Source organism: Tenrec ecaudatus, unplaced genomic scaffold (genome assembly GCF_050624435.1).
Source record: "Tenrec ecaudatus isolate mTenEca1 unplaced genomic scaffold, mTenEca1.hap1 Scaffold_1219, whole genome shotgun sequence".
Classification (NCBI taxonomy): Eukaryota; Metazoa; Chordata; class Mammalia; order Afrosoricida; family Tenrecidae; genus Tenrec; species Tenrec ecaudatus.
In genome coordinates, this window is record NW_027457781.1 from 27376 (window position 1) to 91639 (window position 64264).

The 64264-nt window shown below is 40.1% G+C and overlaps 1 long non-coding RNA gene across 1 annotated transcript; it reads right to left on the reverse strand.

Moving 5' to 3' along the window:
• Window positions 1-32904: 32904 nt before the first annotated feature.
• Window positions 32905-44688, reverse strand: LOC142435990 (uncharacterized). The gene is made up of 3 exons (XR_012781700.1): window positions 44470-44688; window positions 42257-42321; window positions 32905-32989 (listed from the first exon to the last, which is right to left on the reverse strand). It is a non-coding gene; the product is annotated as an uncharacterized LOC142435990 (long non-coding RNA).
• Window positions 44689-64264: the final 19576 nt, after the last annotated feature.

Consider the following 64264-nt stretch of genomic DNA (forward strand, 5'->3'; position numbering starts at 1 on the left):
ATTGGTAGCTGGCACTAAGAAAGGATCCTCACTTGTTTCCCACACCCTCCTGATATCACAATTGCCAACCCCTACCTTCACCCATACACCAGACAGAGATATCCTTGTAAGTCCATTTCTGCTTGAAGACAAAGCTATGCCCTCATGGTTTAACATCCCCATGCCTAGAGATGGATTATCACCCCCATGCCCAGAAATGCTTGAGATTCTCCTCAAAGCACTAGCAAAAAATACAATGCTGGATCCCTCGCTGCTCTTGGACACGTGGAAAGTTCCCCCATGATTAGCCATTCTGACCCAGCTGCTTCTCTACCAGAAAGAATCCCCTCAGCTATCACCTAAGCTGTAAAAACGCCCTACTGGATCAGGTGCGTGGACCACAGAAAACAGATAGGCCTGCCAAGCTCCATCTGGAATCAATATTCAACCCCCTAGAGGCTGTGACCTATACAAAAAGGTCCTCACCCCAAGTTTTCTCTTTGTTTTTCCTTTTCCTTCACTTCCTTTTATTTATTTTAATCACTTCTGCACTCTGCTTTCTTCTTTATTTCTGCTTCTACTTCTATTCTTTCCATTTTAATTTACTTTTCCAGTTCCCTTCCTTTCCTTTTTTATGTTTTGATTAGCTTCTCTTTTATTTTTCTCTACCTTGGATTTTGACACACACACACACACACACACACACACACACACACACACACTTCTAGTTATTAAATTCCTTTCACTTGCTCTTGTTTGTCCGCTGTCTCTTGCTGGTTTCTTTTTCAAAAATTATTTCTTCGTTGGCAATTTTTTTTGTCCCTTCCTGTTCTACCTGACAGTGGACAGCAATCGCAGGCCTAGCCACCTCTATGACTGTAGTCATACCTATACAGTGACAGACACTACATACTCCTGTACCACCTGATCATCTTTACGTAAGTGAGACCACCAAACAAACCATTGCTAACTGTGCTATAATAACAACAAACAGTACTACACACATTCTCAAATTATCCTTTACAACAACCAGTAGATAGGTGGAGTGTCTGCAGTCTCAAGATACTAAGATCAATTAAACACAAAAACACTAATACTACAACATCTCAGTGGCAAAGACAATTTAAGTTTATATGAAGAAACAAGACAGAACAGCTGAAGCACATGACCAATATAGAGCTAGAAGACCTTTTTTCAGGAAGAAAAGGCATTGAAATTACCTGATAAACTATTAAAAATTATACTTTTATACTATCAATGAACCGGGAGAAAGGAAAGATTGCGAAGCTAAAGAAAAATTGAACACACACACACACACTAGAGTAATTCAGGAAAGCACTAAAATAACACATCAATTGAAACTAGAAACCGTACACCACAGCAAAGAGAAATTCAGAAGATTAATACTAAGATGAGAGAAACAGATAACGCATTAGAAGAGCAAAGGACTTTGCGAGTAGAAGGAGGCAGGGGAAGGGAGTGGTAAGCAAACAACGCCAAAGACAGGGGAATAACTAAGGAATTAAAATCAACAATGAGGAGGACATAGAGATCCTGGTGGTGTTGGGGTAACAGCAATTTAGCTGAGAAGAACTACTAAGGTGGAAGAAGGGTGAGTGTGATGGTGAGGTAGAAGAAAGGTAAAAAGAAACAGGAAAGATCTAGGAAGCAAAGCTATAGATAGAGGTATAAGCATAAGTGTGTACCTATGTAAATACATTAATTCATAAAAATAGAGGTATTGGTCTATGTACATCATATATGGCAAGACATTGATGTAGTAGATGGACGTTAGGTCTCTGCTCAGGGCCTGCCTTCAATACAAGAATACTTTGTTCTAAGAACCTGGCATGTTGTGATGCTCACCCTCCTGGCATGATCGGTGAAGACAAAATGGGTGCACAAGCAAATGTGGTAAAGAAAGCTGATGGATTGCCTGCAACAATGATGCAAAAATAGAGCGATACTGGGGATGGTTCAGGACTGGATGGGGTGTGCTCTCTTGTCTAGAGGGTCACTGTGAGGTGGAGCTGGTTCGACAGCACCCGACCACAACAACAACAGAAAACTAAGACTGGCTCTGACAAGTGTCAGATGCTGCTCACCCAGGCTTGGACATTAACTTTCCATCGCATTAAATGTAATCGCTTGGTGTCAGAGTTGGAGAAGCTGCTATTCATACTCTAGTGATCACGTGTTATGTGAGAAAATTACTTGTACATTTACTAGTTTGCTATTCATACCTTATTTCAGTTTAGCTTAATAACCCATTCCCTTGTTTTCTTTATCTCTGGGGAAAATAAGTATCACTAATTGGAGCAGGATATGTGAAAGTACTGCAAAAATAAAACACACCATGCTAATATTAAAAAAAAAAAAAGAAAGCTGATGGTACCTCTTCTAGCAAAAGATATAGCATCTGGGATCTGAAAGGCTTGAGGTTAAACAAGCAGCTGTCTAGCTGATAAACAAACCCACATGGAAGAAGCACACCAGCCTGTGTGATCATGAGATGGGATCAGGTAACAGGCATCAGAAGACTGAAAACACACACACACACACACCCCAAATCCATTTGTAGATAATGGAACATCTCCTTGCAAAAGGGTCACAAGGGATGAGTCAACTAGGATGCAGTATAACACCAATGAAATATACAATATTCCTCTGGTTCCTTGAGGTTCCTCACCCCCCACTACCATGACTCCAGTCCTGCCTTTCACTGCGCGCTAGACCAGAACATGTACACAGATACAGATAAGGAATAACAATGGAAGTAGTGATACCAGGAGGGCAGGAGAAAGGTGACTCCAATGATTGACACATAACCACACCCCCACCCCAGGGGGACGATCAACAGAAACCAAGGGTGATGGGAGAGAGTGGTTGGTTAAGATATGAAAATAATAATAATTTATAATTTATCAAGGGGTCAAGGTGGGGTGGGGAGGGAGGGGAAAAAGAGGGACTGATATTTTGACCCTGGCCTCTAAACCCCTGATAAGGCCTGACCGTGGCAGCCTGCTCTCTGCTGGCTCCTCTAAGCCCCATGTCCATCACATGGCTGGTTCATTTTCTGTCAGCGCCCACGTAACTGACATATCTCCCCCACTTGCCTGAAAAGACAGCCAGGAGATCACCTCGCTAGGGTTTGAGATCAACGGTGGCCCTCTCTCCTTTGGGGACTGCCTACACCAGGGGAGCTCTTAACACTGGTCTCACTTCATGCCCTGCCTTGCCCTAGGGGCTAACTGACCCTGGGGCACAGCAAGGCCAGTATCATCACAAGGGCATAAGGACTGCACCTCTTGGCCTCCTAGTACAATCCTGCCCCTTGAGAGTCCCTGGGGTCTAATAATAAGGGCTCAAATAGAAAGTAAATGTTTAGAAAATAATCTTGGCAACATATGTACAAATATGCTTGATACAATTGATGTATTGATTGTTATAAGAGCTCTAAGAGCCCCTTTATTAGTCTAGGTACTTTGGAGAAGTAAATCTACAGCAACTTGTGTATAAGAGAGAGTTGTATGTAAAGGTTAAGTGCGCATCAAGAAAATATCCCAACCCAGTGCTGCCCAAGCCCACAAGTCCAACATTAACCCATTAGTCCAATAACAGTCCACAAAGTCCTGCTCCATCTCACAAAACAGACACAATGATGTCGACTGCAGAGGAAAGCTGAGTCAATGAATATGTAAGCATCTCAGCGCTGGCAGGGGTCTCCACGTGGGTGCTCCAGCACCCAGGGCTGCATCAGGGTACGTTCATGTGGCTTCTCCCTGGGGATGTCTTGCAGGAAGTCTGTCTTGCAAGCTGAAGCAGGGAACTGCGAAAGCAGTTGCACCCTGGTGTGACCACAAAGCAAGAGACCCGAGAACTAGAAAGGTGAGGCTCACTGAGCCATTTATCCCTCTGCCCTTCAATTAACCCCACATGTGTTTATCGGCCAGGTTGGCACAATAAACTGAGTCCCCAGTAGTATGATCTTTTAATTTTAAAAAAGAGCAAATGGACTAGAATTGAATCAGAGAGAGTTCATCAGTGAGATTAAAGAAAATCTCTCAACCTAATTTGGTAAAGGAATAATTTTTAAAATAGACAAGAAAATCTAGAGAAAATCACAGAATTCTGTGGGACAACATCAAGTACATTATGTGTGATTGGACAAAAAAACAGGAAGAAACAAACAAAACAATCAAAAGAGCAGAGAGAAGGAAACTTCCTTAATATATCATGACATGGTAAAAAATGTACTCATGAAGCTAAACAAACCAAAAGCAGGGCTGACTGAAATAAAATAATCATGACATATCATGATGAAAGTTACAAATGACAGGAATCCTGACAGCAATTGAGGAAAAATAAGTTACTTAAAAAGAGGAACTGAAAACAAAAATTGTCTTAGAAAAAGTGCATCCAGAAGGCTCTGTAGCAGAAAATGACGAGACTTGGTTTAATGTACTTTGGACATTTTGTCCAGGGAGACAGACCTTGGAGACGTGTCCCACGCATGATAAAAGTACCGGGTTTTAGAACCGAGGAAAACCTTCAACAAGATGGATTGACACAGTAGCTGCATCACTGGGCTCAAAGATAAGAACAATAGTGAGGACTGCACAGTATGGGGCAGGGTTTTGCTCTATTGTCCATAGGAACACTGAGTTGGAATAACTCCACAGCACCTTCCAATAACAGCAACAACACCACCATCTATCATACACGAACACACTGAAGCAGGAAAAGTAAACATACATATTGAAAAGAGAAACGAGTCATGCAATTAAAAACTCCCAATACATTCAAAGAAGAGTTGACACCAATTTTATTCAAACCATTGTAGGACATAATAAAAATGGAAAGTCCCCAAATTCATTTTATGAAACTTGTAAAATCATTATACCCAAATCAGACAGAAACATAGCCAGGAAAGAAAATAATACAGCAATATCCCTTATGAACATAAATGTAAAAATATCTCAACAAAACCCTACCTAATAAAGCCAACAATAAATATCTCAGTAAAGTAAATCATCATGACCAACATGAATTCATAACAAGGGTGCAATGATGGTTACATATTAGAAAAACAATCAATGTTATCCACTATATAAACAAAACAACAGGAAAGAACTTTATAACCATATTAGAAAAATTCAAATCCTACAATCCTGAGAAGAAAATGGGACCGACGGTTCCAGGGGATAAGAGAAAGGGAGAGCTAGGGAAGGGGGAGGGGAGCCAACAGACCCACGGACAGGGAACAACAAGAGATCTAAAATTGATGGAGAGGAAGGTGTAGAATGCCTGGTGGGGTTAGATCAAGTACAATGTAGCTGAAAGAGGAATTACTGAGAGCCAAATGAAGGTCAAACATGATAGTGGGACAGGAGGAAAGTAAAGGGAAATAGAGGAGGAAAGGAGGCAAAAGACATTTTTTTTTACATTTTATTAGGGGCTCATACAACTCTTATCGCAATCCATACAAATACATACATAAATTGTATAAAGCACACCCCTACTTTCTTTGCCCTAATCATTTTCAAAGCATTTGCTCTCCACTTAAGCCTTTTGCATCAGGTCCTCTTTTTTTCCCCCTCCCTCCCCGGTCCCCCCTCCCTCATGAGCCTTTGATAATTTATAGATTGTTATTTTGTCATATCTTTCCCTATCCGGAGGCTCCCTTCCTCCCTTTCTCTGCCGTCCATCTCCCAGGGAGGAGGTCACATGTGGATCCTTGTAATCGGTTCCCCCTTTCCAACCCACTCACCCTCACTCTCCTAGTATCACCCCTCAGACCCCTGGTCCTGAAGGTATCATCCACCCTGGATTCCCTGTGTCTCCAGCTCCCATATGCACCAGTGTACATACAACCTCTGCCCTATCGAGTCCTGCAAGGTAGAATTCAGATCATGGTAGTTGGGGGAAGGAAGTATCCAGGATCTGGGGGAAAGCTGTGTTCTTCATCGGTACTACATCGCACCCTGACTGACCCATCTCCTCTCCTAAACCCCTCTATGAGGGGATCTCCAGTGGTTGACAAATGGGCTCTGGGTCTCCACTCTGCACTTCCCCCTTCATTCACTATGGTATATATATATATATATATATATATATATTTTGCATGATGCCTTTGGCACCTCGTGATTGCACAGGCTGGTGTGCTTCTTCCATGTGGGCTTTATTGCTTCTGAGCTAGATGGCCGCTTGTTCACCTTCAAGCCTTTAAGACCCCAGACACTATCTCTTTTGATGGCCGGGTACCATCAGCTTTCTTCGCCACATTTGCTTATGCACCCGTTTGTCATTGGTGATCGTATCATGGAGGTGTGCACCCAATGATATGATTTTTTTTGTTCTTTGATACCTGATAACTGATCCCTTCAGGACCACGCGATCACACAGGCTGGTGTGTTCTTCCATGTGGGCTTTGTGCCTTCTGAGTTAGATGGCCGCTTGTTTATCTTCAAGCCTTTAAGACCCCAGACACTATCTCGTTTGATAGCCGGGCACCATCAGCTTTCTTCACTACATTTACTTGTTCACGCACTTTGGCTTCAGCAGTTGTGTAGGGAGGGTGAGCATCGTAGAGTGCCAACTTAATAAAAGAAAGTATTCATGCATTGAGGGAGTGCTTGAGTAGAGGTCCAAGGTCCTTCTGCCACCTTAAAACTAAACCTATAAATACAGAAACATAGATCTATTTCCCCATCCTCATATATATATTTGCATGTACATGTCTTTGTCTAGACCTCTATAAATGCCCTTTGACTCCTAGCTCTTTCCTCCATCTCCCTTGACTTTCCTCCTGCCCTACTACCAAGCTCCATCCCCACCTGGGTTACAGCTATACCTCTTCTTTATGTAACCTTACCCTTGATCATTCCCTACCAGGCCTGCCACTCCCTCCTCACTACCATTTTGGGTCCCATGTTGTTCCCTTGTCCCTGGGTTTGTTAACACCACTTCCTTACCCCCCCACTTCCCCTATCCCAAGCCCCCCTCGGAACTGTCGGTCCATTGTTTTTCCTCCAGATAGTTCATCCAGCCTGTCTTATTTAGACAGACCTGTGGAGACAATAACATGCACGAAAATAAGACAGAGGAAAACAAAGCAACAGTATACAACCAGACAACAAAACAACAACAAATCACTGACAAAGAACAAAACAAAACACATCAAGAAAGAAAACTTGTAGTTAGTTCAAGGATCGTTTGTTGGAGGCAAAAGACATTTATAGAGGTGTAAATATACACACATATATAAAAATATACTTATATAATGATAGGGATATGGGTCTATGTTCATATATTTATGTTTAATATCAAGGTTGCAGATGAATATTGGTTCTCTATTCAAGTCCTCCCGCAACGCAAGAACACTTCCTTCTAATAACCTGGCATTCTGTGATGCTCACCTTCCTGACATGATAGCTAAAGTCAAATGGGTGTATTAGCAAATGTGGTGAAGAAAGCTGATGGTGCCTAGCTATGAAAAGATACAGTGTTTGGGGTCTTAAAGGCTTGAAGTTAAACAAGCGGCCATCTAGCAGGGAAGCAATAAAACCCACATGAAAGAAGCACACAGCCTGTGTGATCACAAGGTGTCAACAGGATCAGGTATCAGATGACCCAAAACAAACCATCATATAGATATGAATTGGGGGGGGGGGTTGGAGTGGAGACCCAAGGCCCATTTGTAAACAATTGGACATCTCCTCACAGAAGGGTCAAGTCAGTCAGGGTGAAGTTTAGCACCAACAAAATACACACTACTCTAGCTCTTTAATTGACCTTGGCACCCCACTATCCTGACCCCAGTTCTAGCTTACAAATCTGGCTTGACAGGAACATGTACCCTAGTACATATCATAGCTCTTGGTACACGGAATCCAGGACAGATAAATCCCTCAGGAACAGTAATGGGAGTAGCAATACCATGAGGGGAAGGGGAAGATGGGAGAGGAAAGGGAGAAAAGGAAAACCAGTCACAATGATCGACATATAAGCCACTCCCCACCTGCAGGGGACAAGCAACAGAGTAAAGGGAGACTGCAGACAGTGTAAAATATGAAAATAATAATAATTTATAATTTACCAAGGAGTCATGAGGGTGAGGGAGGGAAGGAGGGAAATAAAACAGGAGCTGATACCAAGGCCTCAATTAGAAAATGTTTTGAAAATAATGGTGACAACATATGTACAAATGTGCTTGATACAATTGATATATGGATTGCTATAAGAGGTGTAAGAGCCCCTAGTAAAATGATATTAAAAAATACATCTACCTCTCCGTCTCTCTGCCACCCCGAGTGTGGTGGTGCTCCGACTTCACCATGTCATCTCATAAGACTTTCAGGATCAAGAGAATCCTGGCCAAGAAACAGAAGCAGAATCTGCCCATTCCCCAATGGATTCGAATGAAAACCGGTAATAAAATCAGGTACAACTCCAAGAGAAGACATTGGAGAAGAACCAAGCTGGGTCTGTAAGGAGCCCCCTGAAGGATGGCACGCATGGCCGCATTTTCCCAGGCTCAAATCATGAATTAAGATTTTTGTCCCCATCTGATGAATTGAACTTCAATCGGCAAATAATCTGGTTTATTCCTTGTTTTTTTGCTACCTAATCAAGTTTAACAATAAATAATGTAAGGTTGTTGTTGTGAGAAAAAAATACATCTATACTACTATAATACCTCAAGTAGAAAAAGACAGAAAATGGGGTAAGATGGCCACCATATAACAAGCCCGGGAAGATGTGCTCAGCAACTACCAAAGAGTTTCCACTATGAGAGAGATTCTGCACTTCCTGGTAGCAAGAAATTCAACTTAAAAGCCAAGTTGACCCAAGTTTCTCAAAGTGGAAAGCAGCAAGGCCTGCTGACAGACTCCCCTTTACGGATGAGCAGCAACATGAGTTGCTTCTACAAGCATCGTGATTCTTCGTGGCCCCTGAGAAAAGACAGTCAGCCAGCCAACCCTCTACCTCCCTGGCCTCTAGGGACACAGATAGCTAGCAGATCACTTGGGCAGCTTGGTACACACATGCTCAGTACCCAAGGTACGCTTTGTACCATTTCCCCATCTTCCTCCTCTTTTCCTGCTTTGTTCTACAAGGCATTCCATCCCGTGTGCCAGCGCCGTGATACCGCATACATGTACACACAGACTACTAAAAGAGCAGGAATCCCCACCCACAAGGTAGCTTTATTATATATATTTTTGGATTTTGTACTTTTGTTCTATTTTAATACTCTCTCTCTCTCTTTTTTGATCTCCTACTTCCTCTTCTGGAGTGACTCCACCCTCCTGAGAATCCACATTCCTCCCAGGAAGAGACAGGTCTGTGTATCCCAGCATACCCACTCTAGCATGGGCTTTCCAGGACCTCCTAAGTGCACAGATATGCTCACATTCATTCACATTGCCACAATAGCAGAATCTGGTACCCACAACCAACCCAAGTCTTTTTTTTTTTTTGATCCTTGTACTTCTATCAATTATCTTTCTATTTTCTTGCTGTTCTCTCGTTAAATATCTTTCCATGAAACCTATTAATTGAGATTAACTCTCTGCCCGCAAGTGTCAACTCACAGTGATCCTATAGGACAGGGTAAAACTGTCCGGTGAGTTTCTGAGACTGTAACTGATTATGGGAATAGAAAGTCTCCTTTTTTTTGGCGGAGCAGCTGGTGGTTTTAAAATGTTGACCTTTCGGATTACAACTCAATACATAACCATTATATGACCAGAGCTCCTTATTGTGATTACCCCTCTGAAAATATTTTCCCATTATTTTTGCAAGTCTGTTGGCTTATTCACAGTCACTTATTACTATCATTACTTTATTCTTATCATTACTTTCATTTTATTCTATTTTTCCCAGCCACTATCCCCACTTAGGCACCTTTCCCCTCCTTTTCATTTCACCACTGTATGTTTTCCAGCTCCTATTAGAACTCACCTGTGTCACTAGACAAACTCTACCTCTGTATGACCAGCAGCTCACATACCACAATGCTGAAGAAACAGCAGTCAAGCACAGAAAGCTTCCAAATTCAAGAAAAACAAACATGAACAACCAAGTAGCACTCAAACCAATGGAATAGTCTGAAGATGTGATTGTGAACCACCAGTAACAGAATTCAGAAGAATGATGCTTAGGTCAAGAGATCTGGGGAATGTTCATGAGAAAAACAGAAGAAACTGAGAAACTAAAATCCTTAAACCAAAGGATTCTAGAAGACAAGCAATGAGATAACTGAATTAGGCAACATAGTAAAAGGCTAGAGGAATAAAATGGAAAAGGAAAATAAAATAAATGAGCTTGAAGACAATTACCCTCACGACAGTAGACAAGAGAAGCAATCAACAAAAAACCCCGGAAGCATCCAAATAAATCCTGTAGGACACTATCATAAGAACCCATCTAAGAAAAGAAAAAAGAAAAGAAATGCTGGGAAAAGAACACCACCAAAAAAAAAATCTACAGAGAATAGTACAAGAAACCATGGAAGAAAATTTCAACACACTATTCAACAAGCTGAGAAGAATGGACAACCAAAGAGAAAACATCAAGACATAAAGAAAAGGAGAGAATCTGAGGGCAGCTAGAGAAAAAGGAAAAGTCATCTACAAAGGAAAGTTGATAAGGATAAATTCAGACTTCTCAGCAAAAGACCTGCAGGCAAGAAGACAATGGAATGACATATATACAATTGTGACGGGTGGAAGGGGGGGTGGGGCGGAAGGAAGCCAGCCAAGAATATTATACTGAACAAAAATATCCCTCAAATACAAGGGAGAAATAAAGGTTATTTCCTGAGGAGGAAAAAATAAAGGAATTTTGAATTCAACAATTCATTTTCTCAGGTCACAATGTTATAAAACTGGAAATCAACAACAGAAAGAAAAGGAACAAAAAGACAAACACATGGAGACTGAACAACATACCATTTCAAAATGACTGGACACTAGAGTAAACGAAAACGAGAAATTAAGAAACTCCTTAAAACAAGCAAACCTGTAACACATCATACCAAAAACTCGGATACAACAAATGCAGTTATCTGAAGTCAATTTATAGCAATCAATACACACACGAAATATGAGAGAAATCCAAAACCAATACTAATAAAACACTTCCAAGAAGTAGAAAGAGGGAAACCACATAAGTCCTTCAACAATAAAGGGAAAGAACTAATAAAAATTGAAGCAGAAATAAATGAACTGAAAAATGGGGGGGAAATCAACAAGACAAAAAGTTGGTTATGAAAAGATTAACAAAATCGACAAACTGCTAGAAAACTTAACAAAGGAAAAGAAAGATGCAAATATCTAGAATTTGAGATGAAAAGGGTGCCATCACAAAAGATCCAAATGAAATAAAAAGATACATGTAGAGCAAAAGAAGAATTAGAGGTCACCAAGAGACTTCCAACCAAGAAAGAGTCTAAAGAAGTATGTATGTTGCCTTCACAGGAGAATGCTAGCAAGTATTCAGGGAAGAGCCATAACTAATTCTGTGCAGACTATTCCAAAATATAGAAACTGACAGCAAACTCCCACACGCATTCTATGAAATGAGCATAATCCTCAAAACCTGATCACGATCATTTAGAAAAAATGAAAACAGGAAGTAGATAAGAGTGTCCCTCATCAATATTCTTATTCAACATTGTACTACAATAAACATCTTAGCCAGACAGACAGCAAAAAAATTTTAAAATAAAAGGAATATAATTGGGCAAAAAATAGGTCAAGCTGTCACTATTTGCAGATAGTATGATTTTACATAGTGAGAGCCCCAAGGACTCCACAGAAAGATTGTTGGAAAGTACTAACGAATCTGTTAAAGTAATGGCATACAAGATTAATAAGCAGAAATCAATTTTAATATGCTATTGAAGAGCTCCAAAATAAAAACATCAAGAAAAAAAATTAAAAAAGAGAAAACAATATCATTTATAATATCCATACAAAAGATGAATACCTGGGAATAGACTTAACCAAAGAAACAAAAGACCTGTACAAAGGAAACTACAGAAAAATCAAAATGTGAATATTACTGAAAGCAATAAATCTATAGATAGAACACAATTCTGATCAAAATCATTTTCTTGGGGGCTCATACAGCTCTTATCACAATCTATGCATCCATCCATTGTGTCTAGCACATTTGTTCATTGTTGCCATCATCATTTTCAAAACAATTTCATTCTACTTGAGCCCTTGGCATGGGCTCCTCATTTTTCCCTCTTCCCTTCTTCACGAACTCTTAATAATTCATAAATTGTTATTAATTTTTCATGTCTTACACTGTCCGAGGTCTCTCTTTACCCTCTTTTCTACTGCCCATGCCCAAGGAGGGGTTACATTGTGATCAGTGCCCCCTCTTGTTACCACTACTCTCACAGCTGTCTACAAATGGGTTTGGGGTCTCCAGTCCACCCTCCCCCTCAATCACATCAATAAGGCTTTTTGTTCTGGGTCTTTGATGCCAGATACCTGATCCCTTCGACACCTCTTTATCACACAAGCTGGTGTGCTTCTTCCATGTGGGCTTTGTTGCTTCTTAGAGAGAGTCACTTGTTCATCTTCAAGCCTGTAAGACCCCAGATGCTATATCTTTGCATTGCTGGACACCATCACCTTTCTTCATTACATTTGCTTATGCACCCATTTGTCTTCAGCAATTCTGGCGGGAAGGTTATCACAGAATGCCAGGTGACTAGAACAAAGTGTTCTTGCGTTGAGGGAGTACTTGAGTAGAGGCCCACTTAATTGGACCTTTTGGACCTACTTTCTATCCAGCTCTTGGTAATCCAGGGTGTGTGCTACAGACTCGTGGACTTAATATTGTTCTTTTGAGGCACACAATATCTTTCATAGGCCACACCAGAAAGAATCCTTGTGGAAGCTACATTCACTGGAGTTTGTAAACTGGGCTTTCATTCAAACTCATCAGGAGCCCTTTGATTTAAGACTGAAATTCATCAGTGTGAGAAGATGATGACTGCTATCCCAAGTTATGGAATTGGCAGTTATTGGACTTTGGTTTGACTCTCTGGCCTTCAGGGTGCCTAATGAATGGTGATCCAGGAATACCAAATATTTACTACTTTAATGCTCTTCTTATTTTGTTATGACATGTATTAGTCAGGTATGCATGTTGCTACCTTTTGGAATGAATTTTGTTGAAAGTTTTGTTCCAACATCAACCCTAATTATTTGTGTAAATAGTGTCCAGCCCAGCCTGTGTGATCACGAGGTGTCAATGGGATCAGGTATCAGGCATCAAAAAACAAAAAGTCCTATCACTGTGATGAGTGGGAGTGCGAAATGGGGACACAAAACCCATCTATAGGCAACTGGACATACCCTTACAGAAGGGCCTTGGGGAGGAGACAAACCAGTCAGGGTATAGTATAGTAAAGATAAAACATACAGCTTTCCTCTAGTTCTTTAATGCTTCCTCCCTCCCACTATCATGATCCCAATTCTACCTTACAAATACGGGTAGACCAGAGGATGTACACTGGTACAGACAGGAACTAGAAACAGAGGCAATCCAGGACAGATGACCCTCTGAGGACTAGTAGTGAGAGTGGCGATACCGGGAGGGTGGAGGGAAGGTAGGGTAGAAAGGGGCAAGGGATTATAAAGATCTACATATAAACTCCTCCATGGGGGACAGACAACAGAAAAGTGGGTGAAGGGAGACGTTGGACAGTGTGAGATATGCCAAAATAATAATAATTTAGAAATAATCAAGGGTTCGTGAGGGAGGGTGGGGGAAGGAGGGTGAAAATGAGGAGCTGATACCAAGGGCTCAAGTAGAAAGAAAATGTTTTGAAAATTATATGGCAACAAATGTACAAATGTGCTTGACACAATGTATGTATGGATGAATTGTAATAAGAGCTGTATGAGTCCCCCCAGAAAAGATTTTTTAATAAATTGTTCAGAAACTTGAATTTAATCTATATAAAGTCAACAATTCGAGCATGAATTGATGTCTGAAACCAGCCTATACTTCTATATGCTTTTCTCAACCGTGTTTTAAATTCTGTATCATTAGCTAAATGAATAACACTATCGTTACCTTATGTCCCAGGAAGATGGTTTGAAAAGTTTTCGTTATCATAAAATGATAATGTTGTTTCTAAAGTGAACCAGAGACATATATAAACCACAGATATGTGAATGGATTTTGTGCTCCCATTTAAATCTAGCCCCAATCTAAGAACTATGAGTTCTTAGGATGTGGCCCTCTTTAATGCTTAAAGAAGTCACTAAAGATATAGGTGCTATAGAAAAAACAAAACAAAAGAGAATGAAAAAACAACAAACAAAGCCAAAGTAATATACTCATAAAAATTATATCTGTTTGTAATTAACAGATAAAAATTTTACTAGTACATTGCTTAGAACACATGGTAGATAAATGGAATCACAGAATGGAATTTTCCCACTTTTTGCAGTCCATTGTATATTCAATATTTGTAAGTCTTAACATTTACAAAAAGTACAAAACAAGGTGATCTATATTAAACATAATGCCTGTGCTATAAATTGTCATCACAAGGTAATTATTTTACTATTGATTCGAACATTTTCTTCATTCAATACTTTTATTGAAGTTCAAAGTATACATTCTTAAGACAATAAATACCTGGCTGTTTTTTCTTAGTATCACAGAGGTACCATCATCAACTTCAAATTCTCCGTAGTCTCTTAGACACCGTACCTGAAAAGAAAATCAGATATTTTATCCAAATTACCTTTTAAAATATGCAGTGATCATAACATGAAGTGGGATTATATAAATGCCCGAACAGTAAAAGTACTGTATTTTATGTGTCTGTTTCCTCCTCTGTGTACTTAGGACCCTTACTATTCCCAGATATTTACTGTGGTCCTAAACCTAAAGATCTCAATTTCCTACGTCACCGGGAAGGGAAACATAAGCTTTGCTAATGTATACATGGATGGTATTACCAATAAGGAAACCAGGGATTTAGATAAAAGGAGACTACATAGTTGGACGTTTTCCTCTCAAACAATGCACTATATTAATCAGAAGGAATAAAAATGAGGGACATAACAGTGGCAAACAAGAAAGAAAAGAGCATTTTACCTCAACTAGATTGACCAGATCCTTCCCATAATCCATCAGGATAAAAGAACATACATCTAAAAACAAACTGTTTTTCTTTTTAACAATTTATTGGGGCTCATACAATTCTTATCACAGTTCATACATATACATACATCAATTGTATAAAGCACATCTGTACAGTCTTTGCCCTAATTATATTTTTCTCTTTTCCTTTTTTACATTTTATTAGGGACTCATACAACTCTTATCACAATCCATACATATACATACATCAATTGTATAAAGCACATCCATACATTCCCTGCCCCAATCATTCTCAAGGCATTTGCTCTCCACTTAAGCCCCTTGCATCAGGTCCTCTTTTTTATTTTTTCCCCCTCCCTCCCCTTTCCCCCCTCCCTCGTGTGCACTTGGTAATTTATACATCGTTATTTTGTCATATCTTGCCCTATCCGGAGTCTCCCTTACCCCCCTTCTCTGCTGTCCCTCTCCCAGGGAAGAGGTCACATGTGGATCCTTGTAATCAGTACCCCCTTTCCAACCCACTCACCCTCCACTCTCCCAGCATCGTCCCTCACACCCTTGGTCCTGAAGGTATCATCCACCTTGGATTCCCTGTACCTCCAGCCCTCATATGTACCAGTGTACAGCCTCTGCCCTATCCAGCCCTGCAAGGTAGAATTCGTATCATGGTAGTTGGGGGGAGGAAGCATCCAGGATCTGGAGGAAAGTTGTGTTCTTCATCGGTACTACCTCGCACCCTAATTAACCCATCTCCTCTCCTAAACCCCTCTATGAGGGGATCTCCATTGGCCGACACTTGGGCCTTGGGTCTCCACTCTGCACTTCCCCCTTCATTTAATATGGTATATAAATACATATATACATATACACACATGTACACATACATACACACATATCTTTTTTTTTTTTTTGCATAATGCCTTATACCTGGTCCCTTGGCACCTCGTGATTGCACTGGCCGGTGTGCTTCTTCCATGTGGGCTTTTTTGCTTCTGAGCTAGATGGCCGCTTTTTTACCTTCAAGTCTTTAAGAACCCAGACACTATCTCTTTTGATAGCCAGGCACCATCAGCTTTCTTCACCACATTTGCTTATGCACCCATTTGTCTTCAGCGATCCTATCATGGAGGTGTGCAGTCAATGATATGATTTTTTGTTCTTTGATGCCTGGTAACTGATCCCTTCGGGACCACTCGATCACACAGGCTGGTGTGTTCTTCCATGTGGACTTTGTTGCTTCTGAGCTAGATGGCCGCTTGTTTATCTTCAAGCCTTTAAGACCCCAGTCACTACCTCTTTTGATAGCCGGGCACCATCAGCTTTCTTCACCACATTTACTTGTTCACCCACTTTGGCTCCAGACGTTGTGTCGGGAGAGTGAGCATCATAGAGTTCCAATTTAATAAAAGGAGATATTCATGCATTGAGGGAGTGAACAAACTGTTTTTCAAAGGAAATCAAGTCTTCCAATCTCTTGTTTCTCAGGAATACTTAAAAATACATTTAAAAGATTCAGTTTCATGCTCTTTCATTTTGCTTACACAGTAACTTAGCAATCAATTAATTTTCATTTAGTATTTTAAAAATAAAACAAAATTTATGGAAGATGGAATGTTAGATTACATTAAGATGCTTGAAATTAAAGTGCCAACATCCAATCATTTTTGACCTATAAAATGTAAGCTTAATATAGTTCAGCTCACACATCACTATTACCTTAAAACTGTGAATCAAAGTTTGTTGCAGAGAGGGCACTATAAGCATTTCCATACTCCTGTCCCTCTATAGCAGTGTTTCCCAAAGTGGGGATACTGCAATGATCCAGGAGGAGTACAAAGCAGATAGCTACACTTTATCCTGGAGTATAGGCTATTGTATAAAAGTTTTTAATTTTACACACACACACACACACACACACACCATAGTGAATGAAGGGGTAAGTGCAGCGTGGAGACTCAAAGCCCATTTGTCGGCCACTGGAGATCCCCTAATAGAGGGGTTTAGGAGAGGAGATGGGTCAGTCAGGGTGCGATGCAGTACCGATGAAGAACACAGCTTTCTCCCAGATCCTGGATGCTTCCTCCCCCAACTACCATGATCCGAATTCTACCTTGCAGGACTGGATAGGGCAGAGGTTGTACACTGGTGCATATGGGAGCTGGAGGCACAGGGAATCCAGGGTGGATGATAACTTCAGGACCAATGGTATGAGGGGCAATGCTGGGAGAGTGGAGGGTGAGTGGGTTGGAAAGGGGGAACTGATTACAAGGATCCACATGTGACCTCCTCCCTGGGAGATGGACGGCAGAGAAGGGTGAGGGGGGGGGGTAAGGGGGGGGGTAAGGGAGACTCCGGATAGGGCAAGATATGACAAAATAACAATGTATAAATTACCAAGGGCACATGAGGGAGGGGAGAAAAAAAAGAGGACCTGATGCAAAGGTAAAGTGAAGAGCAAATGCTTTGAGAGTGATTAGGGCAAAGAATGTAGGGATGTGCTTTATACAATTGATGTATGTATATGTGTGGATTGTGATAAGAGTTGTATGAGCCACTAATGAAATGTAAAAAAAGAAAGAAAAAAAAAAAGAACACAGCTTTCCCCCGGATCCTGGATGCTTCCTCCCCCCAACTACCATGATCCTAATTCTACACTGGTGCATATGGGAGCTGAAAGCACAGGGAATCCAGGGTGGATGATAACTTCAGGACCAATGGTATGAGGGGCAATGCTGGGAGAGTGGAGGGTGAGTGGGTTGGAAAGGGGGAACTGATTACAAGGATCCACATGTGACCTCCTCTCTGGGAGACGGACGGCAGAGAAGGGTGGGGGGGCGGGGGGTAAGGGAGACTCCGGATAGGGAAAGATATGACAAAATAACAATCTATAAATTATCAAGGGCTCATGAGGGAGGGGGGGCAAGGGAGGGAGGGGGGAAAAAAGAGGACCTAATGCAAAGGGCTTAAGTGGAGAGCAAATGCTTTCAAAATGATTAGGGCAAAGAATGTAGGAATGTGCTTTACACAATTGATGTATGTATATGTGTGGATTGTGATAAGAATTTATGAGCCCCTAATAAAATGTAAAAAAAATGATTAGGACAAAGAATGTACAGATGTGCTTTATACAATTGATGTATGTATATATATGGATTGTGATAAGAGTTCTATGAGCCCCTAATAAAACAATTAGGAAAAAAAACAGGCCCAAAGAACAAAAGAAAAAAGGGTTAGCAATATATATACATAAATTAAAATATCTATAAAGAGATTCTATCACAGCCCTCTAGTTGATTCTAACTCACAATGACCCTATATTGGTTTTCCAAGGCTGTAAATCCTTACAGAAACTAAGAGTCTCATCTTTCTCCTGAGCAACAGTTGGTAAATTTGAACCTTAAGAACCTCAGAACCCTGGTGGTACAGCAGTTAATCACTGGGTTGCAATCTGCATGGTCGACAGTTCAAAACTACCAGTACCAGTAGGAGAATGCCTGGGCTTTCTACTCAGAAACCCATAGGGGATCCCTAGGAATCAGCATTGACTCAATACCAGAGAGTTTGGTTCTGGAACCTTATGGTTAGCAGTCCAATCAATGCCTATCCTACAATGTCAGCAGGGATCCTAAGAAAGAGATGAAGAGATGTAGTCAATGAATAAGGCCCATCTAGCCATCATCTCTTATGCATTGTATTATCAATTCTAGCCTATATGGCTATGGTTAAAATCCCATTTTGGAGGGATGGTTATGTGGAAAAGCCATCTCAGAAGCAGGAACACAGAGAAATGCTGGACCATCAAGGTGTAAGAGGCCCTAGTGGGACATACTTGAGATCTTTGTCTGAAGTGGTAGAGACTGAGATGGAGGCATCAAAGGCTGCAGCACAGAGACCATGGGACAGAACAGAGGGACTAGGCCAAGACCAGAGGCTGAGGCAAGGCGTCCATGACATAAAACAGAGGAGCAATACTGAGACTATGATACTTTGAGGCAGAGCAGTGGGCTGCCTTTCTGGCCCAAAGAGGCAAAGTGACTATGTGACTGAGAGGCTAAGGACTAAAGACTGACATGACTGCTGGATGACAGGAGAGGTACACTTACTGTTTCCTGATGCTGACTTGTGGTAACTAGTTACCTTCCTTAATAAGCCCACTAAATTGTGAATATTGTCTGTGAGTTCTGTGAGGCCAACTGGGACCGATAATTGAACCCGACAGAAAGGCAGTGTGTGAGGGAGGAGTGGGTGGTGTCAGAATAGATATTGAAGGATGAAGGATGGAAGCATGTCTGAACTCTGCCTCATGGAAACAGTGAAGCCAGAGAAAGTCAAATACGGCCCTCTGATATGTCTTCCTACATTTAAAGAAGCCAATCCAATTACTAGCACTAACAAATAAGAGAAACAACGTTACTGGATAACTCAACAGGATATTTGAGTTGGCAGAAGAACAGAACAGCTTATTGAGTCTGAGGAACAAAAGTAAAGAAACATGATCCCAAGGAACACCATCAAGCAAATCAATGCAAATATTATGGAAGTCCCAGAAGAGGGCAAAGGGTAACTAAATAAAACTTAATAGACAACAGCAGAACATTACCAAAACTTGACAAAGGACAAGAATGTACATATCAATGACACTTAAGAATTTCCAAATCAGAAGAAAGCCTGAGAGATCCACACCAAAATATCTTATCATCAAACTCTTTAAAAAAAAGATAAAATCTTGACAATATCAAATAAAATGAAGTACCAATTTACATATATAGAAACCCTGGAAACCAGGAGGTAATAGAGTCACATATTTAAAATAATGAAAGAAGTGAACAGCCATCCAAGATTCCTATAGCCAGCAAAACTTTCCTTTATAAATGAGAATAAAATTCAAGAAAACAAATAAAACCTGAGGGAATGTTGAGACATTCCTTTAGATTGAAATACAAGGAGAGTAGATTGCAAGATGAAGCAATATAGAGAAAAAGGTGTTAGGTTCCTGGATTCAGGTACCTGAAAGAATTCACACAGCAGAAGCAGGTTTGTAATCCAAGTGATTTTATGGGGAAAAGGGAAGTTTCAGGTATTACAGCCTCAAAAAATACACATTGTTTTAAGAAAGCATACAAGGATCCGCAGAACTGCACATGGGTTCACTGCTGAATGGGAAAAAAACACATAGAAAGAACAGGAACACATAACCCAGCACGTGGAACCAGGAAATCCCAGGGGCCAAAAGGGCTCCCACCCCCCACTTGTGGAGAATGCTGGAATGGAAGGAAGTCAAGGCAGGGTCTTTATTCCCTCCTCTCCACAACGGCTGGGGGAAGCATGGTTGAAGGTATTGGTTGGTTCCACTGGCTTGAGTTTAGGCCCACCTGTGTGAGGTAATGTAACTGAGCCTAATCTGTGTGCCCTGGTGGACCTCCCCTCGGGGCGGAGGGAGCTCTTGTCTGAGCATGCTCTGTTTGATTGTTCTAAAATTTAATGGATGCCTGATTTCTTCCAATCCTTTTGCTTTAGCCTTATGCAGTTACTGCGGAGACAACCCCCTTGTGGTGCTTATGTAATCTGATGTCAATTTGGGACTTGAGAGGATTAAGAGTGAAGTGGTGGAGTCTAGTTGGTCAATCAGGATAGCCAGTGAGGCCTCTGTGTGGGCATTGCCTTCGCCTGAGAATTCTGGGAACTCCAGTATTTCCTCCTTAAACAGGAGACGCTTCTCTCTCTCAGCTCACTTCCTTGGAGATGCTCTACTGGCAAGACACATGGCACTACGTCCTGGTAGCTGGGAAAGCCACACGGACCTACCCTGATGCAACAGACCTCTGGAGCCAGAGAAGCTACATAGAGAAGAACCCTGCCAGCGCTGAGATGTTTACAATGCTACTGGATCCAAAAACTTTCTACTCGCTGGTTCAAGATCGTCCTGCAATCGGAGTCATTGCATGTTTCGTGAGTCTGACGAGGCCTTTACAGATTGGTATCAGACATATGGGCTAATATTGGGCTCACGGACTTGACCTGGACTGGGCTGGGACGTTTTCGCAATATTCAGTTGTTCTTCTATATAAACCTCTTTCTTATAAACATGAGTTTCTATGAATTTGTTTCTCTTGTCTACCCAGACTAACACTCCCCCTTTATGGCCCCTATTCTGGCTACCTAACATATTTAGCCAACACCTAAGTTGAATGCAAACATTTTTCTTTGGTCTACTTTATTCAATATTCAAAAGTATACAAAAGAGGATAATAAAGATGGTTCAAAATCCAAAAATTAACTAAGCGCCAAAGTACGTGGTACTACTGGAAGAAATGAGGAGCAAAGAGAGGATAACCCACTTAACAAGTAACAAAATGACAACTATATGACAGGGACTTCAAGTGTGTGCAAATATGGAATTTAAAAACTGAAAAAAGTCCCAGAAACATTTGAAGCTCCTTGGTAAGTACTTCCTTAGTGGTAGTAACTTGCAATATGAAAGTATTAAAATGTCCAGTGTAAAAGCAGAGACCTTGTGATATGCATATGATACAACTTTGCTTATGGAAAGCTAAGAGGATTCAACACATTAATGAAGAACTGAGACTAAAGCTTTCTGTAGGGATTATGGCTCGATGGAAAAAAAAAGCCTCATGCTCGGGCCAATAAACACAATGATAAAAAGAGAAAAAAATAAATTGACACGGATTTCATTTATTTCAATGCATAATCAACATTCATGGAATTAGTGAAGAAATCAAGCCATGAGATAAATGCTGCAAAAGACTTCTTTAAAGTGTTAAAGAGCAGCAGAGTCAGCAAAATGACTGTCAGACAACAAACTCGGACAACTCTCAGCAATTATAGAGAAGGTCCACTAGGAGCGATATCCTAAACTTCATGGAAGAGAATCTCAATATGAAGTACATCCAAGCTTCTTAAACTGAGAGAGCAGTAGCAACTACTAACAGATTCCCCTCTTTGTTATAGGCTGTCCACACGCTGGGGAAGCGTCCCTCCTGCCTGGCATAGCCAATTTTTTCTGGTCCCTGAGCTAACCCAGCTGACCAAGCCTCTTGGCTTGCTGTCCTCTGGTGAAGAACAGCTTTGCAGAGTCAGCTTGGTGCAGACAGTCACTAGCCAAGCTTAACTTTTGCTTTGTTCTACAGTTCCACCAGCCCTTGCTCAACATTCCTCACCTTGCCACCCCCAAGCAGGAAATGTGTTAGCAAAACAACACAATTAGGGGGCAAGGGGGAAAGAGAAGCCTAGCACTTCCCGCACCAATCTCAAAGTAGACTTGAGAGGTTTAATTTAACCCCACCCCCCCCATTGGGTGAGAAATCCACACACCTGGCCTCTAGACCTGGCAGGAACCCCATCTTATCCCTCAAGGGGTGGAGTCAAGGGACAGAGTTTTTGTGGGTTTTGAACTGCGGACCATGCTGATCGCAACCCAATGTGTAACCACTGTACCACCAGGGGTCCTTTTATCTCAGTAAAACTATGAAAACTAGTCCTCGGTTTATCTGACCCCAGCCATGCTATTTTTTAATCACCTAATATGTATATGAAAGGTGAACAATGAATAAGACAGAGGTGAATTGATAACTATGAATTATGATATCGCAGAAAAGCACTGACAAAACATCAACAGCCAGAAGAGCAAACAAAGCTGTGCTGGAAGAGCTACAGCGGGAGTGCCCCTTAAAGAGGCCGACTCCGTGTATATGTCATCTGGATGGCAAGTCCCTGGATGGTCAAAAAGAGGAAGCCTCTCAGTGGTACACATTGACACCATGACTGCAATAATGGGCTCAAACAGCAATGTTTGAGAAGAGGGTGCGGGGCAAGGCAGTGTTTCATTCTGTTGTACATCTAGTTACTATGAATAGGACTTTGTGGCACCTAACAAAACTATATTCATATCTCCTTCTTACATAATAGGAGCATAATCCACACATTCAATAAAATCCATTCTCAAGAGGTAAAACTTACTTCAATATATAAGCTTTGGGGAGGCTTCATATCCTGTGTTATGTCCAAACCTTCATTTCCTCCCAATGACCTCATGTAAGTAGCAAGGGACTTCTTATAACAATTGAACCATTCTATCTGAAAACAGAAAAATGGTCTTTTTACCAAGTGACAAAGAAAACAAGCTTGCCAACATTGTGTAATCGTGACTTCAAACAGCACATACGCCCATGTAGACCATGAGTGTGGCATTCCTGTATTTATATAGCGAACATTAATGGTTGTCTTCTACGAGTCAGGAACTGTCTGTGCACTTAGGATGGAGCATTCAACCAAAACAGACAAAATTCTTGTTATCACATAGCTTACAAACCAGTAGACCTAAGCACAGATCTAAAAAAACCATTCAACCAGAAACAACACTACGAAAAACACATGATTCAGTTATGGTCGCTTTAAATACTGCACGGACTCTTTTTATAAGAATGGAACAACATGCTTGAGCAGACAATGCAAATGTCCCCAAAGAGAAGGAAGGACAAGCAAAATGAGGAGTGCACACAATAGAAGATAGTGAGGCTTACTTTGGAATTCAGTTCTAAGTTGTATCTGACAAGGGTAAACCTTTATCACATGTAAAGTGGCGCAGGAGGTCACATTATTTTATGACTGCATTTGTAGGAAAGTCAGTCATCGGAATTCTATAAATGTAAAAAAGTAGATTAAGAGTTGCCAAAGGGCTGGGGGAAGGAAATAATAATAAAAGGCATTTGTTATTTTTTAAAGTCTATTATGGTTAGGGTGAAAGTTTACAGAGAAAACTCATGTTTTATACAATAATTTATATATATTTTGTTTTGTGACATTAGTTGCAATCTCCTCAGAATCTTATTTATGTATAATTACAGAAAGGTAGGCAAAACAAAGATGTACAGGTTAATGACATTATTAAGAAACAGCCTGGTCAAGGAGTAACACATCCTCAGCCCCAAAATGGAGACTTATCATTTTGTTCCATTCTGAAAATTTTACATTATCACCCAAGAATGCATCCCTAAAACACTAGTTTAGTGCTGTTCATTATTTGTACTTTAAATAGATCCACACAGTATTTATTATTTTGTGACAAATTTCTTTCACTAAACATATTTTGGATTTCTGAAATTCTACTTTAAAGTGATGAAGAGCAAGGATGTCACACTTTGAGGACTGAGCAATGCCATGGGATTTTCCATTGACCTTAGCCATGGGATTTTCCATTGCCTCATAAGCATATGAAAGTTGGACAACAATTAATAAAGACCAAAGAATAGATGCCTTTGAATTAGCATGTTGGCAAAGAACACCGAAAGTACCATGGACTGCTAACTGAACAAACAAATCTGTCTCGGAAGATCACAGCCAGACTGATCCTTGGAGATGAGTATGGCAAGACTTGTCTCACAAGTTTTGGGCACGTTTTCAGGAGACCAGTCCTTAGAAAACGACACAATACTTGGTACAGTGCAAAGTCAGTGGGAAAAACAAAAACAACTCAAGGAGATGAATTGATACGGTAACTCAACAATGGGTTCAAACATAACAATTGTGAGGATGCAGAGTCCAGTAGTACTTCATGCTGATCTAGACAGGGCCACTATGAGGCGGAACTGACGAGAAGGCACCCACCACTACTATGTTGGTTAGTATTGGGTTATGTGTTGGCTAAAGCCAAGGTCAACAGTTTGACTCAACCAGTTACACCTAGGGAGAAAGGGGATTTCTGCTCCTATAAAGAAATACAGCTTCAGAAACCTAAAGAGCCAGTTCTACTTTGCTCATCCTTAAGGATTGTTAAAAGTCAATGGCAGTGGGTGTTTTACACAATTAATGTATGTATGTATGGATTGTGATAATAGTTGTATGAGCCCCAATAAAATGATTTTTAAAAAAGAAATTATGACATAAGATTATCTCTCTCTAAAGTGTCTTGGAGTCTCTAACTTGTAAACTACTATTTGTCTACCTTCATGGAAAAAAATAATACACTAATCTTTGTTAAAGATGGCATCACCTATCCCTTATCGGTGAGTTCAAAGTGAAATGTTCACATATAGAAACTGAATTTCGGTTTATGCTCTGAGGAGGAAAAGGCAGAGGCAGTGATTCTCCCCATAGACTAGACCTTGTAGAGACTCTATTAACACAGAATTTGGAGCCCAGCTATAAGGGATTTCCATTGAACTCAAGGTCAAAATGAAGTCTAAAGTATGGAAATCTAATCTCAAGACTAACATTATAATTGTTAATTATAATTTTCTGGTTCTAAAATCAGCATCTTGAAGTCTTACTTGTGTGCCTTGTCATGACTACCTTGTACTAAACTAAAAAAGTTTATGCACGACAAGTTCATGTATTTATGTTTAAAATAAAATCCTCATCTATTGGTTACTTAAATTTTAAGATAAAATCCTACAAGAACTATTACTCTTAAACACTCTATGTTTTTAAAAAAATACTATAGCTATTGTTATTAGAGAAAGAACATGTTCTGTTCATTTCACCATAATAAAGAGGCACCCCTCAAGTCCACTTAATGTAAGATTCCGGCACAAAGACCATGGAAAAAGAACCTGAAAAATTAACTGGTAACGTAATTATTTAGTAGTTCCCTCAAGAAGCTGAGGTACTTTGTTTCTTTCTCCAGAACATGAACAGAATAAAAATAAAGCATGGAAATGTACTTAGCAATCCAAGATCAGAGGAGGCAATGGTATTAGAGATTAAAACCTGAGCAGACTGCGGATGACAGTGGAAGCCCAAACTCCATTTGCACAGTTCCCACACAGATTAAGCCTCCAGTGAATCTCCTTAGACCATGAACAAAGAATGGAAATAGTCTTGTTATACACTGAGTGCATTGGAAAGTAGATTAACACAGATAATTTTTAACGTTATTGTTTTTCTCTCTTTTGGTCCCTTTTAAATTTGTTCTAGTTTTTATATTTTCTTTTGGATTGAGGGCTGTTTTTTTTGCATATGATTTTCTTTCTTTTTTTTTGGAGTTTTCAGTGGTTTCTTGAGCATTCAATATTTTGCCATGATGACTTAGGATAGTTAGGTGTTTTTTTTTATTTTGTGTTTTACATTTTATTAGGGGCTCATACAACTCTTATCACAATCCATACACATATGATTTTCTTTAAGTAAAATCTAGGATAGGACTTAGTTACTGTGAAGACTATAAATGGATTAAGTTTCTTTGGGTTAGGACAGGGCAGGCTGGGGCAAATGGTGAGTTTAAGACTGAAGAAAATGTTCTAAAATTGATGGAGATCATAACTGCACAGCTCTTTTTAATATATTTAAACCACTGGGTTGTGTGGTATATGAATTATGTCAATTAAACTCAAGTTAAATTTTTTAAATGCATTTAGCAAGTAAATTGTTTATAAAACTCATGGCAAATTTACTGAATACATGCCGTGGCAATTACATTATATCCTGTCAGCCTGTCAATAAAATTGCAGCTTGATGACCTCATTTTGAGGCATGACAGAAATAAGTAGCTCAATGGAGATCAAACCCAGTCTCTCTACCTTCCTTTTCTGCGCTGAGACAGTCAGAGAGCTGGAGGAGACCCGTGCCAACACTGAAATGCATACACTGCCACTGGATCCACAAGACCTTCTACCCACTGGCCTGCGATATTCCTGCATTTGGCATCATTACATATACTGTGAATCTAAAGAGGAATTTATCGACTAGTACCGAACATATAGGCTAATATCGGACTTAGGAACTTGATCTGAACTGGGCTGAGATGTTTTCTCAATATATAATTGCTCTTTTATATAAAGTTCTTATACACATGAGTGTATGACTGTTCCTCTAGTCAACCCAGACTAACACTTTCTTTCATAAGTGATATACTATACCAAACTCACACAATAACAGCATTGATCACATTCCGTTCTATGCTATGTTCCAAATGGGCAGCCTTAATCATCCTGTAACAACCCTGTTAATACAGCAGTTCTCAACCTGTGGGTTACGACCTCTTTTGGGGTCAAAGGACCCTTTCACAGGAGTCACTTAAGACCATTGGAAAACATGTATTTCCAATGGTCTTAGGAACCAAGTCACTGCTCCTCTATCCATCTCCAGGAGGGTCTGCCCACATACGAGTACGCAGCGTAATGACATAATCAGACAACCCCATCACATTCAACTTGTACAAATAAAGGTGGATGTGACAGGGTTGGCACCACAATGTGTTTATGTGGACAAGTCACACATGCGTAGAGAGCAGCTGCTGTGTTAAAAGCAGCTACTGTGTTAAAAGCAGCGACAGTGTTAAAAGCAGCAGTATTGGTGGTAAATGACACTTCATGAATTATTATTTCTGGGTAAAATCATAAACTACTGCAAAAAATCGATATCTGTACCATGGGAACTTTATCTGGATGCTGATTGGTCTTTTTATATTCAGCTGTGGTTGATGTGAATACTGCTCCTTGTGATAGTAACAGGTATGTAAAAACACAACATAGAGAATGTTAAATCATAGGAAATTTTAATAAACTGTATTGACTAAATTGTGCCATGTATCATCTTTAGTACTATTTTTTTTTAAATAAGAAATTTAAACAAGACGCTTGACTTGAAGGGAAAACTATCTAGGCTTCATTGAGAGTAATTTACGCCTACTTAAAGACAGATTGCCCTACATGTAATAGCTACATACAAAAATGTTATAAAACTGTCCTTGGTTTTACAATGATAAATGAAAAACATAAAAATTCTTCAATCGAACAAGGCATGCAAGGATTTTTTTCATGTCATTTTTTTTGTTTTTGTTAAACAGTGAGAGCAAAATAACCTACTGAAATACAAAGAGAGAAGCTGAATGAGCAAGCCACTGATGGAGAAGGGGAGCTTTCACAGAACCAGTGTTTTCCCCATCCCATCTCCACCTGATGTTGATCAAAACATACCATTGGTGATTTAGTAAACGAATAAATAAACAAAGGGAAAAATTTAATATGCTTGTGTACATGCACCAGTTACTTTGTGTACAATAAAGGAATGAGGAAGGGGAAATGAAATAAAGAGAAAACTATACTGTAGTTGTCAGGAGGTGGTGGAATCAAACTGTGGTTTTCTAATCGAGAATGGATTCTTGGTCGGCTGGAAGAGAGTTCTGGAGGAAAGGAGCAGGCTCCCTTAGAAGATGCCTCCTGTCTGCTGCTGGAACACATCAATTGTATCTTCATCCTCCATTTCCAACTGTGCAGGTGTGTCTGTTTCATTGATTGGCTGTCTGTCGAATCAAATCAGATCTGACTCATTGACAAACCCTGTTCACAATAGGCTTCCATTAGCTTACTAAGTGGGTGTGCCTCTGAATCTTAAACTGCACCACAGAACCATCCTGCCCTACCACCTTCAAGTTAATCTGATCATTGTTCTCAGTCTTGACTCCTCCCTTGAGTTTTTTGTTGGCCAGGGTGAATGCTGAAGTCTTCTCAAAAGAGGTACCAGGTCCGCACCAAACGAGCACACAGGCAGCTGCAGGAACAGCAGGAGGAGGTGGCAGTGGTGGAGGAGGGAGAGCCATCTTTTGTATTATTAAAGCTATGGTTATATATTATTTTCATTAGCCAACCATCCCATGACAATGGATCATGTAGAAGAACGTTAAGAAAAGATAGTGAGGATTTTTTATGGTATGGTTTTACTTCAATGACAGCAGGAACTGAGAAACTACAATGTCTTACTTGTTGTGAAGTTCTATTAGTTGAATCTATGAAGCTGAACAAACTAATATGCCATTTTGATAGCAAATATCCGAGCTTTGCTGGCAAGGATACCAACTATTTTAAAAGCAAAGCTGATGATAAACTCAAGAAAGCCAGACTTGACACTGGTGGCAAGTACCACAAACAAAACGTAGCAGTCATTGAAGTTTCATATTTGGTGGCACTCAGAATCACCAGCGCTATGAAACCCTACACCATTGCTGAGGATTCACTGTTGCCAGGGGCCAGTAAATTGTTCGAGTTATGATCAGAGATGAATTTGTTACAAAATTGAGCGCAATTTTCTTATCAAATGACACTGCCTGCAGAAGAATAGCAGACAAGGCTGCTGATATTCTTGATCAGATAATCCAGGAAAGTAAATCTGCTCCACTTCCAATATTTAGCATCCAGCGTGATGAATCTACAGACGTTGCAAACTGTTCACAGTTACTGTTTACCTGAGGCATATTAATGATGGCGACTTTAAATATGAGTTTCTTTTTTTGCAAACCTCTTAAAATGGCAACTACTACACGTGATGTATTTGATAGTTGGTTCATTCTGAAAGAGCATAAGATCTCTTGGGAAAAGGTTTGTGGTGTTTGCAGATGATGCTCCACTATGCTAGGATGTCAATCTGAATTTCAACGTTTGGTACTGAGTCACCGAAAGTCACCGGAACTCACTGTATAACTCATCAGAAAATATTAGCAACAAATACACGGCCAAAAGAGTTACAAGAAGTAATGAGAAGCATCATAAATTCTGTCAATTTTGTAAAGGCGAGCACTTTAAACAGTCTACTGCTTTCGCAACTGAAGTGAGACGGTTGTCCAGAGGAAAAGTTTTAAAAGGTGTTTTTGAGCATGGTGATGAACTCAAAACGTTTTTTATCAGAAAACATGACCGCAGTTCAAAGCATTTTGCAGCGATAAAAGTGAGATACAGAAAATAGTTTGATTGCCATCTTTGCCATCTTGAATGAGTTACAATTTATTACTGCAAGGACAAAATGCAACATGCCTTGATTTATCTGAAAATATCTGACCATTCCAAAGGAAACATCAGCTTTGGGGGAAAAATTGGATGAAAATAAAATTTACCAAAAAAATAATAAAAAGAAAATAAAATTTACATGCCTACCCTATCTGTTTTCTTTGAAGAACATGACACTGAACCAGACAAAAGGATTACAATTTCTGTGAAAGAACACTTGCATATGCTTGCAGATGAAATTTCATCGTACTTTCCAAATCTACCCGACACCTCATTTGCACTTGCCAGAAGCCCATTTGCAGTCAAAGTTGAAGATGTTCCTGAGATAGCACAAGAGACGTTTATTGAACTAACAGCGATGCAGCGAGAACTGATTTCTCTACAATGCCAGTTACAAAATTCTGGATCAAGTGTTTGCAGTCAGGTCCTGTTCTGTCAGAGACTGTGTTGCACCTTTTTCTTCCATTTCCAACAACTTATCTTTGTGAAACAGGGTTTTCCAGCTTGTTTGTTATCAAGTCTAAATAAAGAAGTAGATTTGTTGTGGAAGATGATCTTGTGCTCTTGCAAAGACTGTCTGGAGAATTTCTGATCTAGTGAGAAAGAAACTATCTCAACCTTCTGGCTTTTTACGCACACTGTCGCAAAATGTAGCAATGTAGTTCACTATTGTTATATTAAGACTGTTACTCATGCTACACCATGCTTCAAGACAAAATTTCATTTATTTATAATTAGAAATCAGTATTTCACAAGATATAATTACCTATTTTTGTGATTAATCACTATGCTTTAAATATGTTCAATTTGTAAACTAAAAATATATCCTACATATCAGATGTTTACATTATAATTCACAACAGTAGCAAAATTACAGTTATGAAGTAGCAACAAAAATGATTTTAAGATTGGGGATCACCACAACATGAGGAACTCTATTCAAGGGTCGTGGCATTAGGAAGGTTGAGAACCAAGGCTGTAGTAGGACACACTATGACCCCATTTTGTAAATAAAGGAGTGAACACAGAGCAATGAGGTTACTTGCCCAAGATTAGAAAGCAGTGTCAGGAGTTGAAACCAAGTGTTCTGACTCTAATGTTCTATCTTGAAATACTGGTCTAGCACCCTACCTTCAGTGACAAATACTCATCTTATTCTGAATATTTATTCATGCTGACTAGAAAACTACATATCTCCTAAGAATAATGTCGGCTTTTCAACTCCACTGATGAATCACTAATAAATAAAAGAAACTCCTTTTTTCATTGTCAGTTTTCCCTGTAGCACTAGAATTACTTACTACTACTCCCTTCCAGGAGGGTACCCCAGTGGCAGTTGCTACATTTGTCACTATTAATGGAAAGGTTGGCAATTTGAATCCACTTAGCTACTCTGTAAGAGAAAAATATGGCAGTTGGTTTCCATAAAGATTGATAGTGTATATGGATTATGTGCCAAATAAGACAGTTCAAAACAAAAATAATGTATAGCCTTATAAACCTCTGAGGCAGTTTTAGTCACAATCGACTTGAGAGTAATGAGTTTGGTTTTATACTTCCCATGCCTATCGCAGTAAGTACTAACTGCTTAAAAAACGCTGAAAACTTATTGCTGAAAAGGTGATCAAATCATGGATCAAATGATAGCAACTCAAAAGATTAGCTAGGAATCTTGGAGTAGTAAGCTTATGCTAGTGAGGAATAACTCAGAAAAGTATGGTAAGAATGGTTGCTTAATTCAAAAAGTATGTGTCAATAAATTATATATACAAACTGCTGAGTTAGTAGTTTATATTTACCTCTACACATTCTCACAAACAAAATATAGAAAATTTACAGAAAACAGAGAAATACTAGTAAACATCATTGTAGAAAAAAAAAGCCAGGATCTCAGTATTTTCCCAAAATCATTAACTTGAAAAAGTGCTAACTTACTTCTTCAGCAGACATGTGAAATCGTAAAGCATTAGGCAACACACTGCCATATTCCCACCTAAGTGCACGAATCCGCAGTAACCGGTCATACCTAGGACATTGAGAGAGTATTAGCATACAAACAAGCAGGAAATCAGACACTGTTCTATCAGTAAGGACTCAAGGATCTTATCAACTAAACTGTCATTTGTGGATTTTTTTTTTAAGATTCTGATGCAAATAGATCTACTCTAAGAAGACATCTTTGGGACTACCAGAAATCGGGAATAGGAACTGGGCTGATGCCCCTAGCACTGTTCATTGTCGTAACTGTGATGGTGACACAGCAGTAATGTGGAAAAAGATCAGAAAGGCCCTTATTTCTTAGAGATGTATCCTAAAGTATATAGTGGTAAAATGTTATCTGATGTTTAGTACTTAGTTTTAAGTAGCCTAACATACATATGTCATAAATTATGGAAAATGTATTGTTAAATTTATAAGACAACTCCAGGAGCTTCACTATATTATTCTCTCTGCTTTCAAGAATAGTGCAATCTTTTACAATACAAATTTTAAACTGGAAAAACGAAATTAAAATGCTTACATTAAATCAAACTTAAAAGAAATAACTCACTGCCACATGGAGTTGTTTGACTCATACTGACACTGTAAGGACAGGATAGAAGCGCACCAGTGAGTTTCCGAGATTGTAACTCTTTTTTAAGAGTAGAAAGCCTCATCTTTTCCCCGCAGAACAGCTGGTGGTTTTGAAATGCTGTTTCTGGTTAACAGTCCAGCGCATAAACACTGAAAACACTCTCACTTCCATCAAGCCAATGCTGACTCATAGCAAACCCCTGTGGGTTTCCGAGATTGTAATTATTTACAGGAATAGAAACACGGCCTTTTCCCCTCGGAACTACTAGTGGTTTTGAACTGTGGACCATGTAGATCACAGCCCAACAAGTAACCATGCTACCAGGGCTCCATGCATAACCACAGAGATAAATAAATCTGAGATCTGTTGCTATCAACCAGAAACTTAATTGAGAAACCCCATGGAAAACTCTTCTTTGTTTCCTGCTACTACAAGTAAAATCACAGCAGCTTACAAGTACGCAATAGTGCAGCGTCGATTTCTTAACAAAGAACAGTGCCGAAATTTGATGGTTGGTATCAAATTGCTTCTTCCGTCTGATTTTGCTTCATTACTAGGAAGAGAATTAAAGAGAAAATGGATAAATACACTGCAGAACAACAAAAATTTTTAAGTTTTATTGACATGTAACAATTCACATCAAACAATTCAATAGTTATTAAGAATTGTACAAAAAACTGTACAATTACCACTACAATCAATTTTAGAACATTTTCTTATTTCTTGTACTCATTGTTATTAGCTTCCTCTTTCCCACCAACCACCCCTACAATCCCCACAAGAAACCATTAAATCCAGTTCCTGGCACTACAGAACCAAAAAATTAACTTTTCCATGATATTTTTCAAAGGACTGATACACGTACACATTTTTACCTATTTGTACGTAACAGTTTACCTAAGCAAATTGTGCTGCTTCTACTTCAGAACTTTTATTTACACATTACAAGATTAAATTAAGAAAAAGCCAAGTTAACTAACTTGTCAATGCAATGATACTATAATAATTTAATCTCCTTTAACCAGTTGGTATTGTACAGTTTTGCACACTGATTGCTTTCTATTATTTCAAAAGACAAGTGTCCTATTTGTTCACTGAGGTAAGAGAAAACCTGACATCATGGCCCGAAGAAGGTGGTCTTACATGATGTTTCTATTGTATGAGCACTCCGCTTCTAGGAGCACTTCCGAATCCTCACCACACTACTGTAGCTGGACATGGGGTCAGCAGTTTATTCATTCAACAAATATTTGCTATTTCCCCATCTATATTTTTTACTATACTTTAGGGTTTTTTCATATACAGAGGAAGTAGTTTCACCCTATAAAATGCACATCTTCTTAGACACTTGATATGGATCACATTTTAAAACCAGAAGAACAAAAGGAGTAAGTATCTACTTTAGCATTTTAAAGCAATTAGATGAATATAAAAAGGGTCCACCATGCTTTGTTCCACATAATGCACTAGGCCCTGAAAACAGGAAAAATGCACACCCTGTGCTGTTAGGTTTTTCTATCTGCTGTCACTCTATGGGTACCAGATTATGGTCTACATTGTACAAACTAAGCACAAATACACCTAATACCAAGTACTTAAAAACATACATCAAATGTCCTAAACAAAAATCACATTTATAGGTGGGTAAATAAAAAGATTTCTTTTGATATATAATTTAACCAGACATTGCTTACAGTGATTGTTTTCTCAGAAGGACATCAGGAAGATGGGGGACAAATTTTTAAAACAAGAATTTACAAGTGTTATGAATACAAGAAAGTAGTTCAAAGTGGAACACATCCTGGCCCACCAAGCCCTGAGGACGATATTTCCACTCAGAGAAGTCAAAGCACAGAGAGGACCATATGGCCAGTCCACTATGAGACACGATGTACCTCACTGACCCATAGTGCTACCAGGGGACAACACTGGAAACACAGTGTGGGAACTGTGCCCAATCTGACCCCATCACACTGAGGCAAAACACTAAGAGCCATGCAACAGAACAGCAAAGGAAGCAGAGCAAAGAAGTCTTGAGGGAGTACAAAAAATAGACTTTGGGGCCAGAGTGTGCCACCCCATCAGACTCAACTGGAAAACACTCCTAAAGGTCAACAAACAGACCTTGAACTATTTACAGGCTTTTCTTTTTTTTTTTTTTGTCTTTTTTTGGTTTTCTTTTGTTGCTTCGTTTTGCTCTGTCTTGTTTTTTTGTGCATATTATTATCTCTGCAATTCTATCTAGAAAAAATAGGCGGGATAAACAATCTGAAGGAGAAAACAACGGACTGCTGGTTCTGGGGAGATATGGGAGCAGGGGAGGCGGGGGTGGGGGGAAAGGAAGTGGGTGTTAACAAACCTAGGGACAAGGGAACAATAAGTGATTCAAAATCAATGGCCAGGAGGGTGCAGGAGGCCTGGTAGGGCTTGATCAAGAGCAGTATAACCTAGAGGAATTACTGAAATCCAAATGAAGACTGAGCATGATAGTGGGACAAGAAGAAAGCAAAAGGAAATAGAGGAAAGAATTAGGAGTCAAAGAGTATTTAAAGGTCTAAATACAGGTGTGTACATGCCAATATTTATATATGATGATGGAGAAGTAGATCTAATGTGCATGTATTTATAGGTTTAGTATTAAAGGACATTGGGACTCTACTCAAATACTCCCTCAATGCAAGAACACTTTGTTCTATTAAATTGGCATTCCATGATGCTCACCTTCCCTACATGATTGCTGAAGACAAAACAGGTGCATAAGCAAATGTGAAAAAGAAAGCTGATGGTACCAGCTATCAAAAGATATGGCCTCTGGGATCTTAAAGGCTTGAAGATAGAGACCCACATGGATGAAGCACACTAACCTGTGTGATCACGAGGTATCTATAGGAACAGGTACCAGTCATCAAAGAACAAAAAAAATCATCATTGTGAATGAGGGGGAGTGCGGAGTGGAGACTCAAAGTCCATCTGTAGGCAAGTAGACATCCCTTTACAGCAGGGTCACAGGGAGGAGACGAGCCAGTCAGTGTGCAGTATAACACTGATGAAACACGCAAGTTTCCTCTAGTTCTTTAATGCTTCCTCCCCCAATAATCATGATCTCAATTCTACCTTACAAATCCGGGTAGACCAGAGGCTGTACACTGATACAGATAAGAGCCAGAAACACAGGGAATCCAGGGCAGATAAACCCTTCAGGATCAATGAGTGCAGCAATACCAGGAGGGTAAGGGGAAGGTGGGGGAGAAAAGAGGAACCAATGATCCACATATAACCCCCTCCCTGGGGGTGGAAAACAGAAAAGTGGGTGAAGGGAGATATTGGACAGTGTAAGACATGAAAAAAATTTTATAAATTATCAAAGTTTTGTGAGGTAGGGAGGGAGGGAGAAGAAGGGTAAAAAATGAGCGGATACCAAAGACTCAAGAAGAAAGAAAATGTTTTGAGAATGATGATGGCAACAAATGTGCTTGACATAATAGATGGATTTATGGATTGTGCAAAGAGTTAGTTATACAAGGCCCCAATAAAATGATTTAATAAAATAAATAAACCTAACCAAACTCACTACCAAAAAAAAAATTTTCCTGTATCCATTGCTGGTAGGAATGTAAAATGGTATCGCTAATGTAGGTAGTAGTGTCGCAGCTCAACAAAAATCTGATCTACTACACCCAGATTTGAAAAGACATGCAAACAGACTTGTACACCAACATTCCTTGCTATACTATTTGCAATGGGTGAAGATAAGAACCACCTAATGCCCATGAATAGGAAAATGTGATATATATGTGTACACACTACTGCTGCTGCTGATGTTGTTACTCAGCCAATCGGAGAAATGAAGAATTGGCACAATCTACAATATGGATGGGACTCGATGTCATTAAACTAGTGAAAGAAGTCAACCACAGCACGGGACTTGGTTTCAATCTCTTGCCACCAAGAACAGTGGCCCAGAACTACCAGTCTGTTTTAATGCTTCTTTGCTTTTTATGGCAGGTGTGGCTCTGCTGTTGTAAATATTATTGGAACGTTTGCCCTATCACCAACTCCTGTTGTTTCTGTAAATAGTGCTCAGTCACTTAAAGGTTTAATTTACACAAGTCAACAATTCATGTATTGCAGTTCACAGCTGGCCCATACTTGTATAATTTCCCTTTCTCGACAATGTTCTAAATTCTGTAACATTGGCTAAACTAATGACACCATCAAAGTGTACCGGCTACACATTAGACTCCTAAGTGAAACATCAGCAGTTTAAAGTCACCAGCCAAGTCTGTGGGGGAAGGATGAGGCTTTTTACTCCTGTGATGATGTGCAGGCTGGGAGACTCACAGGACAGTTCTACCCTGCCCTATAAAGTTGTCATGCGTCAGCAAGGGGATGATAATTGATAATGTTCTGTAACATAAAATGACAATGATGTCTCTTAGGTGAACCAGAGTCATTTATAAACCATGAGTGGATTTTAGGCTTGTACTTAATTCTAGTCCCAATCTAAGAACAGCTAGTTCTTATGACATGGTCCTGCTTGGTGGTTGCCCTCATGAAGAAATCACTGAAGATATGAGTCTACAGCAAAATGTGGTGAAGAACCTAGATGGTGCCCAGCTATTAGAAAAAATAGTGTTGGGGATTTTAAAGGTTTGTTTTCAAACAAGCAGCCATCTAAGTGGGGTGTCACATGGAAGGAGCCCATCAGCCTGTGTGAACATAATCCAAATCTAAAGGCTGGAATGATATCAAAGCTTAAATTGTGAACAATTGGTTTGTAGAAGGCTATGGTTGTCAGTGGAAGCCCAAAATCCATTTAGAGGGTCCACAAAGAGATCAAGCCTCTTGTGAATTCCCTCTCGTTATAGCTGAGGGATGTGAAGAGCTCTATTATCAGACACTGTAAATCAATATGTCAGACATAGATCAAAATGCAGTATATCTTATTTGATTTTCCTTTGGACCCATTTTAAAGCTGTTTCAATTTAAAAAAAAAGTGAAGGGAAAACACTCATGAAGCAAACCCTTGGAGCCTCACTGTGACCATGGACGAGGGGTGGAGGGCCTCGCTAGCATGCAGAGCGCAGTGGATTCCTGCGGATGCGGTTAGGTTCAAACTCAGCACCCCACCATTTGCTCTCCCTTATGAGCCATCTAAATGTGTTCTAGTTCTTAAGATACTTGTAGCTTTCTTTTGACTGAGGTTTTTGTTTTACTTTCATAGTCTTGTTAGTGTTGTTTTTATTGTTTTCACTGTTTTTCTGTATATAAAATCCAAGATAGGTGAATCAGAGGCAGTAACTGGATTCATGGTTCCTTGGGGCAGGGCAGGGGAGGTGGGGAGGAAATGGGGAGCTAATAACAATGAGTCCAAGAATGAAGAAAATATCTAAACCTGATTATGGTGATGATTCTACAACGATATGTGAATTATATACCAATAAACTGTTAAAAAGTCCATCGCAAATTATATAATTAAATGGTTCAATCATATTAAGAAGAGTTGTACAATCATTACCACAATCGAATTTAGAACATTTTCTTCCTTCTTGTACTCACTGTTATTATTGTACTCACTTCCTTCAAACCGCCCCGGCCACAACTCAGGAACCATTAATCAAGATATTGTCTCAATAGATATACCTACCCTAGATTTCATATACACTAAAACATTTAAAAACAGCAAAAAACCTACTAAAAATAACAAAGTAAAACAAAAGTATCCCAACTGAAAAGATAGAAAATATAAAAAACTAAAATCAATTTAAAATGGGTCAAAAAGGAGATCAATGGCTATGGTGCTAAATTTTAAAGGAATTGCATCTGCAATAATCCACTTTCCAATGCACTCTGCATAACAGCAAGGCTAACCACAACACTTGTCTATGCTCAGAGAGGACTCACAGAGCTTTATCCATACATATTTCCCCTGCACTTTGTTTTTACTGAAGTAAAATGGGTCAAAACAGAGGTCAAATGATATCATGCTTTATTGTAATCATCTCTATAACACTCTCTGTCTGATAGCAAGACTACTGACATCCTTCAACTGAGTCAGAGAGGATTCACCGGAATCTTAAACCACTTGTGTGGAACTTGCAAATGATTTTGGATTTCCACTGTCATCCATATCCTTCTGCAAATCAGGTGTTCACAATTTAAGCTCTAATACTATTCCCTCCTTCATATTTGAGTTTTAATTATTCACACTCCTCTGGTCACAAAGGCTGATGTGCTTCTTCCATGTGGACTTAGGTGATATTTCACTCAGAAGGCTGCTTGTTGAAAAATAAGACCCCCATGCGCCATTCTTTCTAAAAATCATACCATCTAAATTTCTTTACTACACTTTGCTATAGCATCCATATCTTCAGTGAGCATCAAAAAGGGCCAAGTCACAAGAACTAATTCTCATATTGGGCTAGAATTAAATGCAAGTCTAAATCCCATTCATGTTATCTATGGTTTACGTACATCTCTGGTTAATCTTAAGAGACATCATTGTAATTTTATATTAGAGAACATTATCAATCACCCCCAGGGGCACATGGCAATTCTATTGATAGTGTGAACTTTTTGATTAAAGAATCTATAAACGAATGCTGATCAAAAGGGAAAAATTCAAAATTGAATTTCAAATTACCAAGAACTCTAGACTTTCTAGAGCCACGTAAACTGGAAAAACCCAAGTCCTAAAATAATCCTTAAACCAAAAATATCCTCCAAAGTGGGTCACTCCACAAAGAGGTGGGATATGGGATAAGACCATCCACCTGAGGGTCTACACCAAGACAAGGCTGGGGCAAATCCCCACAGAAATGAAAGAACCTTGCCAGGAAATCAAGTTTAGGCCAGGGGAGAGGAACATCACTGATAGTTCTGTTGGCGAGCATGGTAGGTGAATGGGGAGAAATATCCTCACATTGGGAAGGTGTGCTAAACAATGATTGTAGGGAACCTATAGGGACAGATTTTATGTTCCTGGGTAAACACTACAAATATGTCTCTAGCCAAAGCTCAATAAAACATGCCATGGACTAAACACCAAGATGTCACTGGATGCTGACCTTGTGGTACGGTAAACCTTGTGGTCAGCATGGCATCACTCGGGCTACACAAGCGCTTAACACAGAGGCCCAGCAGAATGAACTGAGCCTGGCCTCAAAGGTGCCTGTACCCTTGGACTGAGGACTGGGGTGCTTAGATAGAAGAGGAAGCAGAGTGGCTGCCCTGGACCTGTGGAAGTGATGGTCATTGGACCTTGGGGGGAACCCCATTTGGTTGGAGTCCATCAAAAGGGACTCAGAATCACCATATATTTAGTACCTTGATGCTCCCCTCTCAGTGATATGACTGGCTTTGATCTGTTGGGCAGGGATTTAAACTTGGAAGAATTGATCCAGGATGTTTCCCCTGGCATCGATCCCCCCTGCTTAGGGTAAACAGAATTCAACTGAATATGAGATCTAACTGTGTGGAGCAACAACTCATGGGTTTCGGCTCAAGTTAGAACTGTACTTGCAGACTCCTCAAACCTACAGCAGAATGATGTGTCATCGGAAAACTTGATGGTGTTGCCAGTGCAATCATCTTATACTCCAGGGGGAATGATTGACAATGTGTTACTTTTCTGTTTCTATGGGTTTTTTTCCTTGCCTTTCATTTGCTTGTTTTGTTTGTGTTTGTCTTTAGTTGTCTGCTAGTTGTTTTGCTGCTGTTGGTGGGGTAGTTGGTCTTACAGGGTATTAATTTGTCATAGTATGGCTGTCAAAGTAAACCCGAGCTATGCATATCCCAGGGACAAGCAGATGGATTCTGGCCCCAATTTAACTTTAGTCCCAATCCAAAGACAGTTAGTTTGGATAACATGGCCTTGCCCACCTCATGTAATGATCACTGAAGATAAGGGTGCTATAGCTAAGTGTGGTGAAGAAAACAAATGGTGCTCACTATCAATCGGAATAGTGTGTGGAGTCTTAAATTCAAACAAGTAGTCATCTAAACGAGGAGTGAACTATGTCCACAAAGAAGAAGCACACCAGCTTGCGTGACCCAAAGGCACGCAAAACAAAATTCAAAAATGACAAAGGGAAAAGTATCAGAGCCCAAATTTCGAAGACCCAATTTATAGAATGCTATAGAAGATAGGGGGGCCCCAAACCCATCTGCAGAGTATCTAGTCAGATTAAGCCACCAGCAGATCCCCTCTAGTCACAGGAAAGTGTCTCGAACAGCTTTTCTATCAGATAGAGATCATTGTAAGTGTGATTATGCTGGAATGAACTGGATACATGGTCAGATGACCTCCCTTCTAACCTGAACTTGTTCTTGGTCAGTGGTTTTCAACCTTCCTAATATACATTTACTACAGTCCCTCATATTGTGGTGACCCCCCCAACCATAAAATTATTTTTGTTGCTACTTCATAACTGTAATTTTGCTACTGTTATGAATCGTCATGTAAAACCTGATAAGCAGGAAGTATTTTCATTGTTACAATTTGAACACAATTAAAGCAGAGTGATTAATCACAAAAACATTTTCTATTGTGAAAGACTAATTTCTAACTACAAATGAAATTAATTTTGTTGTAAAGCATAGTGTAGCATGGGTAACAGTTTTCACGCCAGTTACTCGTATGTGGGCATATCTGCATATGGGCAGCCCTGCCTAGAGACAGCTAGAGGAACAGTGTCTTGGTTCCTAAGACCATTGGAAATGTGTTTTCAGGTCTTAGGTGACTCCTGTGAAAGGGTTGTTTGACCCCCAACGGGTAGTAACCAACAGGTTGACAACTGCTGTTTAGGTGAGAGCATTTCTTGCTTGTTCTAAGACAAGGTGGTCTTTTCTTTCTTACTCATTATTTGTAATTTTATCTCTAAAGAATTGATTGTGTTAATGATTATGTAAGTCTTCTTGATATGACTGAACTATTGAATTGTGTGATATATGTGGATTAAGTACCAATAAAACTGTTTTAAAAAAGGCTCAGAAACCCACACAGGCAGTCTATCCTGTCCCATAGAGTCACTATGAGTCGGCATTGACTCAATGGCAGTGAGCTTGGTTTGTTTTTTGACCAAATCACAGGGCACTATTACTTTGTCTTACAGCTCAAATTCTTCACTGTGCCAAATCCCAGGCTGAACTTTTACTATCTGTAAATCTAGAAACCTTTTGAGCTTTCTGCAGCACTAGTTCTGTATAAACTCCACTCCAACTATGAATAATCTCTACTGCGCCGATACTCAAACCAAACTCTGCCAGTGAGTTGATTTCCACCCAAAGCAGTTCTGCCCATAGGACAGGGTAGAACTGCCCCTCTGGATTTTTAAGACTGTCACTTTATAGGAGTAGAAAGCTTCATCTTTCCTCCTCAGAGTAGCTGATGGTTCCAAACAGCTGATCTTGCAGTCAGCAGCCCAACATGTAGCTATCATGTTGTCTATTGTCTATACTGCCTACTATATATTGTCTATTCTCTTTACTCAATGCATTAAAACATCTATTAATTTTTTAAAAAAGTAAAATGTATGTATTCCACTTTGTTAGTGCTTTTACTCACTTGTATCTCAATTTGGGTCTATCCTAATTCCGTCATATCAATCAACCAACAAATATGCATTAAAGCACCCAAAATGCAGATATAACAATAAGCAATATTAAGTCCTTTAGAGCTGGGCTAAATTATATAGTTAGAATATAATCAGGTGCACAGAGATTAAAAAAACCCCAAATATGATGCAAAATCAACTAGCTAATATTATTTCTAATTAATTCTTAACTCTGATAACTTAAAAAAAATCTTATGAAAACTTACACATCGGATTGGTTTTGTTCATATAAAGCCTTCATCTCCTCCAGAATTTGTCTGAGTCCATCCTCCTGGAATATATAAACTGCTTTTGATATATATCCATGGATTCCCCAATGCATTCAATTAATCCCCTAAATCTATCTGTACTACATTTATCCTCAATTTATATATATAATTTATTTAAAATCCATAGCCATTGCATAAATTCTGGCTATTTATGTACCTATATCAAAAATAAAGGCTTAATCGAGCATGAAAGTACACATTTTCACTGCAAAAACAACAAATACAAGTTTTAAAATATTTCTCCCAATTTTTTCCCCCAAAGACACAGTTTTGGTTTGTATTGCAAGAAAAGAAAAGCCAAAGGAATTTTTCCTACCATCTACCTTAAGATAGAAATTTTTCACTTAGACAAATAAAATGTTTTAATTCTAAAATTCATAAATGTTAATAAGATAGTTGACCATTTGAAAAGAAGTGACACCACATATTCTTTCAGCCAAAATACAGTCTTGGGTTCAACCAACCCTGTAGCCAATTATATGTTGAAAATGTCTGATGATGATGAATAGCCTTGTTTACTCTTGATGTCATTTATTACCCATTTCATCTCCACAATTCTAAAAGTTACAAGTCCTGCTAGTCTTCAATCACTTAAAAAACTCATTTATCAATATCTGTAGAATTGAGTTTCAATCATCCACATTTCTCACCACTAGCTCATCTCTCTGCCTCCATTAGTTCTTCTCTTCTGATGCATTTTCCATATTGCCAATAACCAAAACCACTTCCATTAAGTACATTTTGATTAAATGACCCTATAGGACGGAGAAAATTGCTCCCTATGGTTTACACAGCTGTAAATCTTTACAGAAGCGGCTATCTTTCTCCCTTAGAATGGCTGGTGTGTTTGAATTGCTGACCATTAGGCTAGCAGCCCAATGCATAACTCCAGGCCTCATTTTACTGCCAATAAGTACTCCAAAATATAAAAACATCCCGCCACACCCCTACCTGAAAACCTCTACCTGATTCCAAATGCCTGTGGAATAATGCCGAAGTTTTTCTAATCCTAGAACCCACCATTGACATCTCCATACATAACCTTTCCAGTTGTGATCATGAGTCTTAAGCCATTGTTTATCACCTGCCTGTGTGAGGGCTAATACTTCATACAAGGCTCGAACACCCACTCCCAACCCCCCAGTAGCATTTCTCTTTATGCTCCCATCTACGCAACACCAGTTTCACTTACCACATTGCATTCTATTCACTTGTGTTTCTTGGTCCTCTCACTGACATCTATCTAGTTGCTGCCCTATGATTGTTTACTACGATGCTTAAACGTACAGGCTCTTGAGCCAGACTTCCAGGGTTCAAGCTCTAGCTCTGCTCTTTACTGGCTATATCACCACTGACAAATCTCCTAACTTCAATTCTCCACTCACATGTTTGAGGTGGGGGGAGACAGCTCAGATCTCACACAATTATGAGGAGAGACAATTGCAAGCTAAGTGCTGAACATCATTCCTACTTCCATGTTATTGTAGTGGACAAATAATCATAACAGTAACAATACGACTGTTAGCACTATTATTATTTCTTGTAGAAACAGCATACAGGGACTCAGCCCTGGGTGTGTCAGGTACAGTTCCTCACTACACCAAGAGCTCTGTACCATCATCATGCCCATTTTTGTTGGTGAGAACACTGGACGCACAGAAAGCCTGAGTCCACAGTGATCGAACAGAGTATGAATCTCAGTCTGGCACCAGAGGCCTACTTCATCATCACATTTTGCTCACTGAGTGCGTGCGCGCACACTAACGCGCATAAAACGCTAGATCCAATAAAAACGACTGGTTCTGTGGGTTTCTGAGGCTGTCAATCTTTAAAAGAACAGAAAGCTTCCAGCTTTCTTCGGCAGAATGGAGGTGGATTCGAATTTACTTTAGTTCGTATTGGCTAAGCAAAGGAAAAGCAACAAAGCTAAAAATGAAGCAAAATGGAAGGAAGTAGACTTTGAGGAAGCGCAATTGCTGAGTTGTACAGTAACTTCCTTCTTTCTCCCACAGTAACCTTTTGTTATGCTGTTACTTTCCCTTCCAGAACTTGGCTCACACCCTCAGGGGAATCTGAAGCAAACCGCGAAAAGAGCAGCCCAGGGGAGATCCCGCTCACCCTCCAGCCCCTTTCAGCCAAGCTCCCCGGACCTCCATCCCGCCCTCTGCCTTCCAGCCCGTCATATTAAAGGCGGGCAGCTGCCCTTCTGGCGTGTGGTGCAGTTCGCGGACCACCTCCGTCGCCTTTTCACAGAACATGGCGGGTAGACCTGGTACCGGGACCTCCTTGTCGGCCGCCCACTTGACCGAAGAGTCTGCGGGCTCCCTGCAGCCTAGTTCGCGCCGCGCTTATTAGCACAGGTCTAGGAAATCGCCTGCGCTTTGGCGAAAAAATCCCCAACCAATGGGAAGGCAAGGACGCAGGTTGCATGGCTACGGTGGTTGCAAAGGGACAATTCCATACGCGGTAGAGAAATATGACCGGAAGTGGGTAGGCGGTGACCGGTGCCTTCTTCCGGTGGAACGCGGCCCTCCGGAAAGAGTCCTTGGGGTTCCATTTGACTTTATCCATGAGGTGAGACGAATTTTCCAATACTAATCTGAGCACATAGTTTAGGGAGCAGCATAGCTTGGAATAGATGTACCACCCACACCCCCCGAAACTTCCTCTTTTCCCTTTTTTAAAAATAAAAATCATTCTATTGAGGGCTCATATAACTATCCATATGTACATACATTGTGTCACGCTCATTTGTACATTTTTGATATCATTCTCAAAACATTTGCTTTCTCCTTACTCCCTTTATATCAGCTCCTCACTTTTTCCCCTGCTTCATGGAACCTTGATCATTTATCAATTATTTTGTCATGTCTTACAGTGCCCACATCTCCCTTCATCCACTTTTCTGTTGTGCAACTCCATGGAGGGGGTTATATGTAAATCCTTGTAATCAGTCGCCCCCCTTTTTTTTTATATCATTTTATTGGGGGCTTGTACAACCCTTATCACAATCAATACATCATTCCATTGTGTTTAGGACATTTGTGCATTTGTTGACCTCATCATTCTCAACACATTTCCTTTCTAATTGAGCCCTTGGTATCAGCTCCTCGTTTTTCTATCTCCCTCCCTACCCCCTCCCTCCTAAACCCTTGTTAATATTGATAGGTTTAGAATTAAGGTAGCAGATGGACATTGGACCTCCACTTCTTTTCTCCCTCAATTGCAAGAACACTTTGTTCTATTGAACTGGCATGCCGTGATGCTCACCTTATGAATTAAGGACATCAGGTATAATGAATAACTATACAGACAACTTACAACAAAGATACAAGAGATCAAGTAAAACTAGGTAATCTTGGAACCTTGAGCTTCAGAAGAAATTATAGAAAAGTGGACTAAAAACTAACTAGAAGATGAAGGGAAACAAAAGTGGTGCAAGAACAGACAGGTGAATTGTCAGCTAGCCTGACGCATTCCATCCAGACAGAAGCCTGGCACATTGGTAGCTGGCACTAAGAAAGGATCCTCACTTGTTTCCCACACCCTCCTGATATCACAATTGCCAACCCCTACCTTCACCCATACACCAGACAGAGATATCCTTGTAAGTCCATTTCTGCTTGAAGACAAAGCTATGCCCTCATGGTTTAACATCCCCATGCCTAGAGATGGATTATCACCCCCATGCCCAGAAATGCTTGAGATTCTCCTCAAAGCACTAGCAAAAAATACAATGCTGGATCCCTCGCTGCTCTTGGACACGTGGAAAGTTCCCCCATGATTAGCCATTCTGACCCAGCTGCTTCTCTACCAGAAAGAATCCCCTCAGCTATCACCTAAGCTGTAAAAACGCCCTACTGGATCAGGTGCGTGGACCACAGAAAACAGATAGGCCTGCCAAGCTCCATCTGGAATCAATATTCAACCCCCTAGAGGCTGTGACCTATACAAAAAGGTCCTCACCCCAAGTTTTCTCTTTGTTTTTCCTTTTCCTTCACTTCCTTTTATTTATTTTAATCACTTCTGCACTCTGCTTTCTTCTTTATTTCTGCTTCTACTTCTATTCTTTCCATTTTAATTTACTTTTCCAGTTCCCTTCCTTTCCTTTTTTATGTTTTGATTAGCTTCTCTTTTATTTTTCTCTACCTTGGATTTTGACACACACACACACACACACACACACACACACACACACACACTTCTAGTTATTAAATTCCTTTCACTTGCTCTTGTTTGTCCGCTGTCTCTTGCTGGTTTCTTTTTCAAAAATTATTTCTTCGTTGGCAATTTTTTTTGTCCCTTCCTGTTCTACCTGACAGTGGACAGCAATCGCAGGCCTAGCCACCTCTATGACTGTAGTCATACCTATACAGTGACAGACACTACATACTCCTGTACCACCTGATCATCTTTACGTAAGTGAGACCACCAAACAAACCATTGCTAACTGTGCTATAATAACAACAAACAGTACTACACACATTCTCAAATTATCCTTTACAACAACCAGTAGATAGGTGGAGTGTCTGCAGTCTCAAGATACTAAGATCAATTAAACACAAAAACACTAATACTACAACATCTCAGTGGCAAAGACAATTTAAGTTTATATGAAGAAACAAGACAGAACAGCTGAAGCACATGACCAATATAGAGCTAGAAGACCTTTTTTCAGGAAGAAAAGGCATTGAAATTACCTGATAAACTATTAAAAATTATACTTTTATACTATCAATGAACCGGGAGAAAGGAAAGATTGCGAAGCTAAAGAAAAATTGAACACACACACACACACTAGAGTAATTCAGGAAAGCACTAAAATAACACATCAATTGAAACTAGAAACCGTACACCACAGCAAAGAGAAATTCAGAAGATTAATACTAAGATGAGAGAAACAGATAACGCATTAGAAGAGCAAAGGACTTTGCGAGTAGAAGGAGGCAGGGGAAGGGAGTGGTAAGCAAACAACGCCAAAGACAGGGGAATAACTAAGGAATTAAAATCAACAATGAGGAGGACATAGAGATCCTGGTGGTGTTGGGGTAACAGCAATTTAGCTGAGAAGAACTACTAAGGTGGAAGAAGGGTGAGTGTGATGGTGAGGTAGAAGAAAGGTAAAAAGAAACAGGAAAGATCTAGGAAGCAAAGCTATAGATAGAGGTATAAGCATAAGTGTGTACCTATGTAAATACATTAATTCATAAAAATAGAGGTATTGGTCTATGTACATCATATATGGCAAGACATTGATGTAGTAGATGGACGTTAGGTCTCTGCTCAGGGCCTGCCTTCAATACAAGAATACTTTGTTCTAAGAACCTGGCATGTTGTGATGCTCACCCTCCTGGCATGATCGGTGAAGACAAAATGGGTGCACAAGCAAATGTGGTAAAGAAAGCTGATGGATTGCCTGCAACAATGATGCAAAAATAGAGCGATACTGGGGATGGTTCAGGACTGGATGGGGTGTGCTCTCTTGTCTAGAGGGTCACTGTGAGGTGGAGCTGGTTCGACAGCACCCGACCACAACAACAACAGAAAACTAAGACTGGCTCTGACAAGTGTCAGATGCTGCTCACCCAGGCTTGGACATTAACTTTCCATCGCATTAAATGTAATCGCTTGGTGTCAGAGTTGGAGAAGCTGCTATTCATACTCTAGTGATCACGTGTTATGTGAGAAAATTACTTGTACATTTACTAGTTTGCTATTCATACCTTATTTCAGTTTAGCTTAATAACCCATTCCCTTGTTTTCTTTATCTCTGGGGAAAATAAGTATCACTAATTGGAGCAGGATATGTGAAAGTACTGCAAAAATAAAACACACCATGCTAATATTAAAAAAAAAAAAAGAAAGCTGATGGTACCTCTTCTAGCAAAAGATATAGCATCTGGGATCTGAAAGGCTTGAGGTTAAACAAGCAGCTGTCTAGCTGATAAACAAACCCACATGGAAGAAGCACACCAGCCTGTGTGATCATGAGATGGGATCAGGTAACAGGCATCAGAAGACTGAAAACACACACACACACACACCCCAAATCCATTTGTAGATAATGGAACATCTCCTTGCAAAAGGGTCACAAGGGATGAGTCAACTAGGATGCAGTATAACACCAATGAAATATACAATATTCCTCTGGTTCCTTGAGGTTCCTCACCCCCCACTACCATGACTCCAGTCCTGCCTTTCACTGCGCGCTAGACCAGAACATGTACACAGATACAGATAAGGAATAACAATGGAAGTAGTGATACCAGGAGGGCAGGAGAAAGGTGACTCCAATGATTGACACATAACCACACCCCCACCCCAGGGGGACGATCAACAGAAACCAAGGGTGATGGGAGAGAGTGGTTGGTTAAGATATGAAAATAATAATAATTTATAATTTATCAAGGGGTCAAGGTGGGGTGGGGAGGGAGGGGAAAAAGAGGGACTGATATTTTGACCCTGGCCTCTAAACCCCTGATAAGGCCTGACCGTGGCAGCCTGCTCTCTGCTGGCTCCTCTAAGCCCCATGTCCATCACATGGCTGGTTCATTTTCTGTCAGCGCCCACGTAACTGACATATCTCCCCCACTTGCCTGAAAAGACAGCCAGGAGATCACCTCGCTAGGGTTTGAGATCAACGGTGGCCCTCTCTCCTTTGGGGACTGCCTACACCAGGGGAGCTCTTAACACTGGTCTCACTTCATGCCCTGCCTTGCCCTAGGGGCTAACTGACCCTGGGGCACAGCAAGGCCAGTATCATCACAAGGGCATAAGGACTGCACCTCTTGGCCTCCTAGTACAATCCTGCCCCTTGAGAGTCCCTGGGGTCTAATAATAAGGGCTCAAATAGAAAGTAAATGTTTAGAAAATAATCTTGGCAACATATGTACAAATATGCTTGATACAATTGATGTATTGATTGTTATAAGAGCTCTAAGAGCCCCTTTATTAGTCTAGGTACTTTGGAGAAGTAAATCTACAGCAACTTGTGTATAAGAGAGAGTTGTATGTAAAGGTTAAGTGCGCATCAAGAAAATATCCCAACCCAGTGCTGCCCAAGCCCACAAGTCCAACATTAACCCATTAGTCCAATAACAGTCCACAAAGTCCTGCTCCATCTCACAAAACAGACACAATGATGTCGACTGCAGAGGAAAGCTGAGTCAATGAATATGTAAGCATCTCAGCGCTGGCAGGGGTCTCCACGTGGGTGCTCCAGCACCCAGGGCTGCATCAGGGTACGTTCATGTGGCTTCTCCCTGGGGATGTCTTGCAGGAAGTCTGTCTTGCAAGCTGAAGCAGGGAACTGCGAAAGCAGTTGCACCCTGGTGTGACCACAAAGCAAGAGACCCGAGAACTAGAAAGGTGAGGCTCACTGAGCCATTTATCCCTCTGCCCTTCAATTAACCCCACATGTGTTTATCGGCCAGGTTGGCACAATAAACTGAGTCCCCAGTAGTATGATCTTTTAATTTTAAAAAAGAGCAAATGGACTAGAATTGAATCAGAGAGAGTTCATCAGTGAGATTAAAGAAAATCTCTCAACCTAATTTGGTAAAGGAATAATTTTTAAAATAGACAAGAAAATCTAGAGAAAATCACAGAATTCTGTGGGACAACATCAAGTACATTATGTGTGATTGGACAAAAAAACAGGAAGAAACAAACAAAACAATCAAAAGAGCAGAGAGAAGGAAACTTCCTTAATATATCATGACATGGTAAAAAATGTACTCATGAAGCTAAACAAACCAAAAGCAGGGCTGACTGAAATAAAATAATCATGACATATCATGATGAAAGTTACAAATGACAGGAATCCTGACAGCAATTGAGGAAAAATAAGTTACTTAAAAAGAGGAACTGAAAACAAAAATTGTCTTAGAAAAAGTGCATCCAGAAGGCTCTGTAGCAGAAAATGACGAGACTTGGTTTAATGTACTTTGGACATTTTGTCCAGGGAGACAGACCTTGGAGACGTGTCCCACGCATGATAAAAGTACCGGGTTTTAGAACCGAGGAAAACCTTCAACAAGATGGATTGACACAGTAGCTGCATCACTGGGCTCAAAGATAAGAACAATAGTGAGGACTGCACAGTATGGGGCAGGGTTTTGCTCTATTGTCCATAGGAACACTGAGTTGGAATAACTCCACAGCACCTTCCAATAACAGCAACAACACCACCATCTATCATACACGAACACACTGAAGCAGGAAAAGTAAACATACATATTGAAAAGAGAAACGAGTCATGCAATTAAAAACTCCCAATACATTCAAAGAAGAGTTGACACCAATTTTATTCAAACCATTGTAGGACATAATAAAAATGGAAAGTCCCCAAATTCATTTTATGAAACTTGTAAAATCATTATACCCAAATCAGACAGAAACATAGCCAGGAAAGAAAATAATACAGCAATATCCCTTATGAACATAAATGTAAAAATATCTCAACAAAACCCTACCTAATAAAGCCAACAATAAATATCTCAGTAAAGTAAATCATCATGACCAACATGAATTCATAACAAGGGTGCAATGATGGTTACATATTAGAAAAACAATCAATGTTATCCACTATATAAACAAAACAACAGGAAAGAACTTTATAACCATATTAGAAAAATTCAAATCCTACAATCCTGAGAAGAAAATGGGACCGACGGTTCCAGGGGATAAGAGAAAGGGAGAGCTAGGGAAGGGGGAGGGGAGCCAACAGACCCACGGACAGGGAACAACAAGAGATCTAAAATTGATGGAGAGGAAGGTGTAGAATGCCTGGTGGGGTTAGATCAAGTACAATGTAGCTGAAAGAGGAATTACTGAGAGCCAAATGAAGGTCAAACATGATAGTGGGACAGGAGGAAAGTAAAGGGAAATAGAGGAGGAAAGGAGGCAAAAGACATTTTTTTTTACATTTTATTAGGGGCTCATACAACTCTTATCGCAATCCATACAAATACATACATAAATTGTATAAAGCACACCCCTACTTTCTTTGCCCTAATCATTTTCAAAGCATTTGCTCTCCACTTAAGCCTTTTGCATCAGGTCCTCTTTTTTTCCCCCTCCCTCCCCGGTCCCCCCTCCCTCATGAGCCTTTGATAATTTATAGATTGTTATTTTGTCATATCTTTCCCTATCCGGAGGCTCCCTTCCTCCCTTTCTCTGCCGTCCATCTCCCAGGGAGGAGGTCACATGTGGATCCTTGTAATCGGTTCCCCCTTTCCAACCCACTCACCCTCACTCTCCTAGTATCACCCCTCAGACCCCTGGTCCTGAAGGTATCATCCACCCTGGATTCCCTGTGTCTCCAGCTCCCATATGCACCAGTGTACATACAACCTCTGCCCTATCGAGTCCTGCAAGGTAGAATTCAGATCATGGTAGTTGGGGGAAGGAAGTATCCAGGATCTGGGGGAAAGCTGTGTTCTTCATCGGTACTACATCGCACCCTGACTGACCCATCTCCTCTCCTAAACCCCTCTATGAGGGGATCTCCAGTGGTTGACAAATGGGCTCTGGGTCTCCACTCTGCACTTCCCCCTTCATTCACTATGGTATATATATATATATATATATATATATATTTTGCATGATGCCTTTGGCACCTCGTGATTGCACAGGCTGGTGTGCTTCTTCCATGTGGGCTTTATTGCTTCTGAGCTAGATGGCCGCTTGTTCACCTTCAAGCCTTTAAGACCCCAGACACTATCTCTTTTGATGGCCGGGTACCATCAGCTTTCTTCGCCACATTTGCTTATGCACCCGTTTGTCATTGGTGATCGTATCATGGAGGTGTGCACCCAATGATATGATTTTTTTTGTTCTTTGATACCTGATAACTGATCCCTTCAGGACCACGCGATCACACAGGCTGGTGTGTTCTTCCATGTGGGCTTTGTGCCTTCTGAGTTAGATGGCCGCTTGTTTATCTTCAAGCCTTTAAGACCCCAGACACTATCTCGTTTGATAGCCGGGCACCATCAGCTTTCTTCACTACATTTACTTGTTCACGCACTTTGGCTTCAGCAGTTGTGTAGGGAGGGTGAGCATCGTAGAGTGCCAACTTAATAAAAGAAAGTATTCATGCATTGAGGGAGTGCTTGAGTAGAGGTCCAAGGTCCTTCTGCCACCTTAAAACTAAACCTATAAATACAGAAACATAGATCTATTTCCCCATCCTCATATATATATTTGCATGTACATGTCTTTGTCTAGACCTCTATAAATGCCCTTTGACTCCTAGCTCTTTCCTCCATCTCCCTTGACTTTCCTCCTGCCCTACTACCAAGCTCCATCCCCACCTGGGTTACAGCTATACCTCTTCTTTATGTAACCTTACCCTTGATCATTCCCTACCAGGCCTGCCACTCCCTCCTCACTACCATTTTGGGTCCCATGTTGTTCCCTTGTCCCTGGGTTTGTTAACACCACTTCCTTACCCCCCCACTTCCCCTATCCCAAGCCCCCCTCGGAACTGTCGGTCCATTGTTTTTCCTCCAGATAGTTCATCCAGCCTGTCTTATTTAGACAGACCTGTGGAGACAATAACATGCACGAAAATAAGACAGAGGAAAACAAAGCAACAGTATACAACCAGACAACAAAACAACAACAAATCACTGACAAAGAACAAAACAAAACACATCAAGAAAGAAAACTTGTAGTTAGTTCAAGGATCGTTTGTTGGAGGCAAAAGACATTTATAGAGGTGTAAATATACACACATATATAAAAATATACTTATATAATGATAGGGATATGGGTCTATGTTCATATATTTATGTTTAATATCAAGGTTGCAGATGAATATTGGTTCTCTATTCAAGTCCTCCCGCAACGCAAGAACACTTCCTTCTAATAACCTGGCATTCTGTGATGCTCACCTTCCTGACATGATAGCTAAAGTCAAATGGGTGTATTAGCAAATGTGGTGAAGAAAGCTGATGGTGCCTAGCTATGAAAAGATACAGTGTTTGGGGTCTTAAAGGCTTGAAGTTAAACAAGCGGCCATCTAGCAGGGAAGCAATAAAACCCACATGAAAGAAGCACACAGCCTGTGTGATCACAAGGTGTCAACAGGATCAGGTATCAGATGACCCAAAACAAACCATCATATAGATATGAATTGGGGGGGGGGGTTGGAGTGGAGACCCAAGGCCCATTTGTAAACAATTGGACATCTCCTCACAGAAGGGTCAAGTCAGTCAGGGTGAAGTTTAGCACCAACAAAATACACACTACTCTAGCTCTTTAATTGACCTTGGCACCCCACTATCCTGACCCCAGTTCTAGCTTACAAATCTGGCTTGACAGGAACATGTACCCTAGTACATATCATAGCTCTTGGTACACGGAATCCAGGACAGATAAATCCCTCAGGAACAGTAATGGGAGTAGCAATACCATGAGGGGAAGGGGAAGATGGGAGAGGAAAGGGAGAAAAGGAAAACCAGTCACAATGATCGACATATAAGCCACTCCCCACCTGCAGGGGACAAGCAACAGAGTAAAGGGAGACTGCAGACAGTGTAAAATATGAAAATAATAATAATTTATAATTTACCAAGGAGTCATGAGGGTGAGGGAGGGAAGGAGGGAAATAAAACAGGAGCTGATACCAAGGCCTCAATTAGAAAATGTTTTGAAAATAATGGTGACAACATATGTACAAATGTGCTTGATACAATTGATATATGGATTGCTATAAGAGGTGTAAGAGCCCCTAGTAAAATGATATTAAAAAATACATCTACCTCTCCGTCTCTCTGCCACCCCGAGTGTGGTGGTGCTCCGACTTCACCATGTCATCTCATAAGACTTTCAGGATCAAGAGAATCCTGGCCAAGAAACAGAAGCAGAATCTGCCCATTCCCCAATGGATTCGAATGAAAACCGGTAATAAAATCAGGTACAACTCCAAGAGAAGACATTGGAGAAGAACCAAGCTGGGTCTGTAAGGAGCCCCCTGAAGGATGGCACGCATGGCCGCATTTTCCCAGGCTCAAATCATGAATTAAGATTTTTGTCCCCATCTGATGAATTGAACTTCAATCGGCAAATAATCTGGTTTATTCCTTGTTTTTTTGCTACCTAATCAAGTTTAACAATAAATAATGTAAGGTTGTTGTTGTGAGAAAAAAATACATCTATACTACTATAATACCTCAAGTAGAAAAAGACAGAAAATGGGGTAAGATGGCCACCATATAACAAGCCCGGGAAGATGTGCTCAGCAACTACCAAAGAGTTTCCACTATGAGAGAGATTCTGCACTTCCTGGTAGCAAGAAATTCAACTTAAAAGCCAAGTTGACCCAAGTTTCTCAAAGTGGAAAGCAGCAAGGCCTGCTGACAGACTCCCCTTTACGGATGAGCAGCAACATGAGTTGCTTCTACAAGCATCGTGATTCTTCGTGGCCCCTGAGAAAAGACAGTCAGCCAGCCAACCCTCTACCTCCCTGGCCTCTAGGGACACAGATAGCTAGCAGATCACTTGGGCAGCTTGGTACACACATGCTCAGTACCCAAGGTACGCTTTGTACCATTTCCCCATCTTCCTCCTCTTTTCCTGCTTTGTTCTACAAGGCATTCCATCCCGTGTGCCAGCGCCGTGATACCGCATACATGTACACACAGACTACTAAAAGAGCAGGAATCCCCACCCACAAGGTAGCTTTATTATATATATTTTTGGATTTTGTACTTTTGTTCTATTTTAATACTCTCTCTCTCTCTTTTTTGATCTCCTACTTCCTCTTCTGGAGTGACTCCACCCTCCTGAGAATCCACATTCCTCCCAGGAAGAGACAGGTCTGTGTATCCCAGCATACCCACTCTAGCATGGGCTTTCCAGGACCTCCTAAGTGCACAGATATGCTCACATTCATTCACATTGCCACAATAGCAGAATCTGGTACCCACAACCAACCCAAGTCTTTTTTTTTTTTTGATCCTTGTACTTCTATCAATTATCTTTCTATTTTCTTGCTGTTCTCTCGTTAAATATCTTTCCATGAAACCTATTAATTGAGATTAACTCTCTGCCCGCAAGTGTCAACTCACAGTGATCCTATAGGACAGGGTAAAACTGTCCGGTGAGTTTCTGAGACTGTAACTGATTATGGGAATAGAAAGTCTCCTTTTTTTTGGCGGAGCAGCTGGTGGTTTTAAAATGTTGACCTTTCGGATTACAACTCAATACATAACCATTATATGACCAGAGCTCCTTATTGTGATTACCCCTCTGAAAATATTTTCCCATTATTTTTGCAAGTCTGTTGGCTTATTCACAGTCACTTATTACTATCATTACTTTATTCTTATCATTACTTTCATTTTATTCTATTTTTCCCAGCCACTATCCCCACTTAGGCACCTTTCCCCTCCTTTTCATTTCACCACTGTATGTTTTCCAGCTCCTATTAGAACTCACCTGTGTCACTAGACAAACTCTACCTCTGTATGACCAGCAGCTCACATACCACAATGCTGAAGAAACAGCAGTCAAGCACAGAAAGCTTCCAAATTCAAGAAAAACAAACATGAACAACCAAGTAGCACTCAAACCAATGGAATAGTCTGAAGATGTGATTGTGAACCACCAGTAACAGAATTCAGAAGAATGATGCTTAGGTCAAGAGATCTGGGGAATGTTCATGAGAAAAACAGAAGAAACTGAGAAACTAAAATCCTTAAACCAAAGGATTCTAGAAGACAAGCAATGAGATAACTGAATTAGGCAACATAGTAAAAGGCTAGAGGAATAAAATGGAAAAGGAAAATAAAATAAATGAGCTTGAAGACAATTACCCTCACGACAGTAGACAAGAGAAGCAATCAACAAAAAACCCCGGAAGCATCCAAATAAATCCTGTAGGACACTATCATAAGAACCCATCTAAGAAAAGAAAAAAGAAAAGAAATGCTGGGAAAAGAACACCACCAAAAAAAAAATCTACAGAGAATAGTACAAGAAACCATGGAAGAAAATTTCAACACACTATTCAACAAGCTGAGAAGAATGGACAACCAAAGAGAAAACATCAAGACATAAAGAAAAGGAGAGAATCTGAGGGCAGCTAGAGAAAAAGGAAAAGTCATCTACAAAGGAAAGTTGATAAGGATAAATTCAGACTTCTCAGCAAAAGACCTGCAGGCAAGAAGACAATGGAATGACATATATACAATTGTGACGGGTGGAAGGGGGGGTGGGGCGGAAGGAAGCCAGCCAAGAATATTATACTGAACAAAAATATCCCTCAAATACAAGGGAGAAATAAAGGTTATTTCCTGAGGAGGAAAAAATAAAGGAATTTTGAATTCAACAATTCATTTTCTCAGGTCACAATGTTATAAAACTGGAAATCAACAACAGAAAGAAAAGGAACAAAAAGACAAACACATGGAGACTGAACAACATACCATTTCAAAATGACTGGACACTAGAGTAAACGAAAACGAGAAATTAAGAAACTCCTTAAAACAAGCAAACCTGTAACACATCATACCAAAAACTCGGATACAACAAATGCAGTTATCTGAAGTCAATTTATAGCAATCAATACACACACGAAATATGAGAGAAATCCAAAACCAATACTAATAAAACACTTCCAAGAAGTAGAAAGAGGGAAACCACATAAGTCCTTCAACAATAAAGGGAAAGAACTAATAAAAATTGAAGCAGAAATAAATGAACTGAAAAATGGGGGGGAAATCAACAAGACAAAAAGTTGGTTATGAAAAGATTAACAAAATCGACAAACTGCTAGAAAACTTAACAAAGGAAAAGAAAGATGCAAATATCTAGAATTTGAGATGAAAAGGGTGCCATCACAAAAGATCCAAATGAAATAAAAAGATACATGTAGAGCAAAAGAAGAATTAGAGGTCACCAAGAGACTTCCAACCAAGAAAGAGTCTAAAGAAGTATGTATGTTGCCTTCACAGGAGAATGCTAGCAAGTATTCAGGGAAGAGCCATAACTAATTCTGTGCAGACTATTCCAAAATATAGAAACTGACAGCAAACTCCCACACGCATTCTATGAAATGAGCATAATCCTCAAAACCTGATCACGATCATTTAGAAAAAATGAAAACAGGAAGTAGATAAGAGTGTCCCTCATCAATATTCTTATTCAACATTGTACTACAATAAACATCTTAGCCAGACAGACAGCAAAAAAATTTTAAAATAAAAGGAATATAATTGGGCAAAAAATAGGTCAAGCTGTCACTATTTGCAGATAGTATGATTTTACATAGTGAGAGCCCCAAGGACTCCACAGAAAGATTGTTGGAAAGTACTAACGAATCTGTTAAAGTAATGGCATACAAGATTAATAAGCAGAAATCAATTTTAATATGCTATTGAAGAGCTCCAAAATAAAAACATCAAGAAAAAAAATTAAAAAAGAGAAAACAATATCATTTATAATATCCATACAAAAGATGAATACCTGGGAATAGACTTAACCAAAGAAACAAAAGACCTGTACAAAGGAAACTACAGAAAAATCAAAATGTGAATATTACTGAAAGCAATAAATCTATAGATAGAACACAATTCTGATCAAAATCATTTTCTTGGGGGCTCATACAGCTCTTATCACAATCTATGCATCCATCCATTGTGTCTAGCACATTTGTTCATTGTTGCCATCATCATTTTCAAAACAATTTCATTCTACTTGAGCCCTTGGCATGGGCTCCTCATTTTTCCCTCTTCCCTTCTTCACGAACTCTTAATAATTCATAAATTGTTATTAATTTTTCATGTCTTACACTGTCCGAGGTCTCTCTTTACCCTCTTTTCTACTGCCCATGCCCAAGGAGGGGTTACATTGTGATCAGTGCCCCCTCTTGTTACCACTACTCTCACAGCTGTCTACAAATGGGTTTGGGGTCTCCAGTCCACCCTCCCCCTCAATCACATCAATAAGGCTTTTTGTTCTGGGTCTTTGATGCCAGATACCTGATCCCTTCGACACCTCTTTATCACACAAGCTGGTGTGCTTCTTCCATGTGGGCTTTGTTGCTTCTTAGAGAGAGTCACTTGTTCATCTTCAAGCCTGTAAGACCCCAGATGCTATATCTTTGCATTGCTGGACACCATCACCTTTCTTCATTACATTTGCTTATGCACCCATTTGTCTTCAGCAATTCTGGCGGGAAGGTTATCACAGAATGCCAGGTGACTAGAACAAAGTGTTCTTGCGTTGAGGGAGTACTTGAGTAGAGGCCCACTTAATTGGACCTTTTGGACCTACTTTCTATCCAGCTCTTGGTAATCCAGGGTGTGTGCTACAGACTCGTGGACTTAATATTGTTCTTTTGAGGCACACAATATCTTTCATAGGCCACACCAGAAAGAATCCTTGTGGAAGCTACATTCACTGGAGTTTGTAAACTGGGCTTTCATTCAAACTCATCAGGAGCCCTTTGATTTAAGACTGAAATTCATCAGTGTGAGAAGATGATGACTGCTATCCCAAGTTATGGAATTGGCAGTTATTGGACTTTGGTTTGACTCTCTGGCCTTCAGGGTGCCTAATGAATGGTGATCCAGGAATACCAAATATTTACTACTTTAATGCTCTTCTTATTTTGTTATGACATGTATTAGTCAGGTATGCATGTTGCTACCTTTTGGAATGAATTTTGTTGAAAGTTTTGTTCCAACATCAACCCTAATTATTTGTGTAAATAGTGTCCAGCCCAGCCTGTGTGATCACGAGGTGTCAATGGGATCAGGTATCAGGCATCAAAAAACAAAAAGTCCTATCACTGTGATGAGTGGGAGTGCGAAATGGGGACACAAAACCCATCTATAGGCAACTGGACATACCCTTACAGAAGGGCCTTGGGGAGGAGACAAACCAGTCAGGGTATAGTATAGTAAAGATAAAACATACAGCTTTCCTCTAGTTCTTTAATGCTTCCTCCCTCCCACTATCATGATCCCAATTCTACCTTACAAATACGGGTAGACCAGAGGATGTACACTGGTACAGACAGGAACTAGAAACAGAGGCAATCCAGGACAGATGACCCTCTGAGGACTAGTAGTGAGAGTGGCGATACCGGGAGGGTGGAGGGAAGGTAGGGTAGAAAGGGGCAAGGGATTATAAAGATCTACATATAAACTCCTCCATGGGGGACAGACAACAGAAAAGTGGGTGAAGGGAGACGTTGGACAGTGTGAGATATGCCAAAATAATAATAATTTATAAATAATCAAGGGTTCGTGAGGGAGGGTGGGGGAAGGAGGGTGAAAATGAGGAGCTGATACCAAGGGCTCAAGTAGAAAGAAAATGTTTTGAAAATTATATGGCAACAAATGTACAAATGTGCTTGACACAATGTATGTATGGATGAATTGTAATAAGAGCTGTATGAGTCCCCCCAGAAAAGATTTTTTAATAAATTGTTCAGAAACTTGAATTTAATCTATATAAGTCAACAATTCGAGCATGAATTGATGTCTGAAACCAGCCTATACTTCTATATGCTTTTCTCAACCGTGTTTTAAATTCTGTATCATTAGCTAAATGAATAACACTATCGTTACCTTATGTCCCAGGAAGATGGTTTGAAAAGTTTTCGTTATCATAAAATGATAATGTTGTTTCTAAAGTGAACCAGAGACATATATAAACCACAGATATGTGAATGGATTTTGTGCTCCCATTTAAATCTAGCCCCAATCTAAGAACTATGAGTTCTTAGGATGTGGCCCTCTTTAATGCTTAAAGAAGTCACTAAAGATATAGGTGCTATAGAAAAAACAAAACAAAAGAGAATGAAAAAACAACAAACAAAGCCAAAGTAATATACTCATAAAAATTATATCTGTTTGTAATTAACAGATAAAAATTTTACTAGTACATTGCTTAGAACACATGGTAGATAAATGGAATCACAGAATGGAATTTTCCCACTTTTTGCAGTCCATTGTATATTCAATATTTGTAAGTCTTAACATTTACAAAAAGTACAAAACAAGGTGATCTATATTAAACATAATGCCTGTGCTATAAATTGTCATCACAAGGTAATTATTTTACTATTGATTCGAACATTTTCTTCATTCAATACTTTTATTGAAGTTCAAAGTATACATTCTTAAGACAATAAATACCTGGCTGTTTTTTCTTAGTATCACAGAGGTACCATCATCAACTTCAAATTCTCCGTAGTCTCTTAGACACCGTACCTGAAAAGAAAATCAGATATTTTATCCAAATTACCTTTTAAAATATGCAGTGATCATAACATGAAGTGGGATTATATAAATGCCCGAACAGTAAAAGTACTGTATTTTATGTGTCTGTTTCCTCCTCTGTGTACTTAGGACCCTTACTATTCCCAGATATTTACTGTGGTCCTAAACCTAAAGATCTCAATTTCCTACGTCACCGGGAAGGGAAACATAAGCTTTGCTAATGTATACATGGATGGTATTACCAATAAGGAAACCAGGGATTTAGATAAAAGGAGACTACATAGTTGGACGTTTTCCTCTCAAACAATGCACTATATTAATCAGAAGGAATAAAAATGAGGGACATAACAGTGGCAAACAAGAAAGAAAAGAGCATTTTACCTCAACTAGATTGACCAGATCCTTCCCATAATCCATCAGGATAAAAGAACATACATCTAAAAACAAACTGTTTTTCTTTTTAACAATTTATTGGGGCTCATACAATTCTTATCACAGTTCATACATATACATACATCAATTGTATAAAGCACATCTGTACAGTCTTTGCCCTAATTATATTTTTCTCTTTTCCTTTTTTACATTTTATTAGGGACTCATACAACTCTTATCACAATCCATACATATACATACATCAATTGTATAAAGCACATCCATACATTCCCTGCCCCAATCATTCTCAAGGCATTTGCTCTCCACTTAAGCCCCTTGCATCAGGTCCTCTTTTTTATTTTTTCCCCCTCCCTCCCCTTTCCCCCCTCCCTCGTGTGCACTTGGTAATTTATACATCGTTATTTTGTCATATCTTGCCCTATCCGGAGTCTCCCTTACCCCCCTTCTCTGCTGTCCCTCTCCCAGGGAAGAGGTCACATGTGGATCCTTGTAATCAGTACCCCCTTTCCAACCCACTCACCCTCCACTCTCCCAGCATCGTCCCTCACACCCTTGGTCCTGAAGGTATCATCCACCTTGGATTCCCTGTACCTCCAGCCCTCATATGTACCAGTGTACAGCCTCTGCCCTATCCAGCCCTGCAAGGTAGAATTCGTATCATGGTAGTTGGGGGGAGGAAGCATCCAGGATCTGGAGGAAAGTTGTGTTCTTCATCGGTACTACCTCGCACCCTAATTAACCCATCTCCTCTCCTAAACCCCTCTATGAGGGGATCTCCATTGGCCGACACTTGGGCCTTGGGTCTCCACTCTGCACTTCCCCCTTCATTTAATATGGTATATAAATACATATATACATATACACACATGTACACATACATACACACATATCTTTTTTTTTTTTTTGCATAATGCCTTATACCTGGTCCCTTGGCACCTCGTGATTGCACTGGCCGGTGTGCTTCTTCCATGTGGGCTTTTTTGCTTCTGAGCTAGATGGCCGCTTTTTTACCTTCAAGTCTTTAAGAACCCAGACACTATCTCTTTTGATAGCCAGGCACCATCAGCTTTCTTCACCACATTTGCTTATGCACCCATTTGTCTTCAGCGATCCTATCATGGAGGTGTGCAGTCAATGATATGATTTTTTGTTCTTTGATGCCTGGTAACTGATCCCTTCGGGACCACTCGATCACACAGGCTGGTGTGTTCTTCCATGTGGACTTTGTTGCTTCTGAGCTAGATGGCCGCTTGTTTATCTTCAAGCCTTTAAGACCCCAGTCACTACCTCTTTTGATAGCCGGGCACCATCAGCTTTCTTCACCACATTTACTTGTTCACCCACTTTGGCTCCAGACGTTGTGTCGGGAGAGTGAGCATCATAGAGTTCCAATTTAATAAAAGGAGATATTCATGCATTGAGGGAGTGAACAAACTGTTTTTCAAAGGAAATCAAGTCTTCCAATCTCTTGTTTCTCAGGAATACTTAAAAATACATTTAAAAGATTCAGTTTCATGCTCTTTCATTTTGCTTACACAGTAACTTAGCAATCAATTAATTTTCATTTAGTATTTTAAAAATAAAACAAAATTTATGGAAGATGGAATGTTAGATTACATTAAGATGCTTGAAATTAAAGTGCCAACATCCAATCATTTTTGACCTATAAAATGTAAGCTTAATATAGTTCAGCTCACACATCACTATTACCTTAAAACTGTGAATCAAAGTTTGTTGCAGAGAGGGCACTATAAGCATTTCCATACTCCTGTCCCTCTATAGCAGTGTTTCCCAAAGTGGGGATACTGCAATGATCCAGGAGGAGTACAAAGCAGATAGCTACACTTTATCCTGGAGTATAGGCTATTGTATAAAAGTTTTTAATTTTACACACACACACACACACACACACACCATAGTGAATGAAGGGGTAAGTGCAGCGTGGAGACTCAAAGCCCATTTGTCGGCCACTGGAGATCCCCTAATAGAGGGGTTTAGGAGAGGAGATGGGTCAGTCAGGGTGCGATGCAGTACCGATGAAGAACACAGCTTTCTCCCAGATCCTGGATGCTTCCTCCCCCAACTACCATGATCCGAATTCTACCTTGCAGGACTGGATAGGGCAGAGGTTGTACACTGGTGCATATGGGAGCTGGAGGCACAGGGAATCCAGGGTGGATGATAACTTCAGGACCAATGGTATGAGGGGCAATGCTGGGAGAGTGGAGGGTGAGTGGGTTGGAAAGGGGGAACTGATTACAAGGATCCACATGTGACCTCCTCCCTGGGAGATGGACGGCAGAGAAGGGTGAGGGGGGGGGGTAAGGGGGGGGGTAAGGGAGACTCCGGATAGGGCAAGATATGACAAAATAACAATGTATAAATTACCAAGGGCACATGAGGGAGGGGAGAAAAAAAAGAGGACCTGATGCAAAGGTAAAGTGAAGAGCAAATGCTTTGAGAGTGATTAGGGCAAAGAATGTAGGGATGTGCTTTATACAATTGATGTATGTATATGTGTGGATTGTGATAAGAGTTGTATGAGCCACTAATGAAATGTAAAAAAAGAAAGAAAAAAAAAAAGAACACAGCTTTCCCCCGGATCCTGGATGCTTCCTCCCCCCAACTACCATGATCCTAATTCTACACTGGTGCATATGGGAGCTGAAAGCACAGGGAATCCAGGGTGGATGATAACTTCAGGACCAATGGTATGAGGGGCAATGCTGGGAGAGTGGAGGGTGAGTGGGTTGGAAAGGGGGAACTGATTACAAGGATCCACATGTGACCTCCTCTCTGGGAGACGGACGGCAGAGAAGGGTGGGGGGGCGGGGGGTAAGGGAGACTCCGGATAGGGAAAGATATGACAAAATAACAATCTATAAATTATCAAGGGCTCATGAGGGAGGGGGGGCAAGGGAGGGAGGGGGGAAAAAAGAGGACCTAATGCAAAGGGCTTAAGTGGAGAGCAAATGCTTTCAAAATGATTAGGGCAAAGAATGTAGGAATGTGCTTTACACAATTGATGTATGTATATGTGTGGATTGTGATAAGAATTTATGAGCCCCTAATAAAATGTAAAAAAAATGATTAGGACAAAGAATGTACAGATGTGCTTTATACAATTGATGTATGTATATATATGGATTGTGATAAGAGTTCTATGAGCCCCTAATAAAACAATTAGGAAAAAAAACAGGCCCAAAGAACAAAAGAAAAAAGGGTTAGCAATATATATACATAAATTAAAATATCTATAAAGAGATTCTATCACAGCCCTCTAGTTGATTCTAACTCACAATGACCCTATATT